Source organism: Suncus etruscus, chromosome 2, assembly GCF_024139225.1.
Source record: "Suncus etruscus isolate mSunEtr1 chromosome 2, mSunEtr1.pri.cur, whole genome shotgun sequence".
Classification (NCBI taxonomy): domain Eukaryota; kingdom Metazoa; phylum Chordata; class Mammalia; order Eulipotyphla; family Soricidae; genus Suncus; species Suncus etruscus.
The window spans coordinates 14,641,802-14,713,514 of NC_064849.1; the positions used below are offsets into that span (position 1 = coordinate 14,641,802).

A 71,713-nucleotide genomic window follows, 5' to 3' on the forward strand; every position below is an offset into this window, starting at 1 on the left:
CTAGAAATTGAATAAATGAAGCATAATGTTCAAAATATACTATGTCTGGTTTCCTTCACAGAGCATTGAAGTTTTGAGATTTTGCCACAGAGCTGTGTGTATTTTTCTACTGGTTCACTTTATTTCATTATCAAACAGTATTTTATTGTTTAAGTACACCCAAAATGTTTCATTGACTCACCTATAGTGGATCAGGGGTGTTTCTACTGACTAATTGCTTAAATAATGCTGCGATGCATATTCACAACATACAAGTTTTTAAGAATTCAGGTAAAAATCTAAGGTGAGCTCTATTATATGCAAGTTAAGTCATGCAATGATCCATATCATATGAATAAAATATAAAAATCATATGATCATTTCAATAGATGCAGAGAAAGCATTTGGCAAACTCCAACTACACTTGTGATTAAAAACTCTCAATAAGATCCAGAGAGATATACTGACAGAACTTAACATGAAAAAAAAATCTAATCCCATCAAAAAATGGGGAGAAGAAATGAACAGACACTTTGTCAAAGAAGAAATACAAATGGCCAAAAGACGCATGAAAAAATGCTCCACATCACTAATCATCAGAGATATGCAAATCAAAACAACAATGAAGTACCATCTCACAAAGAACAAGAACACAACCAGTGCTGACTGGGATATGGGGAGAAAGGAACTCTCATTCACTGCTGGTGGAAATGCCATCTAGTCCAGTCTTTCTAGAAAACACTATGGAAATTCCTAAAAAAAAAAAAAAAAACAAAAAAAAAAACCTGAGAATAAAGTTCCTATATGATCCAGCTATTCCATTCCTAGGGATGCAATACAAAAATGCAGTACAAAAATCCCTTCCTCACTGTTATATTCATTGCAGTGTTATTTACAATAGCCAGACTCTGGAAACAACCGAGATGTCCTTCAACAGATGAATGGCTAAAGAAATTGTGGTACATGTACACAATGGAATATTATGCAGCAGTAGGAGAGATGAAGTCATGAAATTTTCCTATACATGGATATACATGGAAATCATTATGCTGAGTGAAATAAGCCAGAAGGAAAGAGAGAGACACAGAATAATCTCACTGATCTATGGGTTTTAAGAAAAATAAAATACAGGGGCCGGAGAGATCGCATGAGGCAGGGCATTTGTCTTGCATGCAGAAGGGCAGAAGGATGGTGGTTCGAATCTAGGCATCCCATATAGTCCCCCAAGCCTGCCAGGAGCGATCTCTTTTTTTTTTTTTTTTTTTTTTTTTGGTTTTTGGGCCACACCCGGCATTGCGCAGGGATTACTCCTGGCTGTCTGCTCAGAAATAGCTACTGGCAGGCACGGGGGACCATGTGGGACACCGGGATTCGAACCAACCACCTTTGGTCCTGGATCGGCTGCTTGCAAGGCAAACACCGCTGTGCTATCTCTCCGGGCCCGCCAGGAGCGATTTCTGAGCGCAGAACCAGGAGCAACCCCTGAGCGCTGCCGAGTGTAACTCAAAAACCAGAAAAAGAAAAATAAAAGGCATTATTATTATAATCCCCAGAAATAAAGGCCAGAAGAACCGGCTCACAATATAAAGCTTACCACAAAGAGTGGTGAGTGCAGTTAGAAAAATAACTACACTAACAACTATCATGACAATGTTAATGAGTTTAGGAGTAGAATGCCTGTCTCGAATTCAGGCAGGAGGTGGGGGAGGCAGGAGATAGAGGGCATTGGTAGTGGGAATGTTGTACTGGTGAAGGGGGGTGTTCTTTGTATGACTGAAACTAAATACAGTCATGTTTGTATTCATGGTGTTTAAAAAATAAATAAATAAAAAACTAAAAAAAGAAAAAAGATCCAGAGAGACAATACAGTGTGCTTGCCTTGCACATTGCTGATCTGGGTTTGATCCCTGGCACACTACCAGGACTGATTCCCAAATGCATAACCAGAAGCAACCTCTGAGCATCAGCAGGTGTAGTCCCAATTTAAAATAAAATAATAATGGCAATAATAAAATAAACTCAGTAAGATAGGGATTAAAGAAAATGTATTTAATATAATTAAAGTTATTTACCACAAACCTACAGCTCACCTCATACTTAGTAGTGAAATACTGAAAGCCTTTTCTGTAAAATCAGGTACAAAACAAGGCTGCCTGCTCTCACCACTACAATCCAGTATAGCATTGGAAGTCTTGGCAATAGCGATTAGATAAGAAAGATACATTAAAGGCATTCACATAGGGACTGGAGCAGTAACACAGCAAATAGGACATTTGCCTTGCATATGGCCAAGCCGGATTCTGTCCCCAGCATCCCATATGGTCCCCCTGGCCTGCCAGTAGTTATTTATGAGCATAGGATGAAGAGTAACCCCTGAGCACTGCTATGTATGGTCTAGGGGGAAAAAAGGCATCCAGATAGGAATAGAAGAAATGAAGAAATCAAGATCTCACTTATTATAAATGATATGATACATGTAGAAACCCCTAAGGACTCTACCAAAAAAGCTCACAGGAATAATAGACATGGATAGTAAACTGGTAGTTTACAAAATCAATGCATAGAAATCCATGGCTTTTCTATATACAAATAATTAAATGAAAGAAAAAGAAACTTAAAAAAAAAATACCATTCCAAATTGTGCCTTGGAAAGTCAAGCACCTAGGTAGGATCCAGTTAAATAAAAGAGGTGAACAGCTAAAAAAGAAAACTTCAAATAACTGCTACAAGAATTAAAAGAGGACATGAGAAAATAGAATGCATATATGGCATGGTATATGTACCATTGGAAGGATCACTATTGTGATAAAGCATTATATAGGGAACAGAGCGATAGCACAGTGGGTAGGGCATTTGCCTTGCATGTGACTGAGTCTGGTTTGATCCCCAGCATTCCATATGATCCTCTGATCCTGCCAGAAATAACTTCTGAGCACAGAGCCAGGAGTAACCCCTGAGTGCCCCAGGTGTGATCCAAAAACCAATTTAAAAAGCATTATACAAGTTAATGCAGTCTCATGACAGTTTTAAAATACATAAAATACATAGATCAAATGTATGTATGTTGAAATGTATGTGACCTAATAACATCCCCTATCCACCAAATAGCCAACACAATCCTAGGGGAAAAAATAATATAGAAAGCTTCATCTGCTTCAGTTTTAAGTTATACTACAAATTTATAGTAATCAAAACAGTGTGGTACTAGAGTAAGAATAGATTTTCAGAAAAATGGAATAGAATTGAAAGTCCAGGAATAGAACTCTAGGTATATTATAATCTAGAAAGAAGCAGAAAGTAAGAAATATAGCAAGGAAAATCTCTTCAACAAATTGTGTGGGGAAAACTGGTTGCTTACGTGATAGAAAATTAAATCAGATATTTTTATAACACCAAAAACAAAAGTCATACCAAACTTTATTAAAGACCTTGATATCAGAATGAAATCCACAAATTACATTAAGGAAAACATTGGACAGAACTCTTCATGACATTGAAGCAAGAGGCATCTTCAATGACCCAATGCCATTGTTCAAGGAAAAAGAATCAAAGGAAAACAAGTGAAACTTCATCAAACTTAGAAGTTTCAGTTCCACCAAAGAAAAAAATAACCAAAATAAAAAGACACCCACAGAATGGGAGAAAGCATTTACTTGCTGTTTCATTCATCTGACAAAGATTTAATATTCAAGTTGTAGAAATAACTCCTAGAATTTTACAAGAAAACAACAACTAACCCCATCACAAATGGGGAGAAGAGATGAACAAAAAACTCTCCCCCGAAAAAAGAGAATCAGGGCCAGAGTGGTGGCACAAGCAGTAAGGTGTCTGCCTTGCCCATGCTAGCCTCAGTGGGACCTCAGTTCAAGTCCCTGGTGTCCCATATGGTCCCCCAAGCCAGGAGTGATTTCTGAATGCAGAGCCAGGAGTAATTCCTGAGCTTCACAGGGTGTGGCCCAAAAACAAAACAAAACAAAACAAAAAAAGAGAGAAATACAAATGGTCAAAGGCATATAAAGAAAGACTTGGCAACTCATCATGAGAGAAATGCAAATCAAAAGAACAATAAGATATCACCTCATATCAGTGAGAATGGCTGACACCATAGAAACTAAAAACAATCTCATAGGGGCAGGAATTAGGGGAAAGGAATACTCATTTACTACTGGTGGGAATGTAGACTGGTTCAACCTTTTTAGAAAACAATATGGACACTTCTCCAAAAACTAGGAATTGATCTTTCATATGACCCAATAATTCCACTACTTGACCTTTCCCCTAAGAGCCCAAAAGTACTCTTCATAAAAAAAAAAAAAAAAAAAAAAAAAAAAAAAAGATAGAAACAAACTCCATCTGGGACGGCCTCAATACTGCAGGGTCAACAACAAGGGCCAGCGCTAACATGATATCCCGACAATGAAGAAAACGTGAACAACTTGACCTTAGAGCAGTTTAGCCTACTTTACCAGCTAACGACAAGACAAAACCAGAAGACGTGGCACCCTTTGGTAGGTCCAAAAGCCAAGATCGTGATTTACAGAGGACTGGCTGCTAGAACCACGACCAGACTGTATACATCTTGGGACCAATCAAAAAGCCCTAGTCTAGGCTTTGAACTAAGACCGACACAATAAGCATGATCCCCAGCTCCAAAGGTCCGGCAGAGACAACTGTAACGGAAAGGGGCTTCTGGAAGCACAAAGAAGGACACTATCCTAGATGCCATCCTAGGTTCAGTGCAAAGACCAAGATCACCAACCACAGAAGACGGATCCAATTGGCACTGAGGCAACAGAACCTCTAGACTCACAAAGACTGACTTCACCATAAGGCCCACCTCAGGAGTTGTACAGATACTGAGACCACTCAACACAGAGCTCTGAATGTATCACCCTGGACAAAGCAGAAGTCTTCCACACACAAAAAAACAAACCAAAAAAAAAAAAAAAAAAGAAAAGAAAAAACACCACCGGGAGAGTAATGATCCTGAGCAAAGCCTAGAACTGATCCCATGACAGTATACTCCAAGGACGGAGAATCCCCATATCTCATAGGGCAAGTGAATTCCGTTTCGAATGACCCCAATATTTACTGTGCCAGGGCAGAGGGAAAAAACAAAAGTGCAAAAAGCACAAAACCTTGGATATTTATATATATATATATATATATATATATATATATATATATATATATATATATATATATATATTACCTTCATTTATTATTGTTATTATTAATTTTATTTACCTAGCTATTTTGGTCGATTTCTCGGTTCGGATGTGATTATTGAAATTGTTGTCCCCAATTATTCTTTTTTTTTTTTTTTTTTTTGTGTGTGTGTGTGTGTGTTTTTCCTTTCTTTTCTTTCGTTATGTGCTACACCATGTCTCTTATTTCAAGACCACGGCGAGTTTTTTTTTTTGTTGTTGTTCATATGTTTGATTGTTTTTGTTTGTATTTTTTTATCAGTTTATTGTGGTGCTTATCGATATAACTGGAGTCCTCACTGGATATTTGACACTTCTTTTGGTACTGATGGGGTGTTTCACCTTCTTTTTCTCCTGCATTATCCAAATCGATGAGGAGAACCTCTAGAAGGATTCTGCCCATTTTTGGGATATTAGACTCTTACCCCAGTTTACTCATTGTCTCCTTTTCAGGCAAAACCACCTAACTTGAACTGCTAGCCCTGCCCCCACTTAGAGGGGGAAATAAGGGAGGCACCAAGACCAAACTGATGCAAGACTACTAAGTAGTAGGTCAGATACAGAGGGGATCACATATTCTAGCCACCCTGGGGGTGAGGGAAGAAGAAATGGGAGGTAGGACAAAAACGGAGGTGTAGGGAGGACAATTTAGGGATGGGAATCCCCCCTGATTTTATGTAAATATGTACCTAGAATATTATTGTCAACAATATGTAAGCCACTATGATCAAAATAAAAATTAAAAAAAAAAAAAAAGATACCTGCACTCCTATATTCAGTACAGCTCTATATACAATAGTCCAAATCTGGAAACAACCCAAGTGTTCAAGAACAAGATAACTGGATAAAGTATTTTTGGGGGGCGGGGGGATTAGTTATTTTGGGGCCACACCCAAAAATAAGACTCAGGGATTACTCCTGGCTATGCTCTCAGAAATCGCTCCTGGCTTGGGGGACCATATGGGATGCCAGGGGATAGAACCACGATCCGTCCTAGGTTAGCATATGCAAGGCAAACACCCTACTGCTTGAGCCACCAATCTGGCCCCTAGATAAAGTTTCTGTAATGCATATACACAACGGAATACTACTTGTGTTAGGGAAAACCAAAGAATTGTCACTGCAGCCAAAGTGGGTAGAAGAGAAAGAAGTTTATTCACATGGACTGAGTTCAGGTAACCCTGGATACTCTCAGTCCTGAACAAAGGGTCCACTTGGTTATGTCTTCAAAAGCTAAAGCAAACAAGCAAGCAAAATAAGCAGGTTTACACGAGCAAAATTGCAGTGAAGGCTGATGTGGCTTTGAGGAAAGAACAAAGGGTTTTTGCACGAAATGAACTGTTTTTGCTTCCGTTTCTACGCTCTAGTGATTCAGGTGTTTCCATAACCATAAATCTTCTCTACCTTGTTTTCACCTTTTCTTGTGACCATAAATCTTCACCACTTTGTTTTTCTCTCTTTGATGCTAGTAAGTCCTTGTCAGCTATTTCTCACTCCCCAGTTGTCCTTGATTCCCTCACACTTGGCTATAAAAAACTAAAAAAATAAATCATTCCATTTTCAGCTACGTGGATGAATCTAGCAGGTATCATGCAGAGTTAAGTTAGAAGAAGAGGGATAGATTCAAAATGATCTTCGTATGTGGGATGATAAAGTAACATAGTAAAGAAACAACAAATACTCAAAAGACAACAGAAACTGAGAACTGGTCTTTAATAGGAAGCATTATCACTGTAGGGGTCTGGGGGAAAAGGGGATGGAAAGAGATTGGGACATGGAGGGAAGCTGACACTGGAGAAGGGTGTGGTGTTGGCATATTTTGTGCATGAAGCCCTGTTGTTAGCAATATTGTAAAGTGTCTTGAATAAAATTTTTTTTTTAATTTAAGGTGATGGGGGGGGAGAAAAAATATCTAAGGTGATCAGGGCCAATGCAATAGCGCAACAGATAGTGTGTTTGCCTTTCACACAAACATAAATTAATTGGGTTTGATCTCCCATATGGTTCCCCAACCTGCCAGGAGCAATTTCTGAGTGTAGAACCAGGAGTAACTCCTGAGTAGTGTCCAGTGTAGCCCAAAAACAAACAAAAAAGTCTAAGATGGCATTCCACATCCTAAAATGGGGTTGTATTTGACTTTATAAGGAACAGCCATCCTATTTTACATACCTACACACCTGTGAGTAAATAAAGGACTCTCTCTCTCTCTCTCTCTCTCTCTCACACACACACACACACACACACACACACACACACACACACACCATGCACCCCCCTCCCAGAAGAAAACAATAAGTAGAAATGCTTTCCCTGTCTTTGTGCCCAATATAGCATCTTTGTTTTACCTTTGCTCTGTATGTATATAAATTGCAGTCACAGTACCAGAACCAGCCAAGTGCCACTGGTTCCACTTGCTTGACAGGTTCAGCTTGTCCAATTGACTCTCTAGGCCCAACTAATCTTACTTGCTGCATCTGAGAAAGTAAACTTCCTTGAATCCATGGCCTTTCACATGCTCTCTTTGGAATTTACCATTGTTGTGCTCAAGTTCTCATAGATTTGGATTTGCCTCTTTACAAAGTCCACAAATGACAGACAGATGTTCCATGGCCTCACCATAATGGACACTGTTTTCACTGTAGCCTTCCCCACAGGTATACATTGGCAGCTCATTAATTCCATTTACTTTTTTTATGTTAATGATTGCTGAGAATTTACTCAAGTACTTATTGACTATTTCATATTTTCTTTGGTGAATTCTCTGCATCCTTTGCCACTTAGGATGCTAGATTCTGTATTATTGACTTTTAGGAATTACATATTATGAAGATTAGTGGTCCTCAAACTATGGCCCGTGGGCCACATATTGTATTTGTATCTGTTTTGTTTCTTCATTGCAAAATAAGATATATGCAGTGTGCATAAGAATTCGTTCATAAGTTTTGTTTTTACTATAGTCAGACCCTCTAATAGTCTGAGGGACAGTGAACTGGCCCCCTGTTTAAAAAGTTTGAGGAGCCCTGATGAAGATGAATCCTTTGTCAGCTATCTGTATTACAAATACATATGTAGAATACACATATGAACATATATGGCTGAATTCCATTTGCTACTATTTTGTTAAGAAATCTATATATGAGGTCTGGAATGATAGCACCAGTGTTTGCCTTGCATGTGGCCGATCCAGGACAGACCTTGGTTCAATCCCCACCATTCCATATGGTCCCCCGAGCCAGGAGCAATTTCTGAGTACATAGCCAGGAGTAACTCCTGAGCATCACCAGGTGTGGCCCAAAAACAAACAAACAAAAATTTATATATGGGCCAGAGAGATAGCTCATGGCCAACCCAGGCTCAATCCCTGGCATCCATATGGTTTCCCCAAGCCCACCAGGAGTAATTTCTTTTTTTTTTTTTTTGAGTAAATACTTATATTTCTTCTTTTTTTTAATATTTTTTATTTAAACACCTTGGTTACAAACATGATTATGATTGGGTTTCAGTCATATAAGAGGACACCCCCCATCACCAGTGCAACATTCCCACCACCAATGTCTCAAATATCCCTCCTCCCCTCCCCGCCCCCACCTGTACTCTAGACAGGCTTTCTATTTCCCTCATATATTCTCATTGTTAGGATAGTTAGCAATATAGTTATTTCTCTAACTAAACTCATCACTCTTTGTGGTGAGGTTCATGAGGTGGGCTGTAATGTCTAGCCCTCCTCTCTTTTGTCTCTGAAAATTGTTGAGAAATGTCTTTCATTTTTCTTAAAACCCATAGATGAGTGAAACCATTCTGTGTCTTTCTCTCTCTCTCTCTCTGACTTATTTCACTCAGCATAATAAATTCCATGTATATCCATGTATAGAAAAATTTCATGACTTCATCTCTCCTGTCAGCTGCATAATATTCCATTGTGTATATGTACCACAGTTTCTTTAGCCATTCATCTGTTGAAGGGCATCTTGGTTGTTTCCAGAGTCTTGCTATGGTAAATAGTGCTGCGATAAATATAGGTGTAAGGAAGGGGTTTTTGTATTGTATTTTTGTGTTCCTAGGGTATATTCCTAGGAGTGGTATAGCTGGATCATATGGGAGCTCAATTTCCAGTTTTTGGAGGAATCTCCATATCGCTCTCCAGAAAGGTTGAACTAGTCAGCATTCCCACCAGCAGTGGATAAGAGTTCCTTTCTCACTGCATCCCCACCAACACTGCTTGTTCTCATTCTTTGTAATGTGTGCCAATGTCTGGGGTGTGAGGTGGTACCTCATAGTTGTTTTGATTTGCATCTCCCTGATGATTAGTGATGTGGAGCATTTTTCATGGGCATTTTGGCCATTTGTATTTCTTTTTTCTTTTCTTTTGTTTATTTTTTTTTTTTTTTTTTTTTTTTTTTTTTTTGGTTTTTGGGCCACACCCGGCATTGCTCAGGAGTTACTCCTGGCTGTCTGCTCAGAAATAGCTCCTGGCAGGCACGGGGGACCATATGGGACACCGGGATTCGAACCAACCACCTTTGGTCCTGGATTGGCTGCTTGCAAGGCAAATGCCGCTGTGCTATCTCTCTGGGCCCTCATTTGTATTTCTTTATCAAAATATCTGTCCATTTTTTCTTCTCATTTTTTGATGGGATTAGATGTGTTTTTTTTTTGTTGTTGTTGTAGAGTTCTGTCAGTACCCTGTATATTTTGGATATTAGCTCCTTATCTGATGGATATTGGGTGAATAGTTTCTCCTAATCAGTGGGTGGCTCTTGTATACTGGGCACTTTTTCCTTCAAGGTGCAAAAGCTTCTCAGCTTAATATATTCCCATCTGTTAATCTCTGCTTTCACTTGCTTGGAGAGTGCAGTTTCCTCCTTGAAGTTGCCTTGAGTCTCAATGTCCTGGAGTGTTTTACCTACGTGTTGTTCTATATACCTTATGGTATCAGGTCTGATATCGAGGTCTTTAATCCATTTGGATTTTACCTTTATACATGATGTTAGCTGGGGGTCTAAGTTCGTTTTTTTGCAAGTGGCTAGCCAGTTGTGCCAACAATACTTGTTGAAGAGCCTTTCTTTGCTCCATTTCTAATCACAAAGTCGGGAATAACTCCTGAGCACTATCAATGTGACACAAGCAAAAAAGAATTTGATATACATGTTTATGATTGAGGTTAGTCTATTGCTATGTCAGACTTGGATTACAGAGGCACACTGGCTCCATAAAATGAATTGAAAAGTTTTTCCCCTTTCCTATTTTCTTTAGAAATTTTGTAGAATTGGTTATTATTTCTTTCTTAGTTTTTTTTTATAGATTTCCTAGAAAAGGTATTTAAGACTGTTATTTTCTTTATAGGAAGGTTTTGGAGTGAGCAGGGGTTGGGGGGAGGTGGGGGGAGTCACACCCAGGGGTACTCAGGACTTACTCCTGGTTCTATGTTTAGGTATCTTCCCTAACTGGGCTAGGAATTGAACCAAGGTCAATAGCATGCAAGGCAAGTGCCTTAGACCCTCTATATTTCTCCGGCCCTGGTGGAGAGGTTTTTAATCATAAATTTAATATTCTTTTTTTTATTTTTGGTTTTTGGACCACACCCAGCTGTGTTCAGGGGTTACTCTTGACTATCTGCTCAGAAATCGTTCCTGGCAGGCACGGGGGGGGGGGGGGGGGACTATATGGGATGCTGGGATTCGAACCACCTTTGGTCCTGGGTCAGCCACTTGCAAGGCAAATGCCCTACTGCTGTGCAATCTCTCTGGTACATAAATTTAATATTCTGATGGAATAAGACTTTCCTTTTCACCTGAAGAAAAAAATATCATCTTAGCTAGAATTCAGAATTCATTTGGCTTTTCCACAGCTATTACTAATTCTCTATCTGTCCCAGGAAGCTCAGGTGATATTGGGGTGAAGCCCTCACCTTACACCACTACAATTCTCTCGCATACCATGGACTCCATCTTCAAACTCACCACCACCTACTCAGCATCCACCCTGCCTGATGGAGAGGTAAGTGTCACAGAGGCCCACAGGAAAGCAGCTAATGTAGATGCAGAGCCCTTTGGCTTTGCTGGCTTGCAAAAAGCACTGCCAACGCCAGTGTTGAAAGTCTAATGGATATTGAGGCTGCTGGTAGATTCGCCCCAATAGCTGTGTTATATCAGCAAAAGAGAACTCTTCACTGTTGCTGCATCTGAGGAAGGAGAAGCCAAGAAGAATCTGATGGATCTGAAGATGACATGTATGTGGATCTTTTTGATCCAAATTGAAGGAAATATTGAAGACCACACGCATTCCTTTACTGTCTTCTGTGTTGGAAGCCAGATCCAATCTCTCTGAAGAGAATGGAAAACCTCTTTCATAATATATTTAATAAAAAGCTGAACTTAAAAAAAGTGAATTTGGGGCCCGGAGAGATAGCACAGCAGCATTTGCCTTGCAAGCAGCTGATGCAGGACCAAAGGTGGTTGGTTCGAATCCCGGTGTCCCATATGGTCCCCCGTGCCTGCCAGGAGCTATTTCTGAGCAGACAGCCAGGAGTAACCTCTGAGCACAGCTGGGTGTGGCCCAAAAAAAAAAGTGAATTTCTCATTTATGAGTTTAACTACCATGTGTCTTGGTTTGAATTTCTTTGAGCTCTTCCTATTAAGGGTTCACTCATTTTCTTGATTCTATAGCCTTATGTATCTTGCCAAATTTTCCAACCATTATTTCTTCAACTATTTCAATCCCACCCTCTCTTTCCTGCTTTCCCCCCTCTTTATCTCTCTAATGGTACATAACACAAAGGGAGAGTCTTGTGTTTTTCACACCTCTGCCATTTTGATTTTGATTTTGAGTTTTGCCTATTTTTTTTTTCTGTCTTCCTTAAAGTTAGTAAAGTTAGAACTAACTTCTCTTTCTGTCTTTTCTACTCTACTATTGAATCCAACCAGGGAACTTTTATTATCTATTATTATATTTTTCAGATAGAGTTACAACTTCAAATTCTTTGCTGAGATTTTTCTAGTTTTTAATTTGTTTCAAGAGCATTAATAATTGCCTGTTGTAGCATTTTTATGATGACTGATTTTTCAAAAATCCTTGCCAGATAATTCATACATCTGATTCATCTTTGTGTTGGCATTCATTGATTCCCTTTTTCATATTTGAGTGGTGATTTTCCTGGTTCTAGGGTTGATGAGCAGTGTTTTATAGTAAATCCTTGACATTTTTTTCCTGCTCTGTTTGGAAACTGCCTGTACTATCAAATATTTTAATGTAGCAGTCTGTTTAGGTTTAGCTCGCAGGACCTAGACTATTTTTATGGTTTTTGTTTCCACTGAGAGTCTAGTTTTCAGGCATAGGATAATATTTTGATTTGCTTTGTTTATCACATGTTACTGATTCTTGAAGAATCCTCTTCAAGAACTGTAAAATGGTGGGTTGTGTGTTCCACAATCCTCAGAGAGGGAGAGGGATCCCCATACACCAAGTCTGGTAGGACAAGAGATGCAGGTCCAGCAGCAATTCCGACACAGGAAATAATCCACACACAATTGGGAAGACATAGCAGGCCAGGAACTCACACTGCAAGCTGTTCACTCACAAACCAGTCCTTCCACCACGGGGAACCGTGACCCAAGATGGCAGCCACTTCTCCTCCAGTTTTGTCCAAAACAGCCTTTATTGGGAAAGACAATGTCCACCTCCAAGGGGAGGAGAAAAAGCCAGAGGAGGAGGCAATGGGAAAACATCTTTTTAACCGATCTTTAACCAAAGAAACCAATCGAGAGACAGCTAATTAGCATTGTCCCCCCCAATTCCCACCCACCCCCAACAAGTTCCCTTGGCAAGCATGAAATAATTTATTTTATATTGCTTCTTTACAACTAAGTGGTAATGGAATTATTAAAAAAAAAAAAAAAACTGTAGGGACCGGCACGGTGGCACTAGAGGTGTCTGCCTTGCCAGCACTAGCCTAGGATGGACCTCGGTTCGATCCCCAGCGTCCCATATGGTCCCCCAAGCCAGGAGCGACTTCTGAGCGCATAGACAGGAGTAACCCCTGAGCGTCACCGGGTTTGCTCCCCCACCCAAAAAAAAAGTTAAAAAAAACTGTAAAAGAAAATCGGTGAAAATGATTATTTCTCACAATGGGGTCTTAATTAAATCATTGTCTGAAGGTTTACTTTGCTGTTTATTGCTAGTTGATCATTCCGTTATTGGTTTTGTTTGTTAACCTCAGGTGGCTTCTATGCTTTCAGCATTTAATTTGATGTGTTCCTACTGGATGTCAGTATTGAAAATTTTGGAGGTATTGTATGGCTGCATATCTCCAGGAATTCTAAGTTCTATGACTGACATGGCTGTGGGTATCAGGCATGGCAATGGCTGGAAGTTCAAAAGGCAGGAAGAGGCTGCCTGCACTCGCTCCTCTCTCAGTCTGAATACCAGGCATACCTGGTTAGCATCTCTGGTTAGGCCTTTCTGCAGAGATTAGTAGTGAAGTTGGGTCATTGGTGGCAATTGTGGTTTGTGGGTACAACTGCCTTGATTTTGATAGGGCCAGGACTTAGCCCACCCTCCTCCCGAGCATGCCCCAGTTTTCAGCAGCTCCCATATTTCATGTGTGCCCTTTCCGAAGGTCATTTTATTATTTTGTTTTGTTTGAAGAAGGGGCAACTCCAGGAGTAACTCAGGGTTCACTCCTGGCTCTGTGCTCCGGGTTTATTCTTTGTGGTACTCGGAGGATCAAATGTGGTAAAAGAATGGGACCAGGACAATCACATACAGGATAAACACTTTAACCCCTGTATTATCTCACTGCCTCCCCATCCCTGGTAGGGCATTTTCAAGCAAGCTCCATTAAGCCACAGTTTATAATCTAAAAATAATTCTCAACCCCTTTCTTTGAAAAGCCAGTTCTCTCCTTGCATGGCTTAAGTATGTATGTTTGGTCTTGCAGAAATCTGAGTCCTTTTTCCTTGGGGGTGAGGGGGGAAAGACAAATATGGTGGTGCTCAGGGCTTACTCCTAACTTTGCTCAGGGATCACTCCTAGTGGAGCTTCGAGGACCATATGTAGTTCCGGGGGTCAAACCCGGGTCAGCTGCATGCAAGGCAATTGCCCTGCTTTTTATACTATCTCTCCAGTTCCAGAAATCTGAAATCTTTAGTTTAAAAGAATTTCAAAAAAGGGAGCCAGAGAGATAGCACAGCTGTAGGGCATTTGCCTTGCATACAGCCAATCCAGGATGGACAGTGGTTCGAATCCCAGCATCCCATGTGGTCCCCCGTGTGCCTGCCAGGAGCAATTTCTGAGTGCAGAGCCAGGAGGAACCCCTTAACACTGCCAGGTGTGAACCAAAAACCAAAAACCAAAAATAAATAAAAGAATTAAAAAAAAAAAAAGAGCTGCAGAGATTAGACTCAAGGGACATGAGCTAGCTCCAGGGCTGGTGTGAGAGAGGGGACCAGGGAATTGGATGTGACAAGCACACTCGGAAGCATCATCACAACCCCAGAACTGGTCCAAGGGGAGTCATCCTACTCATACCTGCCCGAAGTCAAGATCTGAAACCCCATGTGGTGTCTTTGCACCCCATCTCAACACACTGCAAATAAACCAAAGGTTGTTCAGAGACAAAGCCCCAGCCCATAGCACGCCTGTCCTCTTGCTCACAGTCTTCATTCTATGTGCCTGCTACAGGAACAGTGCTATGACCCCAATGCCTACAAAGAGGTGGGATCCATGCAGATGTCTGTACTAAAAACATCCACTTCTATCACAAGAGATAAAAGATTTCTTCAGTCCCTACCTCTCAATAATGCCAACCTTTCAAGCCTGCTGACCAGGTGCGAAGCTTAGAAAGCCTCATTGGAGAATTCAGAAGCTGAATATTCACTCTAGAAGCCCAAACTGCCCTAGGCAAATGGATGCCTTCAGCAAAAGAGGGAGCTGGAGCTGTCAAGCCCTGAGATGCAAATGAAACAGGTATATTAGCATATTTCCAAAAATATTGTAATGTGGGTACATGAGAGAACAGCTCAGCACCTGTGCAGGAAGGAGAGTCCCAGGGTAAGATCAAATCTACCAGGTCAGCCAAGGGGGAAGAGCTTTGCCAAGCTCCGACACCCCAATACCCTGTTCTCTGGTCCTCAAAGTAGGGCTATAGGAAGTGGTAAGGTAGAGAGTGACCCAAGGGGCTCAGCAGGCAGGCGACTAGGGAATCTTAGCCAAGTCACTCACCTGCTTATAGCTTCCCCATTTGTGATATGGGGGAGATGATACACACAGAAGTGAGTCTAGTGGGGTTGGGGAGATAGTACAGAGGGTAAGAAAGTTGCTTGCATGTGGCCAACACTGGCACCATCCTTTGCATCCCATATGGTCCCCTGAGCCTACCAAGAGTGACTCCAGAGTGCAGAGCCAGGAGTAAGACCTGAGCACTGCAGGGTGTCACCCAAACCCACCCACCCCCCAAATATGAGGCAACTCCAGTGTTACAGCTAGCACAGAGATTCCTTTATCTTTACATTGACCCTATCAAGTGGCTCCCAACCCTCCCTTCACTTGACTGAAGGAGGAGGCCAAAACTCAGAGAGAAGCATCCTGCCCCAGACCAAGACAACTGGTTCAGCTGAGCTGCTTCTACAGCCCCACTTCATTTAGTTCTGATTAATTTGAGGCTGAGACATGCTTCCTTGGACGACCTATCCCATGCAAGGTGCAAAAGAGAGTTTATTTGGTTAACCAAGGTCTGAGCATCATCCCACTAGGGGAGTCTTAGCAAGGATCCCAAGTCCAATCTTCAAGCAGTTTATATTGAAATCACAAGCAATAACAGTATAATCATTTCCTTGTTTAAATGTCTTAATTACTCACTGATTTCTTTGGTTGTCTAGGGATATTCCTAATTGTCAGGAGGATTTCTGATACAGAACCTGGTTGTGGGGCAGGGGTGGGGGAGGGAAATCTCCTGATTGTCAGGAGGATATTCTGATTTTAGACCCTGGATTTCAAGGGTTATTCTGATTCAAACCTTTGGTTGTTAAGGGAGCCTTTTTCCAAGCTCATTCAAGCCCTACTTCCTTATTCCTGGAGGGCACTAACTTTGGTTTTATTTCTGAGTTAACTCTTTTTCTGCCTTCAGCTAGGAGTGGAAAAGCACATTTTACTAGGGTTTGGGCTTGTCTTAGTCTAAAGTATCTTATCATGGATTTAGCAGAAGAATCTTGGTCCTTACACTACAAGAGAAATGTTCCCCCATCTAGAAGCCCAAGGTTCACCTCAGCTGAGGGCAAAGGCTTTTGCCTGGAGGCACTGGTCTTACTCACCTTTGCCTCCCTCTTCAATTTGGGCTTGTCTTAGTCTAAAGTATCTTATCATGGACTTAGCAGAAGAATCTTGGTCCTTACACTACAAGAGAAATGTTCCCCCATCTAGAAGCCCAAGGTTCACCTCAGCTGAGGGCAAAGGCTTTTGCCTGGAGGCACTGGTCTCGCTCACCTTTGCCTCCCTCTTCCCCGCTGACTCTGCAGAGGTGATGACAGTCACTTCCAGGCTATAGAGAGATGCTAATCACCAGGCTTGCCAGGAGCTGTGTTCTTTCACTGCCAGCTCACTGGGACAGGGTCTGAGGGCTGCCTGTTGTCACCTATAGGGCTAGGCCTACACTATGCTCCCATCCCTACTGCCTCTGATCATGGGCCTACCCACCACATGCGTGTAACCATAGCAAAACCCATTAACAACACAGGTCTTGGTCCAGTGCACACTGAAGAGCAGCTCCAATCTGCATAAGGTCTGCCCCTGCTAGTCTCAGCCTCAGGATACCAGCCCATACATGTCCACTGTCCCCAGAACTGGGTAATACCCACCTCTGCTTTGCCCAGGGCACCTGGAATTGTATCTCATGCAGAAGAGACTCTTTGACTGAAGAATGGACAATGAGAGAGGGAAAGGGAGGGAAAGAGAAAGAGAGAGGAGAAAAGGTGCTGAGGCTGGGCAGATAACATGCTGGCCTTGCACACGACCAACTTGGATATGATTCATAGTATTTCATGTGGTTCCCCACCAAGGCCTGCCAGAACTGATTCCTGAGCACAGAGCCAAAATTAAATACTGGGCACTGCCGTATGTGTCGCAGAAACAAAACAAACAGAAAAGCAGTTGCTGCAGAGATGGGAGAGGACAGGGTTTCCACGGGCCTATCACAGGAAGAGGGGACATCCCTGAATGTGGTTAGATCAGTGGCTGCACAACAGGTTGCCAAGAGAGTTTATGGGGTCAGAACTATAACACAGCAGTAGGGCGTTTGCCTTGCACACAGCCAACCCAGGACGAACCTGGTTCAATCCGCATCCCATATGGTCCCTGGAGCCTGCCAGGAGCGATTTCTGAGTGCAGAGCAAGGAGTAAGCCCTGAACACCACCAGGTGTGGCCCAAAAACTAACTGAATAAATAAATAAATAAATAAATAAATAAATAAATAAATAAATAAATAAATAAATAGCAAAAAAAAAGAGAGAGAGAGAGAGAGAGCCCAGCCCTTCCTTTACACCCTATCCTCCACACAAAGCATCCCTGTGTTTATGCAGGCTCCATAGTCCTGGACTGGAGAGGAAAGAGTATTTCTCACATCAGCTCTGAGGACGAATCTGGATACTTGTCAGGATGATGAAGATTTGGAGCTGGGTGGAGATGGGTCGCCCTTTTCCAGGAAGGGTGGAGGCTGTCAAGGGCAAAACACACCCAAGGAAGGAGGGGCCCCTCTGAGAGGTGGGTGTGACAGCATGAAGCCTGGGCCTGCAAAGGGGACCACTGGGGAGAGAAAGGGAAGAACAAACCCAGAGTTCAGACTGAAAAAAGCTTTAGAAAAAATAGGGGAGGGGAAGGCGGAGGGATAGCACAATGGTGGGGCGTTTGCCTTGCATGTAGCAGATACAGGAGGGACCTGGTTCGATCCCCAGTGTCCCATATGGTTCCCCTAGCCAGGAGCAACCCCTGAGCGTCACCAGGTGTGGCCCGAAAACCAAACAAACAAAAAATATGGGTTGGAGAGCTAGTGCAGAGGTAGGGCAATAGGGCGTTTGCCTTGCCAACTGGATGGACTCAGTTAGATTCCCAGCTCCCATAATGGCCCCCAGCCCACCAGGGGTGATTTCTGAGTGCAGAGCCAGGAGTATCCCCTGAGCACTGCTGGATGTGGCCCAACAACCAATCAATCACTTAATCAATAAATAAATAAAGTTTAAAAATGTTTTTAAAAAGGAAAAAAATATGGGGACAGTTAGTGCAGGGCTTAAGGCATTTTGCCTTCCACATGACTGACCCCTAGTCAACCTCTGGAACCCTGCCAGGAGTGATCCCAAAAAAAAGTCAGAAGTAAGCTTTGAGCACTACCAGGTATAGCCCCCAAACTAATTCCCCCAAATTCTAATATCTATATGAAAATTTATCATGTTTACAAGGAAGGTGCTGACCCTCCTGGTCTTCTTTGCAGGACACCAGCAACCCAGGAATCTCGTCCTTTACCCTTGCCCGGACCCTGGTCCCTGCTGGCTGCAGCGAGCGAGGTAGGGACAGCATTCTGGGGACTTATTGATATTCACCATAGAATTCTCAAAGGCGTACTATTCCCACTGGGGCATCCCCACTCCACTGAATCCAGGCCCTTCTGGGCAGAAAATAAGCAGGGTGTCATCCTTCCTCAACAGAAGAGTTCAGGGATGAAAGAGCCTCAATGTACTCAGGCTAACACTAGACCCACTCTGCCTACAGCAGAGGCATCCAGGCCCTATTTGGGGGCTACCCAACTCTGCCCCGGTAATAAAAACACACTTGCCTCCTGGTCTGGGCTACAGCATGGCACTGAGTGCCAGGTGGGTGGATTCAGAAGGAGTGTCCAGGGCAGAGAACCTGGTATAGATAGGGGACTCTGCAATCCAGCAGGCTCACAGCTGATCTCTGGGTGAGCTAGGCATGAGTGATCAACCCATTAGATGCAGGCTGGAACTGCAGAAGAAGGCCTTGCAAGGGCCAGGGGTTCATTAGGACCTCCGCACTGGGGTACAATATCAACATACGGACGTTACTTTATGAACCGACTGGCCTCTCTTTCATTCATGCAGAACCCCACTTTCTCCTCCCCACCCCCCAGGATTTCAAGAAGCTCCAGCAGGCGCCAATACAAAGACATAGCAGCATGAGATATGAAAGGAGGTGCCAGAGCAAAAGAAAGTCACCTCCCCCTGCTCCAGCCTCAGCCCATCAGAATCAGGGTAGGCTCTGGTCTGCTCCCCGAATACTGCCTCTACTCTGTTCTGCCCGTTCATCTTTAAGGCAGGCTTTAAGGAGAGCTGGGACCCACAGTGCCCATCCTCAGCACCCCCCAATCAAGGCCAGGTTGTGCTGTGCTGTGCCCCTCAGGCCCTGTTTTAGGAGATGGGGAGAGCGGACAGCCCACCTAGTGAGTGGCCCCAGCAAGTCCCAATTCTTCAATTCTGGAAAAACACTGGACAAACCTCTGCACAGGGCTGCGGCCAACCTCGGACAGCATGGAAAGCTACTGTCCGGAGGGACCCTTGGAAGAGGGGGGTGGGCCTCTGATCAGAGGGCAGGAGGACCTTGCAAGGACAAAGTCAGCAGGAACAGTGGGGCCAGCCTGGCAACTTCGGGGGTGGCTGGATGGGCCTGGCCTCTTAAGAGAAGACATGCACAAGTTAAACCAGAGTGACTAGAGGCCACCTCTCCATAGTGGGGTCTCCGAGCACCCGGCCCGCACTGGCCTTGCAAATCTAGTCCCAGGCGACACCCGAGTCCCCTTTAAAAGTTTGTCCCCCAATAAAAAAAATCCTTTCTTTCTCTCCACCCGCCCTCGGGAAACGGGGAGGAGGAGGCACCTCCTGGGGAGCACCCAAGAACAGACGCCGCGGCTTCCTCCCACCCTCCTGGAACAATGGGGCCACGGCCCAGAGCGCCCCGGGGATGATGTGGAAAATCCCCCCAGTTCTCGGCGGGGTCCAGCGCTAGCGCGCGGCCACCCGGTCCACGCTGCTGCCCCCGCGCGCCCGAGAGCGCGCTGCACGCCCGGGAGGAGAGAGGGAGAGAGGGGGAGGCCCTTCGCCTCGATCCCCTGGTTCTCGGATTCCCGGCACGCTGGGCCGAGAGGGAGGGCGAGTTTGCATCGGAGGTTTTTTAGGTTCTTTCGGAGTCCAAAACAATTCATTCTTTTTTTGCATTCCAGACGCCCAAATCTTATCGCGCCTTGCACTTTTCCTAATAAGTAAAAGTATTGGTATAATACTAATAAAAATAATTATAAAATAATAATAAAATAAAATAGTAAATAAATACTAATAAAAATAATTATAAAATAATAATAAAATAAAAATAGTAAATAAAAGAATAATAAAAGTAAGGAAGTATTAGTAATAGTAAGCAAGAGTAAGCCAATCATAAGGAATAGTAATATAAGTAAATTGTAAGCATTAGTAAGTAAAGCGTAATAGTAAGAAAATAATAAGTAAGCAATAGTAAGTCAATCGTAAGGGATAGTAATGACAAGTAAATAGTAAGCATTAATAAATAAATCGTAAGAAATAGTAAGTAAATAGTAAGCAATAGTAAGTTAATCATAAGTTAGTAATAGTAGGTAAATGGTAAGTAAGCAAGAGTAATAAATCATAAATTATGGTAATAGTAAGCAAATAGTAATTAAGCAATAGTAAGTCAACCAGAAGTTAGTAAGAGTAATAGTAGGAAAATAGTAAAGAATAGTAAGTCAATCATAAGTAGTAGTAAGTAAATCATAAGTAATAGTAATAGTAAACTAATCATAGGTAAATCACTAGTAATTGATATGCTTTGAGTTGGCCCTCACCTTCTACCACTTGCTGCATTCACTGACATTTCTTTGACTTTAAGCCAGAGATCGTACACTGGGGAAGTGAGTCTTATGGGTCTTCTAGAATATTAAGTAGTTACGGAGTAGAACAGCATTTGCGGGGCCGGGCGGTGGCGCTGGAGGTAAGGTGCCTGCCTTGCCTGCGCTGACCTAGGACGGACCGCGGTTCGATCCCCCGGCGTCCCATATGGTCCCCCAAGAAGCCAGGAGCGACTTCTGAGCGCATAGCCAGGAGTAACCCCTGAGCCTCACAGGGTGTGGCCCAAAAACCAAAAAAAAAAAAAAAAAAAAGAACAGCATTTGCCTTTCTCTGAACTCTGAGGACAAACACGGCTGTCCAAGGTGGGTGGGTATTGCCTCCATCTCATACTTGGTTCTTCTATACTTCTAAAATCTTAGGACTGTAGGTAAACCTGCCTTCCATTTTGTCTCAAACATGAGACCCACCAAGGGCCTAAGCACACGGCGGTGACTCCCGGCCTCACTTGAAATCCACCACTGACCTTTAAAATGTGTTTCTGGAGCCGAAGAGATAGCACAGCAATAGAGTGTCTGCCTTATACGTGGCCAACCTGGAATGGACCAGGGTTCTATTCCTGGCATCCCATGTGGTTCCCCAAGCCTGCCAGGAGTGATTTCTGAACACTGAACCAGGAGTAACCCCTGAGTGCTGACAGGTGTGGCCCAAAAACCTAAATAAATAAAGTTCTAAAATGTGTTTCTGTTGAAAGCTACATACAGGCTGTCTGGCCCAAGAACACCAGTAGAATCTGTAACTCATCCTTCTCCCTGAAGTTGGCTCATTTATTGAATTCTGGAAGCAATTTGATTCCTAGATTTAGTGGCTCTTCTGGCTTGACTTTGAGATACAAGGAACCCAAAGGGTGGGGCTTGAGAGAATATAGCAAGTAGGGTGCTTGCCTTACACAGTATCCAGCACCCTGATAGGGTCCCCCAGTCCCACCAGGACTAATCTCTGAACACAGAATCAGAAGTAAACCCTGAGCACCACTGAACGTGTAACCCCAAAACAAAAACCTTGAAGTGAGACTCTGACCAGGCTTAAATCAAAGAGGAAGCTGCGGGAGAGGTTAGAGGTTTCTAGAAAGAGAGGGCTTGTTCATAACTAACTGGGGGTTTCTTTCAGCCATCTGGAAGGCACAAAGCTAGATTAAGCAACTTCTCTGGGCCAGCCTGCTTCGCTCTTGAAGCTCATAAAGAGTGGAGAGGTTGAGGGGTTTCCCTAGCTCTAGTCACTGGGACTCTAGGTTAGGCCCTTCTTTCCTCTTTGAGCCTCAATTTCCCCAGTGGAACAGCATGGTGGGCACAAGGTAGAGGCAAAGACCAAGCACTGATGGTATGGGTGGTGTCTAATATTGCTCCTACTTTCTCTTGGAAACTCTGGACTCATATTTGAATGCAGAGGCTGTGTTGGAGCTAAAGAGGGGACCTCTCTAAAACCTCTCCTGCACCCCTAACCTCTGAGACTGGAGCTGAGTTTTGGGGGTGTGAAGCCAGAGAACCTTAGCTCCAAACATCAGCACATCTTAGCACACAAGACAGAAACTGCTTCATAGTACAGGAGTTAGAGCATTTCAGGCAGCCAAATCTGGTTTAATCCCCACCACTGATTACTGAGATCTTTGAGCACCACTGGATGTGACCCACAAAGAGATAAATAAGTGAAAGTTTCATCACCCATCATATCTCTATGCAAGGCCAGATACCCTGGATCAGAAGCAGGAGCTGTACCATATAAGACTTTGCCTAAGGTCATAATTCTTTGACCTTGTGACCTGGGAAGAGGAAGTGCCTGAGAGGCAGCATAAATGATTTTTTTTAGGGTTTGTTTTCTTAATTTTTAGTTTTTGCCCTACATCTGGCTGCTCTCAGAGTTTACTCCTGACTCTGTGCTCAGAAATCACCCCTGGTTGGCTGAGGGTGAGGGGAGCATATGGGATGCCTGGAATCAAACCTGGGCCTGTCCCGGGGTCAGCTGCATGCAAGGCAAACGCCCGCAGGACAAGTGATTTTTAGCCAAAGGCTTCATACTCTGAGCTTGTCTTTGATCCTAGGGAGTAGGTGTCCTGGGTTGTGCAACCTTGCTGGTGAAGGAAGTGCTCAAGGCCACTGATTAGCCATGTTAGTGCCCTGTCCATCTGCAGCGCTGGCTGGAATGGAGATAAGGTCACAGAACTGTCCCCATGGTTGCTGCAGAGAAGCTACACTTCGACTATCACTTGGTGGGGGACATTGTCTTTGTGGTCAGGAAACCTAAGGAGAGAGGTGCTTTTCAGGTGCATGCCCATGAAAGAAGACACAGTACAAAGGGGCCAAGGAACAGCAGTTATGGCTGTGGTTCCATGTTTCCATGATGGCGTCCATACCCAGCAAGGCAATGACTGTCCAGGGCAGGCCAGGATTCTACTTGGCCTCCTGGGGAAGGACTGGACAGGGGAGGGGCCAGGCACTGACATCTCCCTCTAACCCCCTCCCACTCCAGGACAGGCTATACCTTCTCCCCAGAGTCATATTCTCCCCCCCCCCCTTTTGAATATGCCACATTCCCTTCCAGCCCCCTCCTTGAGGTTATGAGAGCTCAGATTTCCACTTCTCTAGTTTGGCCGCAGGAGGTATAGACAGCCAACCAATGAGTTTGAGCCCCATGGATTCATTCACTTTCTGTGTGCACAGGATCCCAGTCACCCCAGTGGAGATGTAGCCAACCCAGCCCACCTAGGGATTTGCCAGTACCTGCTCTGGTTTTGCTCAAGGGTGAACTAACTCGAGTTCTTACGGTATTTTTGTTGTTGTTGTTTGGTTTGGTTTGGTATGGTTTGGTTTGGTTTGGTTTGGTTTGGTTTGGTTCAGGGGGTTCCTCCTGGCTGTACGCTCAGAAATGGCTCTTGGCAGGCTCGGGGGACCATATGGGATGCCGGGATTCGAACCACTGTCCTTCTGCCCTACCTCCATGCTATCTCTATGCTTTAAGGCACCATTGGTGCCATAAACGCTCACAAATCCTCAGTGGTCCCCTCATAAAAATTGTGACCTTATAAAAAAAATTTAGACAACAAAAAAAATTGTGACCTTATAATATTTTCCTTGGCACCACAAAGATGGACATAAACAGGCACAGGAACTGCATTCGATGCAAGGGGCACAGGTGGGCACACATAGTCTCCGCAGGGATCTTGGGGTACCAGGCCGAGAGAGAGAGAGAGAGAGAGAGAGAGAGAGAGAGAGAGAGAGAGAGAGAGAGAGAGAGAGAGAGAGAAGACAGGCCCGAACATGCTTTTGGTTCAAGCGCCCTCCATGCCATGCCATACCATGCCATGCCATGCCATGCAAAGTGCGAGAGAGGGACAGAGAGACAGAGACAGGCAAGACAGGCCCAAGCATGCTTTGGGTTCAAGAGCCCTCCATGCCATGCCATGCCATGCCATGCCATGCCATGCGCCCTTCCCCGAGCCCCCCTAGTCCCCTCCTAGCAAAGTCCCATCGCATCTGCAATCTGCAACTTCAGAGCTCCAGGTGGAGTGGTGCAATAAAAGGGGGGCATGAGGCCTCAATCTGGGGAAAGAAAGAAGAGTATCCACTATCCAGGACACCACTTTGGGCTGGGGGGAATAAGTGGGGGGGGGCTTTGGATCCCCTAGAGAAGATAGATGCCTACGGGTCGTGCGTGTAAGACCATCCCGAAAAGAAAACAGCCCTGTAGAAACCATGCCCGCAAGCCCCAGCCCAATGCGCACCCCCGAAAGAAAGCAAGCTCCGGAGGCGGAGGCGGAGCCGGAGAGCGGCGCGGGCGACGACGCCAAGAGGCGAGGGCGGTCCCGGGGCGGAGCGGCGCGGCGCGGACTGCGGAGTCGGGCGGGCGGGCGCGGAGACGGGGACGGGGACGGCGGCGGCGGCGGCGGCGTGCGGGGCGGTGCAGATCGCGGTCTCCGCGCCGATCGGCCGCGGGTGCGGGCCGGGCTGCAGCAGCCGAACCCGGGGCCGGGCCCTGGGAGCCGGGCCGGCGCGCGAGAAGCCGCCCCGGAGCCTCGCCAGGCCGAGGCCCGCCGCCTGGGCTCCGAGTAGCCGGGGCCGGGCCGGGAGCGCGATCCCCGGCGTCCCCCCGAGTCCCCCGCCGGGCCCCGGCGATGGTGACACATGCGGCGGCGGCGCGCCGGCGGCAGGACCATGGTTGAGCGCGCCAGCAAGTTCGTGCTGGTGGTGGCGGGCTCGGCGTGCTTCATGCTCATCCTGTACCAGTACGCGGGCCCGGGCTTGAGCCTGGGCGCCCCTGGGGGTCGCGCGCCCCCGGACGACCTGGACCTCTTCCCGACGCCCGACCCGCACTACGAGAAGAAGTATTATTTCCCCGTGCGCGAGCTGGAGCGCTCGCTGCGCTTCGACATGAAGGGCGACGACGTGATCGTCTTCTTGCACATCCAGAAGACCGGGGGCACCACCTTCGGCCGCCACCTGGTGCAGAACGTGCGCCTCGAGGTGCCCTGCGACTGCCGGCCCGGCCAGAAGAAATGCACCTGCTACCGGCCCAACCGCCGGGAGACCTGGCTCTTCTCGCGCTTCTCCACCGGCTGGAGCTGCGGCTTGCACGCCGACTGGACCGAACTCACCAACTGCGTCCCCGGGGTGCTGGACCGACGCGATCCCACCGCCCTGCGCACGCCCAGGTGAGCTAGGTCCTCGAGGGATGGGGTGGGGTGCTGGGGTTTCCTGGACTTGCCTGCCTGGCCCTGGCTTTGCTTTGCTTTGCTTTTTTGTCTAGGCTAGCTGGCCTAGATGGCAATTCCGGGCACACACACACACACACACATACACACATACACACACACCTCTGTGCCCCCTCTTGCTGCTGCCCAGTTGTATCAGTCACTCTCACCCTGCCCAGTGTCTGGCCCAAGCGCCCCATTCACTCTGCCCCCCAAATGGCTGGCTTTCTGGGGCACACACACACACACACACACACACACCCCTGTGCCCCTTCTTGCTGCTCCCCAACTGTATCAGTCACTCTCACCTGCCCTGTGTCTGGCCCAAGCACCTCCACTCACTCTGCCCCCTCGCCTGCCTGCTGGCTTTCTGGAGTTCCCTTGGGTCACCGCCCACTCTCCTCTCCTCTCCTCGGGCCAGTGTCCCAGGCAGGCCATGGCTTAGTGGCTAAGTGTGAATTTTGCTCCACTCCCAGCATCCAGGATCCAGGTCTGGTCTGCTCACATGGGCTAGACTAGAGGGTTCCGGTGAGTGTGTTTGGAGTGCAGTTCACTTGAGGTCCACCAAGGTTGGCACTCCTCTGCACCTGTGCGAGCCACTTGACTCGCCACCCCAATCCCTAGCAGGCCTGGAAGGGACTTACTGGGTTGGGAGGAGCCGCCTATGGGCCCGCTGGGTGTGCAGGTAGAACAAAGGCCCGACTGCGACCTGGCTGGCTGGCTGGCTGGCTGGCAGGGAGGCCAGTCTTCCAGCTGGGCCACAACCAGGTGCTGGCTCCCTCTCAGAGGAATAAAAGCTGGGCCAGGTGCCACCAGAGAAGAACACACCTTCCCAGGAAGCCCCACTGGAAGTTGGGGCGCCAGTTTGGGAGGAGGTGTCCAGGGGCTCTCTCCTAGGAAGCACTATGGAGCCAGAACTCTGCTTGAAGTCTCCTGTTCGTTTTAGTGCTTTTCTCTGGGCGTGGGGGCTTCCTTCTGGAGCCAAGATTTCCCCCAGTCTTTTGTTTCTCTTCTGCAGACCTGCTGTCTGTCTGCAGGGGGTATGTGCTTGGTAAAAGGGTACCCTGGCACCCATGAGCGCTGGAACATGCGGGAATGGTCTGGGGTGGGGTTAAATATTGCCTTGCTAGGCGGCCCCAAAGCGGGCTGGTTTCATGTCTTTCTGCTCAGCTGAGCCCTTTTTTTTCTGTATTCTTCCCCAGTAAAGGAAAGCCAGAGCTGGGCAGGATTCTGGATCTTGCTTCCCTCCATTCCTTCCCCTCTGAGTTCTAACATCAAAGGTCCTCCTTGCGACTGGCCTTACTGGTCCAGATCTGTCCATCCTGGACAGGATCAGAATGCCTGAAGTTCTTGATTTCCACCCATGGCCATGCTGCACTGCAAGACTGTCCCCAGGTTAGCTCTCACCCTCCTGGGACTGGCCCCGCTGCTAGGCAGACCTGAACCTGGACATCTGCATCCACCTGCCCCTCTTGGGCACTGAGCAATCCCCCCACACACTCCTCCTGGCCCCCCTGGGCGCCTCCCTGTCTGCAGGGGTGGAGGAGGGGAGGCCTCCCTGTCTAGTAGCAGGACCTACTCCGGCTGCCAAGAGGCTGCAGCCGTTCCTGCAGAGATGGCACCGGGCCCAGCTTGTGCCCCGACATTTGCGAGGCAGATAAAGAGCCCCCCCCCCCCGGCTTCTCTCCCACCCTCCCTCCCCAAGTTTGTCCCCCTATCCACTCCAGCCAGGAAGGGAGGAGCTGGGATCTGATGGTGGGGCAGATGGACCCCAGGTGCTGCAGGGAACGCCTGGCACCCTCCACTTTGGGTAGGTGCCCAGTGAGTGTTGGGACAGGGCAGCCTCTATCTGCTCCGCCTCTTGCTGCGAGGTAGTGGAGTTCCAGCCCCCGGTTTGTTGAGGTCTACAGCAGGTGGGCCCAGGGAAGAAAGCAGGGGTGTCTCCAGAGCCCTGGAAGCCCATCCCTGTGCTTCCCCTCCCTCCCTTCTCTTCCCAGCACTAGGTAGATTGCTTCTCTTAAGGCGCTTCCTCAAGACTGCAGGGAACCGGGCTTTGTGTGGCTGCCAGCCTGGAAGCACTGGGTCTGTCTGCTGTTGGAGTGGCTGGTTTAGGACCCACCCAGGTTTCTTCCCTGTCTCCCCCACCCCCCTAGCCTCTTCTTATTCTTGAAGGTTTGAGAGTGATTAATTGGTCTTCTCTGTCTCCAGAGCCAAGCACTTTGGGCAGGGGGTTTACTTGTATTCCTTGCTCTGAGGCATGAACTGAAAGTGTCCCCCAAGACTCCAGCTTGTGCCCCAACACTTACAAGGCAGATAAAGAGCCCTTGGCCTCCCATTCTCCCTCCCCGAGTTTCCCCCCCCCCCCTCATTCCAGCCAGGAGGAGAGGAGCTGGGACCTGGTAGGGCAGATGGACCCCCATAACTCCCCCAGATTTTCTGAGACTCTGAGGCACTCTTCACTCTCTGCTACACACGCAGCAGCTCAAAAGGGGGGAAATCGGGGGACGGGACAAAACTGGGCTGGGCCTCCAACACCTTTCTGGCCTGTGCTTGGGGGATTTCACAGCAGCTGTTCAGGCCCAGCTGAAGGGGAGGGCCAAGACTGAGCAGAGCCCTGCAGCCCTTTTATCCCCTTTCCACAAAGAGAACTTGCTTGATGCCATCCCTGCCCCCACCCCCAAATGCTCCTGAGGCCGCTCCAGAGCCTTTCTGGCCACATCAGCCATGCTGGAACGCTCTGATTAGAGTCCCCCCAGACTTCCCAGATCACTCCCAAGGGTCTGAACAGTGAGAGCCCTTGTTCCAGACCCTTCCCTATCATCTTCCCACCTCCTAAAGGGGAGGTGTGGGAAGGGGAGAAGAGGGGGCCCATGGGGTCTCTCTTGGGCTGCCTTGGAAATGTTCCAGAAGCCGTGAAGGCTTTATGGGGACCTCAGACAGCACTAGGGACCCAGGTATAATGTTAGGCCCCTTGTGTGGGGTTCTGAGCCCGCCCTTGCCCCTCGTTGCTCCCCAAAGGGCCTCTATTTCTATGCATGGGGCTGAGATCTATGGAGGGAGGCACTTGCTTTGTATGTAGCTAACCCCAGTGTAGACCCCAGCGGTGTATAGGGTCCCCTGAACACCGCTACAAGTGACAACTGAGCCACATGAGTCGCCTGTGCTCCATGAGTCCTGGCCCACACCCCAGGTGCCCCGCAGTTATCTCCTCCCAGAAATCTGCCATCATTCAGAACTGGATCTGCATTAGCCTCTCCTCCACCCATGTGTCTGTCTACCTCTTCTTCCATCTCGTCCATGGGCTCCTCTCCCCTCTGCCCCCCTCTGCACCCTCTCCCACATCACTGGCCCAGACCATATCCTGAAGCATTGGGTGTCCCTGGCCACCCACCCTGAGGCATGTGGAGCTCTGAGAAAGCATATGCAGAGAGGACACAGTGGGGAAAGTGCCGTAGCTGACCTGATTCCATCTCTAGCACCACATAATGGTCATCCGAGCATCACCGGGAGTGATCCCTGAGCACAGAGCCAGGAGGATGCTCTGAGTACCAAGAAAAAGAGATAGAGAGAGAGAACTCAGTTGGAGTATCCCAGAGGCAGTGGTGGCTATAACGTTGAGAGTGAGAGTTTCATGAGTGCCCAAGGGGTAGCATCAGCAGGGATCTGGAGTGTGGCACCATCCCTGCTTTGTCTCCTTCATGCTTTTGATGACCTGATAGGACTGGCCCCAGCAGGACTTCCTAGCCTCTGACTCCTTACTTGTCCAACCAGCAGGCCCAACTCAGGCCAGAGAATCTCAGGGTAGTGAGTGGGCAGCCCCTAGCCCTGTACTCAGCATCTTTGTGGTGATGGATCAGGGCATTTGCAGGTCTTGGCCCTGTCCATGAACAGGGCACAGGGTCTGGTTTTGTCTTGTTCTTTCGCATGTCTCCTCACATGCCTCCCCATGCTCTGTTATCCAGCAGCGGTGGCAGTTGCTTATGTGGAGAAAGGATGGGAAAAAAGAGGAGAGAGACCACCTTCTGTATCCTGTGGGTTGTAACAGTGATTGGAACTATGCTGTGTCCCTGGAAGAGCAGTTGAGTGGGCCCTGGGTGCCACTGGGTGCTCCATTGACTACTGTTCCACCCCCCTTGCAGACTTTTGGTGGTTTCTAGGGACCTTCTGCTAACCCCTGTACTCTCTCTCCCCAGCCCCAAGAGTTTGGTTTCTCAAGCTGGTAGAATGCGTCTGTGGTTTTCATTTAAGAAATTCCTGTCTACTTTTGGGGCGTGGTTTGCCCCGACACTCCCAAAGGCCTACCCATCTCATTCTGAGATTTGCATTTCACCTACTCCTGAGAGTGGGTGTAGCTTTGTGGAATCTAGACCCTAGAGGAGCACAAAGGTCCAAGGAAAGATGGGGTGCACAGACAGGCCTTGCCTGGCCTCTGCCAAGTCCTTTTGCCACCACCCCCATAAGGAGGATTGTCCATAAGCGAGGGAAGGAGCTGCCCCCTGGGGGCTCCAAACCTGGCATATCTGGGCAGTACTGCCGCAGACAGTGGCAGGTACCCAGTTCCATCCTGGTGATGGCCTAGCAAGATTTGCTGATGACATGGCACTGCTGGTAGGTGGGGACACCATCCAGGGAGTCTCCAGCACTTCCCATACCTGTTCCATGGAATACTATCATTCTCTGGTGGCCAAGGGGCCATGGCTACCCGCTCTGACCCCAGCTCAGTGGGCAGAGCCAGGAGGATTCAATTCTACTCCTGCTCTGGAGAGAAGCAAGACAGGGAGGGGCTCAAATACTAGACTCTGGGGAGTATGAAGGTTGTGAGGGATCCAATCTGGGGCCTCAAGAACCCAAGGCCATCATTAGCTCTTTGTTTTGTTGTTGTTGTTGTTGTTATTTTTTTAGGGGGGGCCACATCCAGTGATACTCGGGGGTTACTCCTGGCTATGTGCTAAGAAATCGCTCCTGGCTTGGGGGACCATATGGGACTCTGGGGGATCGAGCTGCAGTTCCTCCTAGGTTAGTGTTTGCAAGGCAAACGCCCTACCGCTTGCACCACTGCTCCGGCCCCCATCACTAGCCCTTTGAGCTCCGTCCCTGTCACATGCTCGTTAGTCATCAGCATAAGGTTTTCTCATCCCCTCACTTCTTTGGCTGTCTCTCTTTCTGTCATATCTGGGCTAGCAGGAGTTAAGACGTGAAGCAGGCAGGAAGTCCTGAGCTGGCTCCTCTGGGCATGGGGACAGCAGCAGGAGCTGCCTGTATTTGTCCTGGCAGGGTCTCCTGCTGGAAGGAGAATGTCAACCTTTAGCAGCTCCCAGAACCAAGTTGACTCCAGGCTCATGGTTTGAACTCAACGACAATCAGAGCACAAATGGCAATGAGACGACTGAAGAGCAGGGGGCAGGACAGGCACTGGTGTCCATGTGTCCCCTGATGTGGTATCTGTCACAGCCCTGCAAAGAAGAGACTTCGGCCTCACCCCTTTGCTCCTCCCTGGGTACAGTTAGCCCCTCCTGGTATGGCTTGGTCCCATGGCCTGGACATCTGCATATGCCCTAGAGCAAAAGTGCTGATGGACTGACACAGGCCACCTCCCCCCCCAACCCACCTACCCACCCCTCTCCCAAGGCATGGGACCATTGGAAACCCCACACACACACCTCTACTCTGCCCCCTGGCTGTTCTCTTTATTTCCTCAGCCAGGCTAGAGGGCCTGGGACCTGTTTTTCTGGCAGGTACCTGCAGGGTTTCCAACCAGTCAAGTTGCACACAGGTTCGAACTCTGGGACCTCTATGTAGACAGGCCACTGAGGCTGTGATCTAGACAGGCATCCAGGCTCAGTGGGAACTGGAAAAAATTAGACAAGCTCCAGGACAGGAGACAGCTGAAGTGGGGTGCCAGCATCTCCCTCTTCACCTTCTGGAAGATCCTATGACCTTCTGTCACCCCAGGCTTCCCTCCAGCCCCCCGCAGTGTGTTCCGGTCTTGTTGGAGCTGCACCTTCTGTTCTTGGAAAATTGGCCTTGGCAAGTGGGGCCCCCAGGACATGGGGCTGTGCAAGGGGATGGTGGGGCTGGCAGCACCCCCAACAGACTGCACACGGCGGCCCTGGGCCTGCTTTCAGGGCACAGCTGGCCTGCCTGTGAACACAGCGGCCCCCATTTGTTTACAGGGGCACATTAAAAGGCCCAACAGGGGGGTGGAATCTGAGCAAATCAATAACTGTCTGGCGAGAGAGTGACTGGAGAGATTAAAATTCTGAGGTTAATTGTTTGCAAAGCTGCACGGGTGAGTGGTCTCGGCTGCCATTGGGAACCCACATCTTTGGTGACAGATCGGAGAGGGGCCCCACTTTCTCTGGAGATGGGACCCTGCCTTTTGCCTCTGTCCTGGGGAGAGATTTGAAGGCCTAGGTCCACCCACATGGACCCCAGCTCCTTCCCTGTTTGCCTGGATATAACTGTTTGAGGGTCATGTATGTATGTATTTGTGAGTAAGGGAGATTGTGTACAGGAACCTAGCCAGAATCCATCGAGCTGAAAGCTCAAAAACATTGGCAAATAAGGGAAAAGGGAGCCTGGGCAGGTCTACAGTGAGGCTGGCATCTGGGGAGCAAGGGAGTGTCTAGGCTAGATGGATCGAGTCTGTGCTGCCACTTAGAGGTATTGTTCCTCTCCTGCCTCAGTTTCCCTGCCTATACAAAGGGTGCCCTAGTAGCAGCTACCCCCACAGGTAGGCACTTGGAATTGGGAACATTTTATTTATTTGTGGGGGATTGGGAGAAGGGAGCCATACCTGACAGTACTCTTGGCTCTGCACTCAGGAATTATTCCTGATAGATAGTGCTTGGGAGTACCAGAATTGAACCTGGATCGGCCACATGCAAGGCAAGAGCCCTACCCACTGTTCTATCTCTTTAGCCCTGGAAAGTTTTTTTATAAGGGGTGACAGTGTGCCTCTTCAGGAGATGATCCAAAGGAAGTCCCTTCTGGGGTAGCTCGTTCCACATCTGCCCTCATCAGACCCTCTAGCCACTCCCCTGAGAGCAGTTGTGTCCTGTGACCTGGGACATCTTCAGTGGCTCACGGGGACTGGCTGTGCTTCAGCCATGGCATTTTTCTATTTATTACCCAGAGCCAAAGGTACAAGGGCCTCTGGAACCTAGACCTGTGGGGTCAGCAGCTAGACTCATTCATCCTTCAGGGGTGGGAGCTGTTGAATAACTGGATCCAGAGCCTTATACCACAGAAGTGAGTATGGTGACTCTGGTGGCTCGTTCCCTCTCCCTGGCCCATGAAGACTAAACCCAAAGCCGGCCTCCACCCCTCCAATCCCTGTGTTCAGCATTGGTGCCTTTCCAGTGACTTCCTCCTTTTCCTCACAGAAGTACGTCTCCTAAACCCACACTCCGGAACATACTCTAGATGACACTTGACCTTCTGCAGTCATTCCCACCCCCACCTTAGCCCAGGTGTGGAGATTCACCCACTTTAGTCTATGACTTGCATATTTAATCCATTGGTGAAGAAAGATTGTCTGCACACATCTCCCTCCCAACCTTGTCGTGGTTTGCTGGTGGGGGTCATGTTTTGTGGGCTGCAGTCATCCCACGTTAGGGAGATGGGCCCTTGTTCGAATTCTCCCCTGCTACCACAGTCCCCTACCACCACACCTCAGTCCTGCTGAATCTTTGGCCATTTTCTCCCTGCAGGACACTGTCTTGTGTGTCCACAGCCTTCCTGGACCTCATCCAGAGTAGCATGGGTGAGGGTGTGACCAGCCTCTCCTCCCTGTCCTTATGGGGTGGTATTTAGCCTATGGATGCCAGCACCATTGTGGTCCAGCAAGGAAGAATATCTGGCAAAGAAGGCACCCTCTGCCTGGGTTCTGACGCCTAATGACCCTGCTTTATTGGAAGACAGAACACCCCCACTGAGCCCCGAGTCTGGACCCCACCCCTCAGGTCACCCCCCCTTCCCAATGGGAGTTTTGGGGGGCTTCCCCAGAACAAGGCCTGATGGGACTCATTACCAGCTGATGCCCAGCTCACCAGCCACCTGCACCCCACTTGCAGCCTCTGCCCCATTGCCTCCTCTTGGAGGCAGTTTCCTATCCTCGGACAGAGCCTTGGGGCACACATTTGCCCCCACACACACCTCCAGCTGGTTATCTTCTACATTCCCTAAATCACCTCCTCTATCCTGGGTCCACCCCACACACCTTTTTGTCCCAGGTCCCTCCGGACAGCATCCCTGTCTGTCTCCACCTCTGCACCTTTGGTGTCCTTAGGAGAAAGGCCCTGAGCTCTTAGGGTTTGCTCTTGTTGTTATGGCATGGGGTGTCTTAACCCAGGGTGGCTGGAGATGAATGGACTTTTGGCTTGCCCATCACGGAAGAATACAAGCCACAACAGGAGGAAGTCCTCGGCCAGATCACAGCCACAGGGACCAGGCACAGACTGGCTCATAGGGCCACACAGTGACAAAGCTGCCATTTCTCACTCTGGGAATCCTTGGTACAGGGAGGCGCCACTGGGGAGTAAGAGCGGTGGCCTCGGCTGGCAGAGACTACAAAGCTGGCAGAGGCTACAGTGGCGGCCACACTACTGTTTTCTCTGCACCAAACCAGCTTTGTTCTCCTCCCTGGCCAGGCCCTGCTTGCATTTGAGGAACTGCGGCTCAGAGACCTATGTGATACATCACTCACGGTCACATGATCAAGACACATAGGCTATGGCTGGGGCTTCTAGAGGCACCCACATGCTGCTGGTGGTGGGTCATGTGCCTCTGTGACTGCTTCGAGGATGGGTGCCCCTTCCAGGGAGGGGAGAGGAGTGGTAGCAGGGAGAAGGAGTTTCAGAGCCAGGCATCTCAGAGGGCTTGCAGGCTGTGATTCTGCCCAGAGCACAGAGCAGAGAGTGCAGACTGAGATCTTGCCTGCCCTGCCCTGACCTGCCTGAGAAGGCCTGGCTTTGCGGCCCTCTGGCCTCGCCCCCATGGACACAGCCTGGAGGGAAGGATGCACAAGTGGGACAGGCAATTTGGCCCGGACAGGTCAGACAGCGGTGCATCTGGCTGGTGTTTGCAGCCTGCATGGGTTGGGCAGCCAGGAAACCCAGGCCTGCAAAGAGACGCTTGTTCTTCTGCTTTCCTGGAAGCTAAGCTGGCAGCACGCCCAGGGGAAAGTGCATTTTATCAAGGAAAAGGCACCTGCCCAGCGGGTTAGGGCAACCTGAGGGTATTGGTGGAAGCAGACATCTATCCTCCCTTAGTGGGGTAGGAGGGAGCCTGGCGGACATTGGACAATGGGCCCTAAGCTTGGGCACTGAGGCCCTAGCTACCTGGACTTCTGTGTCCTACCTCAGGCATCTTTGCTAGACTCCACAGATACTCTTAAAACTTGAGAGCAGAAGCCAGGGACTTGGAGACTCTGCACCTTTCCACTCCTCACATACATCACAGGGCCCATCAGGGGTTGCACTGTCTGTTCCATGTGGTGTCATGATTTTTAGTTGGAGTGTGCTTTCCATACACCTAGGCCTCCATGACCTCCAGCCCGTATCCTGTCATCCCCACTGGTCTCTGTGTCCTGCTGCCTGCCAGAATTTACCTGTGGAGGCTGCAGGTGGGGCCCCTGAACATGGCCTCATAACATGGGATGGGGCCAGTGGGAATATCTGTGTCCAGCAAATTGGCCCCCATGTTTGCCATGTCCTGTGGGCTGATCCAGTTTAGGGTCTCCTAAACATTACACTCAGCCACCAGTTCTGAGCTCTGTCAATGCAGCCAAGAGTCCCTGAGCCCCCCACATTCAGAATATCATGGCAGCCTGTGGCCCCTGAATAGCCCCTTCCCATGAAAGACTAGAGAACTCTGTATTTGGTACCTCTCTGGACTGTCTGGAATGGCACAAAGACTTTGGTCCCCATGAGTGGTTCTCTGCCAAGTCAGATCCCTTCATATGCTTCTCTGATCTATAGTAACCCTGGGTTCAGCATCGTGGGCTGGTCCTTTCCTGTGCTCTAAGGGAACATGAGGACCCCCAAGCACCCAGAGTTTAGGCCACAGACTCAGGATGGAGTTTCAGAGTCCATCTGCCCTGCCCATAGCCCTGCTGTCCTGTAGCCAGTGTCGGTAGAAGAAGCAATGTCTGGAGGGTCTCAACCAGACTGAAAAGCAGCAACTTGCAGGAGAGAGTGCTTTGGGGTAGCTAAGGCTGCTGGCTCCTGACTTAGATTGTTTTCTACCTCTTGGGCTGTTGTGTCAAGGTCAGGGACCCTGCACTCTCAAAGCAGGGCCAGTTCTCTTTCTTCAGGCTGAGCAGGGGATTCGGGGTTCCAGCAGGTGAGTCAACAGTCCAGCCAACTGTCCCCAACTGGTTGTGGGCACCTAGCCATATAAACTGGCTTGAGGAGAAGGCTCTTGGCCCAGCTGAGTCCCCAAGATGACTCAGCTGTGGCTCCACAGCAGTGCAGGGAACGGACAGGCACCACTGCTGAGAGAACAGCCGCAGCCTGGGGGCAGAGCTTTCTTGGGCTGTCCCCCTTTTCGGCGGTGACCTCAGGCTGGGGCTGGGCTTCATTCAGTCTGAGAACCAGTCTGTTCCCCTGCTCAGGATTTAGTGTGCTTCCCCAGAACTGGAGGCCTGGGAGTGCAAAGAGCCAGCCACAGACTGTGACCGTGGCTCAATCACCCGCTGTCCAGCTCATACAAACTCCCTTACAACCTCACAATTCTTAGACACACAGCCACCCCAGCTCCCAAGCACAGTCCCATTCACATGATCTTAACACACACACACACACACACTCAGCCACCTAATCTCACACACACAACACACACACACTCAGCCACCTAATCTCACACCCACAACACACACACATTAGTGTCCTCCCACATAGGCTCCTGTTCTTTCTCACACTCACTCACAGCCACGTGGTCACACCTTCTCATGCTCCTGCCTGCTCATTCAAACACACATACCTACATTCATTCACACGCCACAAGCACTGCCCATTCATCATACACTCTCTGCCACATGGCTGCACACACATGCGCTCTCTCTTCTGCACACACGCATGCACGCTCTCAGCAGCAGCAGCAGCAGCAGCAGCTCGTGCTTTGGAGCCAGCCCTGACTCACAAACATCCTGGAACAAGAATTCCTTTTTTTCCTCACAAGTGGTTGGCACTTGGGGCATTTCCTCCCTTTTCAAATTCCTTCTTGCTGTTCCCTTTCAACACTGAGCAGACTCTCCCCACGCTTGGGCCCCTTCCATCCCACCCCCTTGGAACAAGGGCATTATGGAAGCAGCTCCTGGGGAGATGTTGCTGCTGCGGACCCTGGAGCCACGCGACCCCTCGGCCTCAGCCCTTTGAGGCATGGGAGTGGGGGGGGGGGGATCTTTATTATTACAGAAGTGAAAGATAGACTGTGGGTTTGGAGCCATTCCCAGCTGCATTTCCAGATGATCTAGGACCCAATCTGGTGCCTTGTTCCCCCTTCCACCCAGCCCCCTCAATCCCTAGGCTCTTCCGCCCTGTCCTTCCCTTCAGAGGCCAGGAGCTGCCTTCTGCCTGGATTGGGGACAGCCTTAGTTTCGGTGGTCCCTCAGCATTCATGGGGAGTCCGCACCCAGAGACTTTCCCCATGAGCATAGGGCCCAGCTTGACTGTGATGGCTACACAATTCCACAATGGGGTCCAGCATGAATGCTAGGGACTACCAGGACCATATCTAGGGTGCTAGGGGGTCTAGTTAGGTGGGGGGGGGGGGGCTCCAGCCCTGCAAGCTCTTCCTAGCCAGAACCTATGTTCCTAACCATGGCAGTAACATTCCTGACTTAAAACTAACCACTATAAAGCCTCAGCTTTGGAACTTTTCATTGAAGCTCTGTCCTCTCCCCTCCTCCCTTTGCTGCTTCCTGCCTGCCTACCCACCCTCATGTAAGTGGATCAGGCAGAAATTTTGTATTCAGCTTCTTTGTATTTTGTTTCTTTGCTGGGCCACACCGAGGGGTGGTCAGGGGCTACTTCCTGCTCTTGTGTGTGGGAAGGTGGGGGGGGGGTGTCACTGCTGGTGGTGTTCAGGGTACCTTGCAGTGCCTCCCACATCCAGGACATAACACTCATCTCACTCAAGTGCTCTCTCTCTTCTCTCTCTCTCCTCTCTTCTCTCTCTCTCCTCTCTCCTCTTCTCTCTCTCTCTTCTCTCTCTCTCTCTCTCTCTCTCTCTCTCTCTCTCTCTCTCTCTCTCTCTCTCTCTTCTCAGCTACAATTCGGGAACACTAAAAAATTTAGGTTTTGCAAAGTCATCGACAATAGAATCAAGAGACCCAAACTACAACAAGCTATACACAAAAGGGGCCTGCTACACTAGCAGTCCAGGGGGCTATGGATGGGGGTTTGGAAGGCATGCTGGGAACTATGGCAGAGAGAGGTCAACACTGGTGGTGGGAATGGCCCTAATTCACTGTCATCATGTACCTGAAATACAACTGTGAAAGACTTGTAATTCACATTGGTCTCAAAAATTGTGTGTGTGTGTGTGTGTGTGTGTGTGTGTGTGTGCCTTGTTCTGCCCAGACCATGGTGATTTTGACCATTTTCCACAAGACTTCTCCCGTGTGTGTGTGTGTGTGTGTGTGTGTGTGTGTGTGTGTGTGTGTGTGTGTGTGTGTGTGTGTGTCTGGCACTCCCCACACTACCTCGACATTTCATTACCTTTTGGGCAGGTTGTCTATCTCTGGGATGGGCTTGAGATCAGTGTACCCCTGCTAGGCTGGAGTCCCCCACAGAGACTAGGTAGCTTAGGCAGCCCAGGAGCTGGGCTACTTAGTAGAATTGAGATCAGAATCCCCCTTTTCCCCCAAAACTCTCTCCAACAACCCTCAGAGCCCAGAGTGTGAGTACTTGGCTGACAAGCAGCCTTCCATAGTGCTCTGTGCTGGAGCTAGGCCTGTATGGCCTCTAGCCACCAGCTTCTGGAGTGAGGAAACTATGCCGTGATAGGAGCTGTCTGCAGTTTATCTGGTACACAGCCCCACTCTGTGGGCTTTGCCCAGCCTCCTCCAGAGCCTCTCTCCACTGGGTGTTTCTTCCTCAGCTCAAGGGCAGCTTGGGTGACTGACCTATTTCTCTTTGGGATTGCGCCCTGTCTTCCTCTCTGCCTGCCTGCCTACTCCACACTGTGAACATATATCCGACACTCAGAGCTGCAGGAAGGTTTCAGTTCCCACTCCCTTACTGTTGCAGCCATCAAGGATTCCTTTTGCTATTCCCCTCCTGTCCCTGAGGCAGATGTCAGCCAGAAGACAGTATAGGAACCCTCCAGGCTGGCGGACATGTGACATAGTCCTTTGGCCAGTCTTTCAGATATGGTGTGGCCACATTAGTGTCTTGATGTGAGAAGTTTCACATGCATTGCATGTGTGTATGGTATATGTCTGTGAGAGTGTATATGTTGTATAGATGTGTGTATATATGGATGTGAAGCTAGGAGTATGAATGAGTTTGTATTGTTTAGGTCTGTGTGTCTGTATGTGTGAGGTGAGAGTTTGGGTATATTTATGTTCATGTTCCTCTTTCTGACCCCTCTGGGACCCAGAGGTTTCTGGGGCTGTGCCTGTTGGGGAACCCCTAAACCCTCACTGTGCATTGGACCAGGAGGCATGGGCCTACAGCCACCTGTATCCTCTGGGCTTCTTGTCATACACTGAGCAGGGCCTCAGCTGGGGAGAGCCCTTCCTAGTTCTGGGCCTCAATTTGCTGTTTCAGTTTCAGAAACCTGGACAGTTCGGGGGCAGGGGACAGGTGGCATCTAGCTTCTGGAAGTCCCACAGCCCGTCCTGCCTCCCAGCTCTGCCCAAAACTTGCCAGTGGTCAACTCTGTCATCTGTTCCTCCTCTGGAGTTTCCGGTACAGATGTTCAGAAATCATCTTGTTTGTCTCCTGCCCAGCGTGGCCTGTCAAGATCAAAAGCTTAAGCTCCTATTTTTAAGTCTTCTTTGCCCAACCCCTGAGCTGTCCTTAGAACTATAGTCCAGTCCGGGACAGGGCTAGCAGAGATGCCTTGTTGCAAGTGATGGGCTGTGTGAGAGAAAAGAAATGAGTTTGAAACAGTACTGGGTTGGGGGGAATAAAAATATCCACGAGTTGGTAATGTTAGACTGCCCCAACCACCATGTTTCTCACCCCATGCAGCTGGATCTAAAAAGGCAGGGTAGCAGCGGAGAAATAATACCAAGCCAGTCAAAAGGCTCATTGGAGTTAGTCTGTTTTTTACTTCATGGCATCTCTGCCATGTGTCCTCTCTCTCCCCAGCCCAAAGCCAGCCAGAACTCCTTTCTTTATTCCAACCAACTCCCAATTCCAGGAGGGGGAAGGTCAAGTCAGATACAAAAGCAACTATCCAGTGGGCTTTTCCATCTTAAAGGAAGAGGTTACTGGGAAGCGGAAATTGGGGGGCCATCTTTGTTTAGGAATTCAGCTAGGTTCACCTTACAGGGGTTGGGGGGAGTGTCTACACAGCGGGGAAGCACCACAGCTGATGGGCCTGCGTATATGTGGTCTGCACACACACAGTTTTATATATATATACATACATACATACATACATACATACATACATACATACATACACATACACACACAGTTCTGGTGATGGAGCTCCTGAATCCTGTGCCCCCTCTACCCTGCTAGGTGGGGCCCTTATGAGGCTGAGTAAGTGCAAGGGTGCAGTTGGGCCCTGTCCAGGAACAAGGAGCATGTCTCCCTGGACCTACAGACTCTGAGATCTCCACAGACTGTGGCTGGAGGCATGGCTATGTGGTTCTGGGGAGAGATAGGATCCACACACACCCCCAGAGCCAAACTCTGGGCTGCTATGCTACCCTCTGGGCGCTCTTACGCTGTTTGCTTCTCTACTCTTTGCCATAGAGCTCCTAGTCAGCACTGCCATGTGCCCTGGGACGAGGATGGGGACGAGGATGGGATCCCAACCCAGCTGAGGAAGACTTGAGGACATAGGTGGAGGGAAGGAGCCATGGACTGATGGAATTAGAGTTAAGATATTGTGGGCCTGAAAACTTGTCAATCAGTCGCAGTTTCTGAATGGAAGTAGATCAGAGGTTGTGAAAGGAGGGAGATGGGTGGGGGGAGTCTGAGCAGAAAACCATCAGTGTTTGTGCTCCCAAGACACTCCAGAGCCAGGCCTGTGGCTGTGGGGAACAGGGGCAGAGCTGCAGGCACCTGTTTGGAAACCATGTTAGAGCTCAGGGTCCTTGGGCCTCAAGGTCCTCTGCAACCTTTTCTGAGCACACATGTGCCCTACACAGCCTGGCCCTCAAGCACAGACACAGACCTGGGAAAACTGCCCAAGCTCCTCCTCTCTCTGCCCCAGGAGACCCTGGGGGCTCTACCTCTGGGAATCACTAGGGCCTCTGTCGGAAGTGGGTGCTGACGCACCTGCTGAGCTCAGTGGCACCTGGGGCCTCCTGGCCACAGCCTGGCCCCAGGAGGTTCCCGTGGGAGGATGCAGCAGATAAAGACTGCTGCTTCCTCCAGCTCCTCAATGTGACAGTACAGCCACCCCAGCCATCCAGAGCCCCAGACTAACAGTCAGGACACTGGGGCCCCAGAACCCATGCATTGGATGTGGGAAGGGAACCCTTCCAGCCCAACACATATGGATGCACACATGAACATGCACAATTGGGGGCATCTTTTCTTCCTCCTCTTTGAAGAAATGCATCAAGGATCTTGGACTTGCTAGGTAGGAAATAGTCTTCTTTTCCTCCCTTACTTGGAGTCTCCATCTGGAATAGGTATTTAATTCTTGCAAAAGCATCTTGCAAATGTGTTGAGATTTCTGAGCACAGGGAGTGGTGCATCTTGTTGTGGAGGGAGGATCTGAGATTGAATCACCCTCCCCTCCCCAAGGTAACCCAGCCCTGTGTTCTTTTATATACTCTCCTGGCTTTGAGTCAAGATCTTTCCTTGTGTGTATGTTTTTTTCTTCCCTTTTGTGTCTGTACTTTGGATTAAATGGTGGACTTTCATTTTCTTTTCTTCAGATGTGTTTGTGATTATGTGGGACGGAATATTTATGCCTCTACTGTTACCTAGAAGTTTGCATAATACTAGATAATCTTTTTTTTTAATTTTGCAGAAATATTGGCATTGTTTTTTTTATAGGAATCCTCCCTTCACACACACACACACACATTTTTGAAAAATGTCAAACCTACAAAATATTTTGGATAGTAGGAAAACAAGTCTTAGAGCTTTCACCTCAGGATACTGACTGTTAATATTTTGACATATGCTCACACATACGTGCCTTCCCGTGTGTGTTTGTATGTGTGTATGTTTTTGTGAAGACATTTATCTTCAGTCCTTTTGCATTTTTTTTCTGTGCTTTTGGCAAAAAGGTTTGAAATTTAGCTGTGAGTATTCCTCAGTGCTTGAACATGATAAGAAAATTTTTCATTTCTCCCTTGGCAGATTTGGAGAGGTTGTTTATCTGGGTTGTTGTTTTTGTTTTGTTTTGTTTTTGTCTTATTTTGGCTTTGGGCCATACTGGTGGGGCTAAACTGAGTCTACTAAGCAGGGGCTACTCCTGCCTCTGGGCTCAGATCATTTCTGGCAGTACTGGAGATTGAACTCAGACCTCCCATATGCAAAGCTTGCTCTCACCTTTCCCTATATTGGTGACTTTTTATAATGTTATAGAACTATCTTTGCTACCTCTATAGGACTGACAGACAGCTTTTCTCCCTGTTTTTTTGCACTTTCTCCTGGTGTTCCCTCCCCTGGTGATCTGAGCAGGTGAGTGACCTGCCTGCATCAGCAGCTGCCCTCCAATTCTTTCCTGAGGACACCATTGGGGGGATTTCCCCATGGGATTGCTGGGAAGCTGGGGGCATGGGGTGCTGCTATATAATGAAGAGATTATGTTATTTCTTGGGGTCATGCCACTTTCCCTTGGAGATTTCATAGCCTGGTGCCAACACCAATGCACTTGGTTTCCATGGGAGCACCAGTATAAACACACCCACCAGTATGGACCCCCTGCTTGCCTGCCAGGCCAGGTCTCCCATCAGATCCACTCTGGCCTTGGTTTGCACATCTGCATAAGGGAGGCCACTTTCCCCCAATAACCTGCTAAGGTGGGTAAGTGTGCACATGGGGTGTGGGGCTCTCTGTCATTGTGAGTTTACATGGGCTGTGGGTTTCTCTGTCCCTGGATATGTATGTACATGGGGTATGGGTTTCTCTTACTTGGGGCATTGGGTTCCCTCAGTGTGGGCATGTACATGGATGTGGGGTTCTCTGTCACTGTTTGTGCCCTGGTTCCTGTTCTGATGTTGTACACAGGGTGCCTGCTACCCCAGATTCTGACCTTTCCCAAGCCCTGGGGCTCTTACAGGTCTTGTGAGGGTCTGGTTTTTTGGTTTTTGGGGTTTGTTTGTTTTTGGATTACACTCAATAGCACTCAGGGGTTACTCCTGGTTCTGTGCTCAGATATCACTCCTGGCAGGTTCGGGAGACCATATAGGATGCCAGGGATTGAACCCTGGTCTGTCCCAGGTCAGCCACGTGCAAGGCAAACGCCCTACTGCTGTGCTATTGCTTTGGCCCCATTTGTTTTGGTTTTTTTTTAATTAATTTTTTTTGTTTTTGTTTTGTTTTTTGTTTTTGGGCCACACCCGGTGGTGCTCAGGGGTTAGTTACTCCTGGCTGTCTGCTCAGAAATAGCTCCTGGCAGGCACGGGGGACCATATGGGACACTGGGATTCGAACCAACCACCTTTGGTCCTGGATCGGCTGCTTGCAAGGCAAACGCCGCTGTGCTATCTCTCCGGGCCCTTAATTAATTTTTTTGGTCTTGTGAGGTCTAATGGCATCTGAAAGTTGGAACATGGCCCCCTCTTCCTGCTCTCTCACCCTTTAGGCTCCTGGACTGGGCTAGTGGGGAGCAGTTGTCAATCGTGGCTGTGTCAGTGTGTGAGAGCTGGTAGGTCTGTGGGTGCTATGTCCCCCATAACCTCGATGATAAAGTGGGGTGGAGCAGCAGGAAGCAGCCAGCTGAAATGCCCCTCAGCCTCCTCAAATGAGACATGTTCATTCTTCTCCCCACACTCCTCATTCAGAATCAGGCCTGGGTTTTTTTCCCTGCCACCCTATGAGAACAATGTTCTTTGTTTGGCAGAGCCTGACCCACTTTTCCTCTTATCTCAGGCTTTTGTGGTATTGCTACAGTTGAAAACTCGGGGGGTGGGGGTCATCCTTGACCTGGCGCCTCCCACCTGTATTCTCAGAGCAGGTTCCGGTCTCAGAGCAGGGCACCAGCCTCATCTCCTGGCTTTGCTTAAGCATCTTGGCCCCATTCCCGGCCCTTCCAGATGCTGTGGGTGAGCAGAGCAGAGGGGGTCCTGGACGATTGGCTGAGTCCCAGCTCACACTCAGGGCCTGGGGGGCGTTGTCCAAATCTGAGTGATTGAACCCCCTTTCACCAGGCACCTACCAAGTTCAGGAGGTGGGAACTGAGGCCTGGGCCAGGCCATGAGGAGTCTAGGGAAAGGAGTGGCCTTACCTAGTTCTGGGCCTGCCCTCCACTAATCACATGACGGTGAGCAGGGCACGCCTCATCGGTTTCAGTCCAGAGTGCCCTGCCATGGGGATTGGCAGCCAGGGTACCACATAGGTCCAGAGACAGAACATGAGCTTCAGGACAGGATTTAGCCTGGCAGGGGTGAGACAGGGAGGAAGACAGCTCCTGCTGTCAGGAGCCTGTTGAGGTTCCACTCTTGGCCCCAGTCCTCCCCAGCCAGCTCCCTTTTGGTGGACTAGTGGTTTTCATTCCCCCAACCCAAAAAGAAAAAAGCACTGCCCACAGGCACCTGTGTCTTAACTGCAGAATGAAGCCAATACAAAGAAGGGGGGCCCAGATTTCACTCGCTGTTGTCTCCCAAATTCTGCCCATCTCAGACCTTCAACCCTAGAGGGTCTGGAAGGGGTTGGCTCTGTGCTTTGTTGCCAAAGCTATGGTGGGGTCGTGGACTTCTCCCAAGGACTTGGGTTATATGTTAGGGGGCATCATTGCTGAGCCTCTGGTTGGGGGGGGGGGTGAGAACCCACTGCACCCTTTTCCTGAACCTCAAGTGAGAGTCAGGCCTGCTCCCTGCAACCAGACACCATATCTACCTGTGGCTGCCCATTTGGGGCCGATTGTGTTACTGTGGGCCCTGTCTTGTCCATTTCAGCACTTGCATTAGTCAGCACCCCTCAGAGACAGGCCAGCCTGGGCGTCCTCTGCAGTCTCCGCCCCATAGTGGACGCCCAGGCTTGGTGCTGGTTAAAGTCTGTGCTGCTGCTCCTGACCCAGGTTTCTGGGCAGCGAGTCTGTGGACTGAAATCTCATCTGTGGGTGTTGGCAGCTTCTCCTCGACCATGTGGCCTAGGAACCGCCTGCGATGGCAGCGATTTCTGCACCTGGTTGGGGCAACCCTACCCAATACTGCCCACTCAGCATGGAACCCAGGTTTTCCCACAAGCACCAAGTAAAGGCAGTCGAACCTAGCTCTCCCCATCTGTGCCAGTAGGACTGATGTTGGGGGTCCTGAGGGGTTGGTTCTGACCCTTCCTGCCTGCTCCTCTCCTTCCCGCCGCCTGCACCCCTCACCGGCCAGACTTTCTGCCTGCTATGCACGAGACTTCAGGCCAGGAAGGAGGTGACACAGCTGACAGCCAGCTGGGTCATGCCCCCTCGGGAGCTGCGCGTGCAGAGCTTCTTCCTGTCACAGGAAGGAGGAGGAGACAGTCACACAAGCTGCTTTCTCAGCGGTGCCCTCAGAGCTCCGTGCGAAGTGGCATTCTCCAGTGCTGTTTTCATGTCTGGGTTCCATGCTGGGTGCTCTGCTGCCGGCATCAAGCCGAGCACAAGGCTGGGGCATATACAACTCTCTGAGGCCCAGGAAATGGCAGGGACAGAAACTGATAAGGCCTGGGAGACAGGGGGACGAGGCATTCACCAGGGTGCTGCATAGCTATCCAGGCACCACCCTGATGGTCATCTCCTTGCCACCTGCCCAGGCCATAGGGATTGAGGCTCCTGGCCACCTGATAGTCTCCCTTGGTTTGGGGGTGTGAACTCTGGGACTCTAGGAGGCAAAGTGCCCATGTGGAAGGGGATGTGAGTGTCCCCTATGGAACCTCTTGAGACCCTCAGGCTCCTGTTGGCACACAGTGTGGTCATGCAAGGATACTGCCCTGGTACCAACCAACCCCCCATATTTTCCTTGTGCCCCTCATCATTTTGTCCTGGGCCTGTGTTCACAAGTGTTTGTTTTTTGTTGTTTTTTTTTTTAACTTTATTGATTGATTGGTTGTTGCAGCATACCCAGCAGTGCTCAGGGGTCACTCCTGGCTCTGCACTCAGAAATTGTTCCTGCAGGCTTGGGGGACCATATGGGATGCCAGAAATCGAATCGTGTCCCCCCAGGTCAGCCGCATGCAAGGCAGATGCCCTATCACTGTGCTATCTTTCTGGCCCTGTGTTCATAAGTTTGAAAACAATATTTCTTTGGTTTGGCGCCATACCCAGCAGTGTGCAGGACTCACACCCTATGCAGTCCTGGAAATCGTACTAGGCTCTGCCATGTGCAAGGCGCACCTTTCCCCACTGTGCTGTCTCTCTGACTCTCAATATTTCCTTTAACTAAAAAAGACTAATTCTGATTCAAGCACAACTCGCAGAGCACAGCAGGAAGCTCTGCCTTCATTTTGGAGTCTTAGTTTCGGCGTGTGAGTTTGACCCTGGTTTACAGGATCCTTGCCCTGGACTCCTGCAGACCAGATAGCGGGGGCAGAGCACCCCTTTAAGATGCTCCTCAGATGACATTGTCAGAGGACCAGTGAACACAGAACTTGCAAAGCCGGTCTCTCCTGATGGCCTTTGCACCCTAACACCCAGCCCCAGAGGACATGGCTGTTTTTATAACCTTGGGACTTTATTTTAGTTAAGCTAAGCAATGTGCATTTGTTGCAAAGAGCGCAGGAACGTGAGGTGACAGAAATGTCAATCACCTTTATGTGCCTGGGAGTGTTAAGTAGCAAGCCATTGGTCTGTGTCCTAACTCCATCCTGCACAGCCTTTTTACTATCCTCCCTTTGCGCCCCCAAGCAGCACAGCCATACCCCAGAGTCTCTAGTCTTGTGTCTACCCTGGACCGTGGAACCATCTGCTGTGTGTGTGTGTGTGTGTGTGTGTGTGTGTGTGTGTGTCTGTCTGTCTGTCTGTCTGTCTGTCTGTCTCTGTGTCTCTGTGTATGTGTGTCTGTCTGTCTGTCTACACCTCCTTGTGGCAACTTGACACCCAACCACATCCTGCCATGACCATGACCTAAAGATTCCAACAGGGGGGTGAGGGTTGCCAGTCCCACTTCTGGAGGCAGAAAGGAGGAAACTGGGGTGTGTGTATGCTGGGAAGAGAGTTGAGGGGCAGGTGCCGTGGCAGATGTAGGTACCTACAGTTGTCCTTGTGCTTGGGTGAGGCAGATCCAGTCACAAATGGCCTGGGAATGGATGTAGAGAATGAGCGTGAATGAGCCAGGTTGACAGACTCTGGAGCCTGTGCCTCAGGCTCCTAAGCTCCTTGTCCCACCAGTACTCAGACTTTCAGACTTTAGACCTAGTTCTGACGATCTGACCCCCTAACCTGACCATGGTCATTTCACCCTGTTTTGAGGTCACAGCTGTCCAATCCACTGCTTCAGCAGTGCCCTACTTAAGAAGAGGGAAGAAACAGATCCACTCAGTCTCCCAGTTTCTGCCTGGCTGACTTGGGCTTTTCTGACTTTTTGTCACCTCATCCTCCAAGCTCCAGGAGCTCTGAAGACATGGGAATGGGGTGGTAACACATAGCCTCTGGGAGGGTCTCTTCCTGCCATCATTGCAGGTCTGTACCTCATATTCTGGTGCATACGTGCTTCCAAGTGACGGTACGGTACATGCTAGAGCCTGCAGAGGGTGGGACCTTGGGCCTGTCCCCGTGCGTGGGAGCCAGCATGCCCTCAAACATCTGCCAGATGGGCAAAGTAAGGTACTCATTTGCATCGGGACATGATTTAAGGCGTGCTCATAGAAGGTGCCAGAACATTCTCCATTCCACCCTGCTCAAAGAGCTTTCTTTGGCAGCCAGGTCACTGAGTAGGCTCCAGGCCCCTGCATTGGGATCAGCCCAGGAAAGGGTCCAGCCAGCTACAAGAGGCCCAGAGTCCCGGGTGCAAGGTTGGTCCACCTTCCGCAGCTTCCCATCCCTCTGCACCTTCTCCCTATAATTGCCGCACTTAGCAAGGCTGGGGAAGGGGTTCAAATGCTAACATGTCATGTGAACCCTTCTCCCAACTTCCTTTTTCCCTAACCTCTTCCTTTGAGATGTAAAAACCCACATGGATTACAGGACCTTCTCCCACGTGGTGAATTTGGTTCTGGGAATAAAAAGAGGAACCTGGCTTTGGGCAAGAGAGAAAAAGCACCTGGCAAAGAAAGGGCTATGGGGCAAAAAGGCAGACTAACTGAGATAAATCTTGTGCTGACTGGCTTGGTATTATTCTCCCCACCCACCCTGCTTCATCAGGCCCATCCGCCTAAGGGATAGAAACATGGTGCCTGGGGCGGTCTCACCCAATTCGTGGATATTTTATATTTTTATTTTACACTAACACACCTGGAGATAGAGGTAGGAAGAGGGTGTTCAGGCAGGAGATCGTCCATTCAGGGCCAGCAGGACCAGACACATGGGTTGGGGGCCAGAATCCTGGTCTACATGAAGCAGCTTCACCTGCTGTAGAGTACAAGCCTATTAGCCACTGAGACAGGCTCCTTGCCTATCCATCTTCCTGTTTGACTCTTTCCTTATCACTAGGTTATGCTCAGAACAAACCCAACTTGCATACTCTAGAGAAAAAAACAAAATGTTAAAATAAGCAGCTCACTCCCACCCACCCTAAGAAAAGAGGGGCCAGAGTTATAGTTCAATGGATAGGGCACTTGCCTTGTGCACACCATCTGGGTTTGCTCTCTAATACCATATAGGTCCCTTGAGTCCCAGCAGGAGTGATTCCTGAGTGCGGGCCCTGATGAGCATCAGCGACTGTGACCTAAATAAGATAAAATCATATAACCCTTTTAGCATCTTAAAACCAATATTACACTTAAGAAGGTTTTTGAAGGACTAGAGTAATAACGTAGTGGGTAGGGCATTTGCCTTGCACGTGGCTAACCTAGGTTTGATCCCCAATTTCCCATATGGTCCCCCCCCCAGCCTGCCAGGAGTAATTTCCTTGGGGGGGGCACACTCAGTAGTGCTCAGGAGTTACTCTTGGCAGGCTCGGGAATCGCATGGTTTGCCGGGAATCGAACCTAAGTCGGTCGCTTACAAGGCAAATGCCATACTCACTGTGCTATCACTCTGGCCCCTGCCAGGAATAATTTCTGAGGGCAGAGCCAGAAGTGACCCTTCAGTGTGGCCCAAAATCAAACAAACAAGAAAAATGTTTTTAATAGAGAGGGATAAAAGGAGAAATGACAAAAGGAATAATAGGAGTTGATTACATGTGGTGTAAGACTGCTAATACAAAAAAGCTATTGTGTCTTAGAATAAATTATGATCTTAGTGCTAAATTATGTATGCAGGTCCCTTCCTAAAAGTTTAGCAGTGGACATAGCTATTACCCAAAAATAACAATAATCACAAATGTAAGAAAAATTTAGGGGGGGAAAAAAGCAGTTATCTCAGCAATATAGTACAGCAGGGTAGGACCTTGTACAAAACTGACCTGGGCTTACTCCTGCGTCCCCCAGCCCCACCCCAATCTCACTCCCAATAAAGAAAAGCAGAGCCCCAGGCATGCTGTTGCTTTCCTACAATGTGGAGTCTGTAGATTCTCCTGCGACTGCGAGCTGGTGGCCATCCAACCCTTCTTTCCTCACGTATGTGCCTCTAGGGAGTGCTGTCCTGGGTATTTTATGTTTGTTTTTGTTTGTTTGTTTTATTTTTTGTGTTGGGTCACACCCGGCAGCGCTCAGGGGTTACTCCTGGTTCTGCTCTCAGAAATTGCTCCTGACAGACTCAGGGGACCATATGGAATGCAGATCAAACCTGATCTGTCCCAGGTCTGCCGCATGTAAGGCAGGTGCCCTGCCGCTGTGCTATCACTCCGGCTCTTGTCCTGGGTGTTTTTAGAACATTGCAGATACCCTTGTGTTGATTCTTTTGTTTTTTGGTTTTAGAGTCACACCAGCAAAGCTCAGGGGTTATTCCTGGCTCTGTGCTCAGAAATCACCCCTGGCAGGCTTGGGGGTCCATATGGGATGCCAGGATTCAAACCACTGTCTGTCCTGGATCAGCTGCTTGTGAGGCAAATGCCCTACTGCTGTGCTATCTCTCCGGCCCCTACCCTTGTGTTCCACTGCATTTTTCATTTCTTTGTCCTCTACCCCCCTGACTTCGCAGCTCCCTGGGATGGCTAAGTGGCTTTGGCCTTGCGGTAGTTCTTTCTTGCCAGGAAGTGGTCTAGACTGGTAGTCTGGTGGATGCCGTGCTCAGTTTTGTTCTCCTTGTCCCACACACTTCTTGGGGTGCATCGTAGGGATTAGAAGCATGGCCGAGAGGGTGTGTGCCTGTGTCTTCAGCTCTGCAGGGAGCTCCCCAGGCTCACAGTAGTGCCTTGACTTGGTATCTTCATGGGAATCACTGCAGCCACCTGCGCCCTTTCTTCAGGGACTCACGAGGTCAATATCTTTCCCATTTGCTTTTGAAGTCATTTCCTTATTGTCTCAGAGAAAAATAATTCTATGCACCTGCTGAAAGATGAATAGCTCTAAGAGTTTTGTGATGAAAACCTCAGATTGGGGTCCAAAAACAAATTACAGCGGGTGAGGTGTTTGTTTGCCTTGAACACAGCCAGGTTCAGATCCCACCAAGAGTGATCCCTGAATACAGAGCATGTAGTCAGTCCTGAGCACTAGCCCCAAATCCCCCCTCCAAAAAAAAATGGCAGGGAAATGGGCAGATTTATGCTTAGTCTGCTCCCTATAGAAACACTTTCAGTTCCTTTTTTTTTTTTTTTCGGTTTTTGGTTTTTAAGCCACATCCTGTGATGCTCAGGGGTTCCTCCTGGCTATGCGCTCAGAAATCACTCCTGACTTAGGGGATCATATGGGACACCGGGGGATCGAACCACGGTCCGTCCTAGGTCAGCCATGTGCAAGGCAAACACACTACCGCTGCACCACTGCTCTGGCCCCACTTTCAGTTCTTTTGAGTATCCTTCATGTTTCCAAGAAATTTACAGTGATGTTTAAATGCCCCTTGTCTTTGGTTTGGGTGATGATGCTCAAGTATGCTCAGTGTCCCAGCACAACCTCCATCAACCCTCATCGTTCATGGAGAACCCCACTTTTCTTATGAATAGTGGTATGATGTCTGAACAACCACTGGACAACCACTGTTTTCTGAGCCTGGCTAGAGGTCTTCTCTTATTTTTTTTTTTTTTTTTTAGATCTTAATCCTCCTCCTCTTCTTTTTTTTTTTTTTTTTTTTTTTTTTTGAAACAATTGTGATCTACAGAGTCCTTCATAGTTGAATTTCAGATATACAAGGAGTCAGGGCCCTTCCCACCACCCAGTGTGAACTTCCCTCCACCAATAGACCTGGAGTGCATCCTATCCCCCCAACCTTTGTCCCCTGGCCTGCCAGTATATAGGCCCCTTTAAGTTTAGAGTGTTTAAGATTAGGTTCCTTGATTCTATTATCATTGACTTTGGCTTGGATATTTAGTTCTGTACTTATTTATTATACTTATTTATTTGACCCCAGCCTTTCTTTATTCCTCTTCTCTATTTTTTTTTTTTTTTTGATTTTGGTTTTTGGCGGCGCTCAGGCGTTACTCCTGGCTCTGCACTCAGAAGTCGCTCCTGGCATATGGGATGCTGGGATTCAAACCACCATCAGTCCTAAGTCGGCTGCATGCAAGGCAAACACCCTATTGCTGTGCTATCTCTCTGGCCCCCTTTCTTCTTAATTTTATAGAAAAATATGAGAATATGTGGTAAAATAAAGTAGTTCATGACCCAAGGTTCTATGAAAAAGTAGGAGCCCGATTTAAAAGATAAGAGATTTAAAAAATACAATAAAAAAGTGTGTATGTGGCATGGTTTGTTGTTGTTGTTGTTGTTTTGCATAGGCACAACAAAATATGGGAAAAAATACAAAAGGAAAACCTTTGGCCTAAAAACAGGGAGACCTTACCCATGAAGCATCCTGGCATAAGAGGTCTTCCTTCCTCTTTTATGTAACTTCTGTTTTTTTCTGTATAACTCTTTCTGTTTTCCTGAACTAGAAAGTACCCTGTATTATATTTTCATAGAAGTCAGTTCTTTCCCAGGTGCTTCCAAGGATCTGTCATTTTCCCTTCCAGATCACCCCAATTGTGCTGTGCATAGTGTGATTTGTTCTTGTCTTCAGTTGAGATAAATCCTTCCCAAAATGGTGGGAGGAGGCATAAGTTTCCAAGTCTTTACATGTCTAGCAATGCTTTCCGCATGTGCTCCACCCATCTACATAGACTGGAAAGGGATAAACCATGTGTTGTGTGGTTCCTTGCTTTGGGGAGCCATCTCCCACTGACTGCTGATGTAGGCAAAGCCTCTGAAGATGTGGGGCATTGTCATAGCCAGTCCTCTGAGTGGTCTGTCCTTGGAGCGGCCATTCAGTGTCCTCTGTCCAAATGATCTTTAGTGTGGGCCTGGCCCTGTCCTCACCCGCCAAGTCCAAAGAAGCTGGAATATCCTCTGATGCTAGTTTCTTTCCTCCTCCCCTCTGTTGCCTCCTGGTAGGCCAAATCCACCAAGTCACACATCCTACAGCAGATGTCCCCATTCTAGAGGCCCCCAGATGTCAGGCTAGGAGGAGCTTTGTTTAGCAAAGGGCCAGGCACTGTGTAGGGCTCCAATTGGTCCCATTCAGTCTCAGAAGGTCTTCAGAGAATACAGAGAACACACATGGGCCTCATCATTGGGGACACACAGCTTCAAAGTAGAGGTTAGTGAATGTGGGAAGCTCCATTTTGTTGTTCCCTTGACCAGCAGGTGGGCCAGCAGGCACAGGGATGGGTATGTATGAGGTGTGAGCTGGCCCAAATACAGGGCCCGCCTGTGTGGTCCCACAGAGGCCAGCAGCACTGAATCACACAGGACAGGGCCAGAGCAGGGGTTTGGCCCTTCGTCACCATCTCAAACCATGCCATGTTTGAGATCAGAATTTGGGGGTCTAGGCACATAGAGGCTCTAAACCCAGAAGACACTGCCCCCACACACACCGCAGGGGTGGCCCCAAAACCATCCCGCAAAAATGTAACAAAGAGGGTAAGAGGCCTGTGTCTCCTTTAGCCCTCAGGACCTCACCTCCTTGGGTGTCCCCTTCCAAGATCCTCTCTCCACTGTGCATTGCCCCCATGGCAGGACCTGGATTGACTTGTTCTCCCTGGGTCAGCGGCAGCCATAGAGGCCACGAAACCCTTTCCATCCAGGATGCCTCTGTCAATCTCTGCCTCTATGGCTACCCCCCACAGCCTGCAGAAGCCAGCTTAATGCATGCCCTGGGCCTCACTCAGCTGGCTTGCCAGTGTTCTCAAGAGGGATGCCCAGATGGAGAGTGGGGAGGAGTTCCTTCCTACAGGCTTTTCCATCCGGGAGTGACCCCCAGCACAAGGGACTGGGGACGCCCACAGAACCCCCTCATCTGACTGACCTCTTCCTCTGTTTCTGCAGAAAGTTCTACTACATCACCCTGCTGCGGGACCCAGTGTCACGCTACCTGAGTGAGTGGCGTCACGTGCAGCGGGGTGCCACATGGAAGACATCCCTGCACATGTGTGACGGCCGGACGCCCACCCCCGAGGAACTGCCGCCGTGCTACGAGGGCACAGACTGGTCGGGCTGCACGCTGCAGGAGTTCATGGACTGCCCCTACAACCTGGCCAACAACCGCCAGGTGCGCATGCTGGCCGACCTCAGCCTGGTGGGCTGCTACAACCTATCCTTCATCCCCGAGGGCAGGCGGGCCCAACTGCTGCTGGACAGCGCGAAGAAAAACCTGCGCGGCATGGCCTTCTTCGGCCTCACCGAGTTCCAGCGCAAGACCCAGTACCTGTTCGAGCGGACGTTCAACCTCAAGTTCATCCGGCCCTTTATGCAGTACAACAGCACGCGGGCTGGAGGGGTGGAGGTGGACGAGGACACCATCCGGCGCATCGAGGAGCTCAACGACCTGGACATGCAGCTCTACGACTATGCCAAGGACCTCTTCCAGCAGCGCTACCAGTACAAGCGGCAGCTGGAGCGCCGGGAGCAGCGGCTCAAGAGCCGGGAGGAGCGGCTGCTGCACCGGGCCAAGGAGACGCTGCCCCGGGAGGAGGCCGAGGAGCCAGGCCGGGTGCCCACGGAGGACTACATGAGCCACATCATCGAGAAGTGGTAGTGGCTGTGGCTGCGAGTGCGAGGGCAAAGGGACAGGGACAGACGGAGGGACACACGCAGGCGTACAGGCGCACACAAACGTACACACACAGGCATACACGCATGCACATATGAAACATACATGCTCGCAGATAGGAACATGTATGTCCACTCGTGTAGACACAGGCACCTCTGCACTCACCGATACTCAGGACCACAGACACATTCGGACACATATGGGAACATACCAGGGGGACATACTTTGACACGTGGGCCCACCTGAACTCCGACAAGCATCCTGCATCTCTCTCACCTCCAGGACCATGTGTCTTGGGGAACAGAGGGCCAGGGCAGTAGCGGGCACAGGCTTGCTGCTTTCCGTCTCTCCTGGGCTAAGGGAATCCCTGACACAACTTGGGGTTGCGGCCACTGTGTCCAAGCAGAGCGTGCTGACGGTCATGCACTCGGTCAGCCTGCACAGAACCCAGGGTACCCCTCACTGTCACAGCAACCCCAGGGCGGAAGAAGAAAGTCGTAAGAGAGGGACCGCCTACCCTTCGGGTCGCCCTGCTCCCCTCCACCAGCCAGCAGACCTCAGCAGCTTCTCCAAGCACTGGCTTCTACCAGCTCAGGCATCCCTGAGGGCCTCATGTCCCCACCAGGAGCATCAGGATTGGGTGCCCAGACCCCCGAGATGCCCAACTCCAGCCCCCATGCTTAGACTGGAAATCCCTCCTTCCATGCCACTTGAGGGTTTGGGGAAGCTGTAACCATGGGTGCTGTACCAGCTGACATTGGGGTGACTTCCCACCTGGACCTGCTCATGCAGGGGGCTGCATGAGCCGCTTCTTCCTCACCTTCTGCCCCCACCCATGGGCACATCTTCAGGGCTCCCCTTCTGGTACCCCCCCAACCCCCACGCAGCAGTGTCATCAGACCTTAGTGACAAGAGCACAGCACACCGCAGTCACGGCCCCTGAGCCATATGTGGGACCCCAGTTTTCAGGTTCTCCATCAGGAGTAGAGAAATTATTCTGGGTGACTCTCCAACCGTCCACCATCCCTAATTCCCTGAAAGCACGTGGGCACGCACACACACACAAACACACACACACCACACATACCCAGTCAGGCTGTGTGCCTGACAGCCCAACAGACTGGAAAAGCCATGTTCCATGCCTGTTTGCCTGTCTCTCCTGCTACCTGGGTTCTGGGGTGCTAGGAAAGCCCCACTGTGGATGTAACTCCAGGAAGGCAGAGAGGGCCCTTGGCCCCGGGCAGACCAACCAGGGCAGGAGCCTCCCTACCAGAGCCACGAGGAGCCCCTTCCCACCTCCTGGGGCCCACTAATGGGCAAGGAATTAGAGCAGGGTGTGGGGGGCACCTGGAGCTGCTGGTTGCCTAGGACACTGCCCAGGAAAATCCTGGTTTGGGTCCCACCAACAGCTTCAGTCTAGTACCATCTGCAGCCTGGGCAGGCTAGGGTTATGTCATTTAGGGGTTCTTCCAAGGGAAGTGAAGGTCAGCATGGGGCCTGCCCTGATACTCACTTGGGAAGAAGGGGCACTGCCCTCCAGCTCTGGGTTCTCACACAAGCATTAGAGATGCTTCCCAGCAGAAGAATGGAAATCCCAGCCCTGATATGCCAGTTTCCAGAAGTTGGTACCCACCCCAAAGTGGTATCCTGTGTGCAGGCCTAAGTGTGGGGCTGTTTTGTACATATGGGAATGAATGTTCATTCAGACTGTGGTCCCTGTTGACATGAAAACTGGGTCTACTCGGTTTCTTGGTTGCACCTGGCAGTGGGTTCCTTCTGGTGCCAGTTTCCCCCACTGTGTGTCAGCCCCACACTGGCCCCTGCTCTGCAGGAGAGGATCTCCACCTCAGCCATGTCTATGGCAGTGACAGCCCTGGAGAGGAGCCCTGGGGAGTGGCAGGATTAATCTGAACTTTTAGGCAACTGGAAGTGTTTGACCTGAACCCAGGAGCACTTAAAGCTTTATTTATTTATAGCTTCTTAAAAAAAAAAAAGTGTTGGAAAGAAACTCTTTGGTTATTTGTATAAACACAAAAGAAAGGATGGTGGAAAAGCAAGTAATCATCTAATTGTTTCTGTCTAGGTCAAGAATGAATGTTAGCTGATGAAATAAACCCTGAAAAGGAACAACATGTGTGCTGTGGTTTGTGGTGATAAAGTCACACACACACACACACACACACACACACACACACAACCAATCTACCTGCGCAGACATTCAGAGTAGACCTTGTGTGTATGTCTATCCAGTTGGTCACTGGAGGGACCAAAGACTTGGCACCTCCTGCCTTAAGGAATTTGCCTCCTAGTGCCTGAGAGATAGTATAGCAGATAGGACACTTGCTTTTTTGTGGCTGACCTCAGTTCAATCTCAGACAACCAATATGGACCTCAGAATGATCACTGAGCCAGAAGGAAAGCCTGAGCACTGATAGGTGTGGCTCAAAAAAACAATATATACAGGGCCAGAGAGATAGCACAGCAGTAGGACGTTTGCCTTGCACACAGCTAACCCAGGATGGAACTGCGTTTAATTCCCGGCATCCCATATGGTTCCTGTCAGGAGTAATTCCTAAGCACAGAGCCAAGGAGTAACCCCTGAGAGCTGCCAGATATGGCCCAAAAAACAAAAAAAAAAAAATGAAAAAGTATATATAAATAATAAGTTAGGACTGCTGCATAGGGGCCTCATTATCGAATCTCCCACATAGAGTACCGAGATCCAGCACTGCTCGTCATGAGGATTGGACTCCATGCTTGTCTCCATCTGCCAGATGTCATGATATTCAGAGCATGTGCTGTTGTGCATGTGTTTCCCTTCAACCCATGGTCAAATCCAGTGTAGTTTGGGGTACAAATATCACACGTAAGTTTCATTTCTCTGTCCTGAACAAGGTCAGCCTTTTTCTGATTTCTGGATCCCACTGTGATCTTGGCAGTGATACAGGACACTATTCCTGGGGGGAGGGTTGGCTGCAAAGACTGGAGTATATGATGTGTTTGGGGGGGGCCTGGGTATAATCTCCAGCCCCACACAAGTAGGAATGAACCCCAATACTGGCCCCAAACCAACCAACCAGCCGATCTACTATATGATGTTTCGTGGATACAGTTACTTTCAGCTCAGTGATGGGATTAACTAGTGCTGCAATGGGATCAGACTCAATGACCTTCAGGGGTCAGAGTTGGAATCTATAAGGGACCCTGCACGAGGCCTAAGGGATCTTTTTTCCCTCTGTCCTGGACACTTTGGACTGATCTACTTCTGCTTCGAAGCATTCAGACCTAGAGCCTGAGGAGACTGAGAGGACTGTCTCAGTTTACTGCCATTCTCAGCAGCTTCCTGATCCCTCCTGTGTGATTTTTCACCTTCATGGTCTCTGCTGTGGAGAGAATCAGGTCTCCTACCTCCACTCAACTCAGTGATGCCAGGGCTCCAGGGACTACCCTAACTGGGGGTGCCAGGACACCTCCTTTGTGGAGAGAGCCAGTAGGATGGGCAGGCTGGCATCACCAGCCCCAAACAGCAGAGATTCCTCAGACCCTGTCCACCCTCTTGACCCTGTCTTTCCAGCTCTTCACAGACTTGGGGTTCATGTTGGGAGACCCAAGCATCATTTCCAGCCTGCCTGTGGGCCTGACAATTTAGTGCAGGGCAAGAGTAGAACTCAGGGACACACTTATGCAGGGCATTGTCTCCCCCCTCAGCTCCCTTCACCACCCACCACCATTTTGAAAGCTTTCCTGGGCCCAGCCCCCCAAGGACAGAGGGCCCAGTGGCAGTTCACCACCACTGCTGTCTCTCAATTCCATGCACATCCAATTTCAAGGGGCCCCTAGAGCATGGGGTCTATTTTGTATTTATCGGAATGTTCACTTCAGATTGTGGTCCCTGTTTGCATGGAAACAGCTGGTCCCAGCTGTTCTCAATTCTGTTTCACTCAATACCTAGTGTCTTCCCCTCTGCTTAGAGGCTCCCCCACCCCTAGCACCCCAAACACTTCCCCCCCTCCTGTCCTTGCTGCACCCCATCCTCCTCTGCTCTGTAGTTCAAGGGCACTCTGGGATTTCTCCAAGAAAGGAAGCCTGGGGTTTGCACAAAACTCTTTTCTTTTTTTCAACAAAAAGCCCAGCATTCAAGACACAGTGTCTCCAAGACTCTGGGGACTAGATGGAGCCTCTGAGCCTGGCTGGGCCACGTGGCTTTGTTCTCATGGGGCGCCCTTCCTCAGAAGCCACAAGGCCTCATTTCAGAACTAGACACCCCAGACAATACTGGGAAGCCCTAAAATATCCTCTGCTTAGCCCTGACCCAGTGCACTTCCAGGCATGGCCCAGGCCTTCCTGACTCTAGCCAAGCCCCATGGTTTCTGTGCTGACTGCTGCTGCTGCTGTTGTAACTCACCCAGACAAAGCTGGGCGCCTCTGTCTCCTCAACTGGCATGGAAAATGGGGCACAGGGAGCAGTCTGTTCCTTCAACAGTTCAGTAGTGCCTATTATTTGCCTTGAGATAGCTCTTCACATTTTTTTTTGGTTTGCTTAGAAGTTATTGCTCTCAGAAATTACTCCGGGCAGTGCATTGGGAACCACATGGAATTCTGGGAATCAAACGCAGGTCAGCCATGTGCAAGGAAAGTGCCTTAGGCACCGTACTATCTCTCCACTTTCTCCCACATTCTCCCACTTTCTTAGCAATAGAATATCAACGCATGAACCAGAGCACTTACCTCCAGCCAATCTCTGGACTCCCAGCCCCTTAGATTAAATCACCCCACCACATTGGGCCCACAGACACAGGAGGAAAATTTACAACTCTGGACACAGCCCTGAAGCAAAAGCAGCAGCCCCTTCTCTCTGTGCTGAAAGGATGTGATGGCTGAAAGCAAGTGTCATCTTGGAGCTTGAGCTAGAAACCTGTGTTGAATTGGGTAGGACATGGCACAATCCTGACATTCACTGAACCACTGTTAGCTTAAGGCTGCCTGCCCTAATTCTTCCATTTAAGATCAGATGGGTCACCCCACTAAAACCCACCCACCCCCAACATGGCCACTAATCTCCATATCCTTTCCACCCACTACTACCCACAGTATCCCTGCTCCTAGCTACTACCCTTTGCCTCTTAGTTTGGACTCTGCTCAGGGATTATTCCTGATTCCTGGTGGATTCAGGGAACCATATGGGATGCCAGAAATCAAACCCACAACTGCCATGTGCAAGGCAAGTGCCCTATCCACTGTTCTCTCTCTCTCTCTCTCTCTCTCTCTCTCTCTCTCTCTCTCTCTCTCTCTCTCTCTCTCTCTCTCTCTCTCTCTCTCTCTCCCTCGTTCTTACATTTTTCTTTCTTTTCCCTCAGATTCTACATTAGGTGATAACTTCATAGTATATTTCTTTCTTTCTTTTTTTTTTTTTTTTGGTTTTTTGTTTTTGGGTCTCACCCGGCAGTGCTCAGGGGTTACTCCTGGCTCCATGCTCAGAAATTGCTCCTGGCAAGCACGGGGGACCATATGGGATGCTGGGATTCGAACCGATGACCTTCTGCATGAAAGGCAAACGCCTTACCTCCATGCTATCTCTCCAGCCCCTGTATATTTCTAAGTCAAATAAGGTTGTCTTATTTTTCTTTTTTATTTGAGTTGAGTAGAGGTGTCATGCCTGCTGGTGCTCAAGCTTACTCCTGACTCTGTGCTCAGGGATCATTCCTTGTGGGATTCAGAAAACTCCAAGTGGTGCCAGAAATCAAACCTAGGCTGGCCACATGTAAGGCAAGCACCTTACCTATGGTACCATCTCTCCAACCAAAGTCTGCCTTTTTTGATTTTTTTGGTTTTTGTTTGTTTGTTTGTTTGTTTGTTTGTTTTTGGGTTACACCCTGTGACACTCAGGGGTCACTCCTGGCTATGCACTCAGAAATCGCTCCTGGCTTGGGGGACCATATGGGACACCGGAGATAAGACCACGGTCCATTCTGGATCAGCCATGTGCAAGGCAAATGCCCTACCACTACGCTATCATTCTGGCCCCTAAGTCTGCCTTTTTCACTTAACATAAAGCCCTTCATGTTCCACCTGTGTTGGAGTGAATGACGAGGGGTTTTTCCCATTGTTTCCCCCCTCAGTTATAAGAAGTGTTCAGGTCTCAAAACCAACCAAGCAATGGCCTAAGAATGCTCAGGCTTTTCCAGACACACCAAGATATACTCCTGGGCCAAAGTGGTACCAAGAATCAAACCCAGGGCCGGAGAGATAGCACAGCGGTAGAGCATTTGCTTGCAAGCAGTCAACCCAGGACCAACAGTGGTTCAAATCCCGGCATCCCATGTGGTCCCCTGTGCCTGCCAGGAGTGGTTTCTGAGCACAGAGCCAGGAGTAACCCCTGAGAGCTGCCAGGTATGACCCAAAACAAATAAACAACAACAACAAAAAGTATCAAACCCAAAATGTTATGTGCCAGGCATGAACCATTGTGGTAGATCCTGGTCCCTGATTCAGACCTAGAAATGTGAATGAACCAGCTCAGACTATAAATGGCTACCATTTAAAGCAAAAGCAAAATGGGAGACCAAAAGTAAATTCCTATTGGATTGTCTCAAGACTTTAGCACTGGAAGAGGTAGGACTCAGTCTGCAGAAAGAAGGGAAATTGAACTTTCTCTAGGGCATTTCCCCCTGTCCTTGTTAGCAAAACAAGGTAAATGAAAAAGAAGATTGTCATTGCAGGTTGGGTTGTCATGTTATTCTTTGTGCTTTTTAGACACTTTTGTTTCTCAACATCAAGTTATCACTGTAGAAAGCAAAACTTGAGACAGCAAATGCAGAAACTAAGGTTAAGCTCTCAGAACCAGGAAGGTGTCAGGGCCAATGGCCAGACATGGCCAGGAGCACCCGTTGCCCAAGTCATGCAGCTCTGAACTTGTCTCACAGCATTTGAGGGGGTTAATCAGAATGACCATGACCTTGGTTCCTCCCAAAGCATTCCCAGTCTCCCCCTATAGATCTACTTACATCTTTTGCCAGTGCCACAATTGGTCTGGACTTCACAGTGCCACTGCAGGAGAGGGTTCTACTCCTACCCACTGAGAGGCAGCTAGCACCTAACCACCCTCTTCACCACAAAAAGTGACCCCAACCTGACCATTGAATTCTATCTCCATTCACAGAGATTAGCCATGGGGGAAATCACGTGATTCAAACAGAACCAATCAGATCCTCCTCTGGTTTGATTGTTTTAACAAAATCTGAAGAGCAAGGAGGACATTATCCTCCATTACAATATCCAGGTCAGCATGCTAGAGCTTAGCTGGGAAATGGATGAGGAGTGTAAAGATGAATCCAGCTCTGGATAAAGTCATCCTTGAGGCTGCATAAGCACTCATGTGGGACTGTTACACTTAAGTTTAAGGAACTTGAACTCTTGAACTTGGCCTTGGGTGTCCAAAGCTGACTCTGAAAGCATAGTGAGGAACCAAGGCTTGCTGATGTGAGTTTGTAGAAGGATCACGTGTTTTTCAATTTCCCCTTCAAGGACCTTTTCCCTCAAAAACAAAAGGACTGGATTTTGTCTCATTTCCCTTTGCAAAAATCCAATTTGAGTGTCTGAAGCAGTTCCTACTTGTGCACCTCTCTGCAACTGGAAGCCCTTCCTGGCTTCCTAAGATACCACCACAATAATTTCAACAGATCAACCACAAATGTTCTATTTATTTCCTGTTTTCTTTTTTAATAGTTTCTGATTTGGGTTTCCTTCCTTCTGCTTGGGTTGGCTTTACTGTGCTCTGCTTTTTCCAGATTGTAGATGTGGATGCTTAGGTTAAGAGTGTTATAAATTTCCCCTTAAACAATGCTTTAGCCAAAGCAGTGCAGAAAGCAGTATAGTCCATATTTTTTTCCTTTCTATTTGTTTTTGGATGGAGGTCTGTTGTATTTATTCCTTGGAGATATCCAATAGCAGACCCCAACCATGGGTTTTCTGTGCACGTAAATGATTATTTAATACTGAAACATTGTTTTTTCCACTTAAATGTCTCTGAAATCAAGAATCTAACACGTTATTGAGAACATTTTTTTCTTTATTCTCTTTGAATTTGGGGCCATATCCAGCACTGTTCAGGGGTTACTCCTGACTCTGCACTCAGGAATCACTCCTGGTGGGTTCAAGAGACCATATGGGATGTTGGGGGTTGAACCTGGGTCAGCCATGTGTAAGTCAAGTACCTTACCTGCTGTACTATTGCTCTGGCCCCTGGTTTTCTCTCTAAACCATAATAATTATCATATCAATAGCATCTTAAATTAAATATTCTCTGGCTGCCCAATGATAGAACAACAGCAACAAATTAAGCATTCGCTTACCAAGACACTTACTAAAGGAAAAACAAGCTTCCATAGATAAAAAGTATATGAATCAACATTTTGACTTGAATAGTTTAAATTTGCTTCTTTTTTTTTGGGAGGGGGCCACACCCAGCAGTGCTCAGGGGTTACTCCTGGCTGGCTGGCTGCTCAGAAATAGCTCCTGGCAGGCACAGGGGACCATATGGGACACCGGGATTCGAACCAACCACCTTAGGTCCTGGATCGGCTGCTTGCAAAGCAAACACCGCTGTGCTATCTCTCCAGGCCCCTAAGTTTGCTTCTTAATGACACAAGTTCTAAATATCAAATATATGTGCACATATCATCTATCATAAAGGAGTCCTTTGTTTTCCCTTTATGACCTCCAGCACTTTAACCAATATTTATTTGTATTTGTGTTTTGGGGGCCCTATACAACAGTGCTCAAGACTATTCCAGACTCTGCACTCAGAGACCATTTCTGGAGAGGCTCAGAGGATCAAACCCGAGTTGGCAGCATGCAAGGCAAGTTCCCTACCTGCTCACTGTACCTCACTGGCCTCTTTCTGGCCTCTCTCTGGCTTCTCACCATTTTTTGAACATCAGCCTGGTAACTAACTACTTCCCACTTTTACAGTGCCTCTTTTGCAATGAGAGAGAGCACAACTGGTAACATTTTAATATTTGACATGGTTTTTTATTTCCCATGCAGAGGGGCCCTAGGAAACACACTTTTCTTTCTTTCTTTTCATTTGCATTTTCAGTTACCTTCAAGCTGCTGTAATATATACAATATTCACAATAATTCTATTTTAGGGTTCCTTGGAACTGAAAAGTGAGATGTTTGCAGCCAAGAATTCTAGCACAGTCATATTTGTGAATCTAGTATAAAAGTAAGAATGTCCCCCACACTTTTTAAAACTGGTAAGTAAAAGAACACCGGGGAAGGGGAGCTTGTATGAGTAGTATTTCAAGATGCAAATATTTCGTCTAGTTTCATAATTTCTAGAAGATTAGCTAGAAGAAATGGAAATACATTTATTGATTCATGTGGTATTTGGGGCCAGGCCCAGCAGTACTTAGGATTTACTCCTGACTTTGCTCTCAGGGATCATTCCTGGAAGGGCATGGGGGACCAAATAGAATGCGGGCAATAGAACTTATGTCAGCTTTGTGCAAGACAATAGTATTTCCCATTGTCCTATCTCTTTTTCCCATAACTCAAAAAAATTGGGGGCCATACCCGGTGATGCTCAGGGGTTACTCCTGGATATGCACTCAGAAATCGCTCCTGACTTGGGGAACCATATGGGACATCGGGGGATCAAACCATGGTTCATCCTAGGTTAACGCATGCAAGGCAAATGCCCAGCAGCTTGCGCCACCACTCTGGCTCCTCTTAACTCAATTTTTAATGTCTAAAGAGTCTGAACACTTCTCCAGAATGACCACACCCATTTTCATTCCTACTGATGAACTAGAAGCAACTCCTTTCCTCATGTCCTCCTGAATCGAACTCCTTAATGGTGCATGTCTTTATATATATAATATTTATGTTAACTAGTACTGTGTCTTAGTTCATAGTGGTTTTCATTTGAATTTGTATTGAAAAAAATTTTTCCATCCATGCCTATTTAAAAAATACCTTTGTCTCCGACACTTTCATCAGAGTTTTCATAATTTAGTTACAGTGCTCTCTCTCTTTCTCTCTCTCTCTCTATCTCTCTCTCTCTCTCTCTCTCTCTCACACACACACACACACACACACACACACAGACATGCTTGCTTATAATGCCAGTGATCCTCAAACAGAAGAACCACTGGGTTCTATTTGGGTCATGGGGTAGAGGAACATCTTGTCACTTTCTTGCTTTCGAGGCAAGTTCTCTGCCACTGAGCTATTCCCAAGTCCCACCAATTAGATTACTTTTGTGGACTTATCTCTTCATTTCTCTTGGATACATATTTAAAAAGAAATATTTCTTATCGTACAGAAGTACATTTTAACTATATATGATTTGTTTTTGAGTTTTAGGCTACACCCAGTGATGCTCAGGACTTTTTCCTGGCATCTATACTCAGGCATAACTCCTGACTAGGCTTGGGGAATTGTATGGGGTGCAAGGACCAAACCCAGTCAGTGGTGTGAAAATAAAGTGTCTATTCACTGTGCTATTTATCTAATCCCAAAAGTACATTTTAACTTTTAAACAAACTTCCAGTTTTTTAAAATGTATGAACTCATATACTCACACCCACCGGCTGCTGGGGAATGACTGACAAGCAGTTTCCATTTCTTCAATTCCCTGCCAGCCTTGGTCAATATCAGTTTTTCTTTCCATTTTAGTCATCCTAGCAGAAGACAAAATTGTCTCATATGACTTTACCTATTTGTTTATTTTTGTGTTGGGGACCACATTTGAAAATGTTAGTGGCTCTGTGCTCAGCACCTGGTGGTGTTCAGGTGACCAAGTGAGATGCCAATTATTGAACCCAGATAGATTGCCTGCAAGGCAAGCACACTACCTACTGTACCATCTCTTCAGCTTCATGTCTGTGTGACTTTTAATTTTTAATTATCTAGTAAATAATTATTTTATGTGCTTATGAATAATTTGGTTATCTTCTAGTTTTTTGTTTGGTTTCCTTTTGTTTTGCTTTGATTTTCTGTTTTGAAGCCACACTCAGCAGTGCTCAGAGGTTACTCCAGGTTCTCAGTAATTATTCTTGTCAGGCACAGGGGGACATATGGGATACCAGGGATAAAATCCAGTGCTGTCACATACAAGACAAACTCTCTACTCACTAGATTATAGCTCAGGCCTTCTCTCCACAAATGTTTTTTGCTATTTTTTTTAAAATTAAGTTGCTGTGTTTCCTTATTAATTTGTAGCAATTCTGTACATATTCCTTTTGGGGAAGGCTCCGAGGAGCTCTAGAGGCCCCCACCAAGGATTATCAGTCATCAGGCAGGTGAATATAATGTTCCTTTGGTGTTAGGGAAACCCAGGCCCCTGTGGTGATACTGAGACCCTCTAGGGCCAAACTCATTGATGCCTGGTAGTTTTCAGAGACACACCTCAGTAATGCTCAGGGCATCATATCAAGGACCAAACTTGTATTAACCATATGCAAGGCAAATGCTGTAACTCCATGTTCTCTCTCTGGCCCTCAAACACTTTTTTGAAGACTTAATTATAAATAAATCTAAATTATTTTTGTTTTGTAAATACTTCATTTTGTGTCTTTTTGACCAAAAAAAATTAAACATAAATGACTCCCAAGAAATCTTCTTAGGGGCTGGAGTGATAGGATAGAGAATAAGTCTCTTGCCTTATATGCAGCCAGTCTAGGTTCAATCCCCAGCACCCCCTATAGTCTCCTAAGCCCCGTCAGGAATGATCCCTGAACACATAATCAGAAGTAAGCTTTAAGTGCCATCATATGTGACTCAAAATCAAACAAACAAACGGACGTTTTCTTTAAAAAGTTTTGTTGTGCCCGTCTTCCTTTGTTCATCTATCCTGTTGCCTGGAATATATGTGTGGTAGCTGGTGTGCTGACATGCACCTGAGACAAGGAGGTGATATTGGGAATGGAAGTCTACAGACAGAAGATTAAGACAAGGGGTAAAGCTGTAGTACTGTAGATAGGGTGCTGCCTGGGTTCAATCCCTAGCACTCCATATGGTCCCCAATCCCAAGCCCCCACTCCACCGTGAGTATAGAACCAGGAGTATCCCTAAACACTGCTGAGCATGAAAGAGGAGGAAGAAGAGGAGGAGGAGGAGGAGGAAGAGGAGGAGGAAGAAGAAGAAGAAGAAGAAGAAGAAGAAGAAGAAGAAGAAGAAGAAGAAGAAGAAGAAGAAGAAGAAGAAGAAAAAGAAGAAAAAGAAGAAGAATGAGGAGGGGAAAGGGGAGGAAGAAGAAAGAAAGAAAGAAAGAAAGAAAGAAAGAAAGAAAGAAAGAAAGAAAGAAAGAAAGAAAGAAAGAAAGAAAGAAAGAAGGAAGGAAGGAAGGAAGGAAGGAAGGAAGGAAGGAAGGAAGGAAGGAAGGAAGGAAGGAAGGAAGGAAGGAAGGAAGGAAGGAAGGAAGGAAGGAAGGAAGGAAGGAAGGAAGGAAGGAAGGAAGGAAGGAAGAAGGAAGAAGGAAGGAAAGAAAGAAAGAAAGAAAGAAAGAAAGAAAGAAAGAAAGAAAGAAAGAAAGAAAGAAAGAAAGAAAGAAAGAAAGAAAGAAAGAAAGAAAGAAAGAAAGAAAGAAAGAAAGAAAGAAAGAAAGAAAGAAAGAAAGAAAGAAAGAAAGAAAGAAAGAAAGAAAGAAAGAAGAGGAGGAAGAAGAACAATTTTACTATAGGTATAGGGTTGGAGAGATTTGAGGACAGGGCTGCTTAAGGTGCCTGTTTTCATGTGGCTGACCCAGATTCAATCCCCAGCACCGAAAATGTCCTCTAAGCTCCAGCAGGAATGATCCTTAACTAGAGTTTGAAGTAACCTCTGAGCACCACTAGCTATGGCCCAGCCTCTGCGTCCTGAAATACTCAAAAAACCAACATATCACTTTCTAGACTACTTCAAAATATGAAACAGAAACAAGTGTCCATCTTTGTTCAGATATCTTTATTCTTCATAACAGATATGTGAAAAATGATAAGCCAGCCAATTCCCTTTTGCTTTGCTTCAGTTCATAAATTCTCCAAAATAGCAGGTCTTTTCTTGCTTGGAGGATTGGGGCCACATCTGGCAGTGCTCAGGGCTTACACCTGGATCTGTATTCAGGAATCACTCCTGATGGGGCTTGGAGGACCATGTGGGATGTTAGGGATTGAACCCAGGTCAGCAGTGTGCAAATTCATCAGCAGATCTTAGTTCTCACTGTCCAACCAGGAGTTATCACAACAGTTTCCATGATTAAATCTGTGTGCAGCAGAGAATGGAAAGTGCAGTTAGAGAAAGGTCTAACATGAAAAGGACAAGCATAGCAACTAGCTCTTCGTAGTGCAAGCCACAGTGTCAAGAAAGAAGAGAGAAAGAATGAAGTAAAATGCCTACCCAGAAGCAGGCTGGGGAGGGTGGGTAGAAAGGAAGAGGGCATCTGGGAGGGTGCAAGGGAACATGTTGACACTGGTGGTGGGAAATGTGCACTGGTGAAGATTGTTGTACATTTTATGACTGCAACTCAACCATGAACAACTTAATCTGTGGGGGGAAAACTGTAGTATGACCTACCTTGTAACTATAGTGTTTTTGTTTTTATTTTGTTTTGTTTGTTTGCCTTTGTTTTAGGGCCACACCTGGCAGCGCTCTCGATTACTCCTGGCTCTGCACTCAGAAATAACTCTTGGCAGGCTCAGGGGACCATATGGGATGCTAGGGATTGAACCCAGGTCCATCCTGGGTCGGCCCAAGTACAAGGCAAACGCCTTACAGCTGTGCTATCACTCTGGCCCCAACCATGGTGTTTAAATAAAAAAAAATTTTTTTTTTTTTTTTGGTTTTTGGGTCACACCCAGCAGCGCTCAGGGGTTATTCCTGTGGCTCTGTGCTCAGAAATAGCTCCTGGCAGGCTCAGAGGACCATATGGGATGCCGGAATTTGAATCAACATCTGTCCTGGGTTGGCTGCATGTTATCTCTCCGCCCCCCCCCCCAATTTATTTTTAATTTGTGTGTGGAGTCCAGGCCCCTGTTCTACCTATCACATGATCCCCAGGAGAGTCTTCCTGGACTTCAAGGTTAAGCATTGGGACCTTGAACTGGAAGACAGTTCAATGCTCAGGGATGTCTCTTGTCTGTATAGGAACCCAAGTTCAATCCCTGGTCATACATATCCTCCCTATGCACTCCTGCATATGACCCTGGTTTCCCCATGTGACTTCAGGGGGCCTAGGGGGCCCTTAGTATCACTAGACCCCAACATTGAGCTATCTGGCCTGTCTGATGGATTATCAGGCCTCCCACACTGTCTTGGAAAGACTCAAAAATGAAAAATTAAAATTAAGTAGGGGCCAGAGCGAAACACAGCGGTAGGGCGTTTGCCGTGTATATGGCAGACCTAGGACAGACCAGGGTCTGATTCCCGACTTCCCATATGGTCCCCAGAGCCTGCCAGGAGCAATTTCTGAGTGCAGAGCCAGGAGTAAACCCTGAGTGCTGCTGGGTGTGACCCAAAATCAAAAACAAAAATTACCTTGTAGTTTAAATAATATCTTTATTTAAGTACCAGGATTACAAAATGTTTGTAGTTGGTTACCATTGTCATGGTAGTTATCAGTGTAGTTATTTCTCTAACTGAACTCACCACTGTTAGTGATGAGCTTCATTTCATGGGCCGGACCTTCCAGCACTCATCTCTATTGTCTCTGGGTATTATTACCATAATGTCTTTTATTTTTCTTAAATCCCACTGATGAGTGAGACGACTCTGTCTCTCTCTCCCCCTCTGACTTAATTCACTCAGCATTAGGCAGAGCCCCTAGAAGGCTCTGCTGTGGCTCGGGCGCCACCTACCGGCCATTGGACATTCCTGTCATGGAGTTGACCTGTCACTTTAGCACTCCTGCCATAGTCCTAAACCAGATTTCAGTGGTGACCAAGTGGGAAGTCCTTGGACATCCTTTTAACCACACCAAAGTCTAATGACTGTCGTCTCAAAGGGACAAGGGGTGGGAGAACTTTAAAGTCACTGAAAGGTGTGAAGATCTCCAGGCGTCAACAAATATATAAACTCTAAGAAGATAAAAAAAAAATCAACCCGGCCTTGGGAAGGGAAAGGTTTCTTAAACAGTGACAAAGATTATAAATCCAAAATGAAAAACTCAATACTCATTAGCGCTTGGGATCTACTCCCAGCATTGTGTTCAGGAGTCATTCCAGTCAGTACTCAGGGGACCATGTGGTTCTGAACCAAACTTGACCACCTTCATACAAAGCATGTGCTCCTTTGAACAATATCTCTTGCCACCTGAATATGTATTTAAAACAAAATAAGGTAAGTCTCTGAAACAAAAATAAAAGGTTCTTGGGTTAAAAATCTGAAAATTTAGGGCCTTGAGCCATAGCACAGGGGTAGGGCAATTGCCTTACACACAACTGGCCCAGGATGGACCTGGGTTCAATCCTCGGGGTTCCTATGGTCCCCCCAGTCAGGAGCAATTTCTGAGTGCAGAGCCAGGAAGAACCCCTGAGCGTCACCAGGTGTGGCCCAAAAATCAAAATAAAATAAAATAAAATCTGAAAATTAATTACTTAATCTGAAAAAGTAATTATTTTCAAGGAGAGGAATAAGGAGTTTCACTAAACTTGTGAGATATAGCAACCTTACTTATTTACAAGAAGACATAAGTTAAAACTAAAATGAGAGTAGCTAAAAACCCTAAACAAAGTTGTTCTCCCAACATCCTCTTTCTCTAAACCTCTTCTTTTGGTATGTAAAAGCCCACCTGGAGCACTCGACCTTCTCCCTCCTGGTATGGGGAATTGGTTGGAATAAAGAAAGGAGACTGGGGCTAGAGCGGTGGCGCAGGTGTAAGGAGTTTACCTTGCACACGCTAGCCTAGGATGGACCTTGGTTTGATCCCCTGACACCCCATATTGTCCCCCCAAGCCAGGGGTAATTTCTGAGTGAATAGCCAGGAGTAACTCCTGAGCGTCACCAGGTGTGGACCAAAAACAAAAACAAAAAAAAAGAAAAGAAAGGAGTTCTGGCTTTGGGCTCAGGCAGAGGGAGCACAAGGCAGAAAGAGGCCATGAAGTAAAAACAGACTGACTCCTATGACTCTTTCCTGACTTCTTTTTTTTTTTTTTTTTTTTTGGTTTTTTGGTCACACACGGTGGTGCTCAGGGGGTTATTCCTGGCTGTCTGCTCAGAAACAGCTCCTGGAAGGCATGGGGACCATATGGGACACCGGGATTTGAACCAACCACCTTTGGTCCTGGATCAGCTGCTTGCAAGGCAAATGCCACTGTGCTATCTCTCCGGGCCCCTTTCCTGACTTCTTGATGTATTATTTCTTCGCCTCTACCCTGGTTTTTCAGACCTGTCTGCCTAAGGAATTAGAAAAACTGTGTCTGGGGTGATCTCACCACTTGTGGATTTTACATAAACTATCACTGGGGAAGGGGCAGAGAAATAGTACAGCTAACAGGATACTAATTTACTGTGTGCCTGACTCAAGTTTGATCCCCAGCAATTCATATAGTCCCCTGAGCTTGCCAGGAGTGATCCCTTGAGTGAAGAGTCAGGAATAAGCCTTGAGTACAGCCAAGTGTGGTCCAAAACAAATAAATTTTATCATGTGCAATTCCACACTCACTGGTTTAGTGAAAAAAAAAAGTCTGCCCATGTTAGAGAGTTAGATAGACTTTATGACAAATGAATAAAAAGTTTGCATTCTTGGGGCTGGAGAGACAGCACAGCCTTGTACATGTGCCTCACGCATGGCAGACCCGGGACAAACCCATTTGATACGTGGCATCCCATATGGTCCCCTGAGCCTGCCAGGAGCAATTTCTGAATACAGAGGCAGGAGTAACCTTTGAGCACCACTAGATGTGGCCCCAAAAAAAAAAAAATGATGCAACCTGAAAAAATGGTCACCACCACTTTAAAAGGTGACCATTTGGGGTCGGAGAGACAGTGGTAGGGCATTTGCCTTGCAAGCGGCCGACCCAGGACCAACGTTGGTTCGAATCCTGGCATCCCATCCAATCCTGCCAGAAGTGATTTCTGAGTGCAGAGCCAGGAGTAACCCCTGAGTGCTGCTGGTGTGACCCAGATACCAAAAAATAAATAAAAGATGATCATTTAATATAGGTGGTACTTAAAAGGTGGTCATCTCTCTCTCGTGTATAGACATCTATTTACATAAAGTTCAAAATTCAGGTGAAACTAGAGACAGTCAAGCTAAACCAGTTTTTCCAACTTTTTTCTTCATTATTCCCAACTAAGGAATTCCCAAAGGAGCCTTTTCAGATTTTTTTCCCCTTTAAAATAACAATCTCCCGTGGGATTTTAATTTCACAGATTATATTATATACGTGTT

At 48.1% G+C, this 71,713-nt stretch overlaps 1 protein-coding gene across 1 annotated transcript; it reads left to right on the forward strand.

The window, feature by feature from the left end:
- Window positions 1-25,177: 25,177 nt before the first annotated feature.
- HS6ST1 (heparan sulfate 6-O-sulfotransferase 1) lies at window positions 25,178-56,472 on the forward strand. Its single transcript, XM_049769318.1, has 2 exons — window positions 25,178-25,746; window positions 53,619-56,472. The coding sequence occupies exons 1-2, from the start codon at window positions 25,220-25,222 to the stop codon at window positions 54,325-54,327; spliced, it is 1,236 nt and encodes a 411-aa protein (XP_049625275.1). The 5' UTR covers window positions 25,178-25,219; the 3' UTR covers window positions 54,328-56,472.
- The last annotated feature ends 15,241 nt before the right edge of the window (window positions 56,473-71,713 follow it).

Bases quoted from the DNA above. Each gene is read 5' to 3' on its own strand.
- HS6ST1 (XM_049769318.1), top strand. From the start codon at position 25,220: ATGCGGCGGCGGCGCGCCGGCGGCAGGACCATGGTTGAGCGCGCCAGC. The intron at 25,747-53,618 runs GTGAGCTAGGTC...CTGTTTCTGCAG, and splicing joins ACCGCCCTGCGCACGCCCAG to AAAGTTCTACTACATCACCC.